We start from the raw sequence: 60,948 nt of genomic DNA, 5'->3' as shown, positions 1-60,948 counted from the left end.
GGTTGCTTTTATGTCTTGGTTATAATAATGCTGCAGTAACGTAGGGGTGCATCTGTCTTTTCAAGTTTGTGTTTTTATTTTCATTAATGCCTAATAGTGGAATCATTGGATCATATAATATTGCTATTTTTAATTTTTTGAGGAACCTCCATACTGTTTTCCACAGTGGCTGCACCAGTTTACATTCTTACCAACAGTGCATGAGGGTTCCTTTTTCTCCACGTCCTCATCAACACTTGTTGTTTCTTGTTTTTTTTTTTTCCTTGTCTTTTATTTTATCCATTCTAAAAGGTGTCAATAAGTATTTTTTAATGGCTTAAAAAAAAACAAGATAGAGAAGAGGGGAGGGAAATGAAGATGTTTTGGAGGTTTGCCACTTGCCGGTACTTTATATCCCATGTCACAATCTTTTCAACAATCTTGTTTAATAATGTAGTGAGCACTGCAGATATTTCCCCCAAATCTAGTCCGTGCATGCTGGGTAAGCTTTGTAAATTCTCACCCCACAGGCAGAAAGGGCTTCTTGACCAATAGTCATGATTGTCCTCTCTTTATCTAGAAGAAAGATAGCCTTGATAAATTCTCACGACAGGAGCATGGTGGTACAGGCTTATCTTGTTCCATTCCCCAGATGTAGGGCTGCATTCAGTGGTTCCAGAAACCAAAATCACAATGGCTTGAAAACCTTTTTATTTATTTATTTTTTTCATATAACAAGGAGTCCAAAGTAGAAAGTCCAGAGCTTCTGCAACTGCTCAGGAAACCAGACACCTTTTCTCTTCTTCTACTGCTGTCTGTAGTGAAAGGCTTTCTTCCATAGTCACAAAATGTTTGTTGTACCACTGGGCAGTATCTCCACATCCCAAGCAGGAAGAAAGACCAAGGACAAAAGATGCCAATCTGGGGGCACCTGGCTGGCTCAGCTGGTAGAGCATGTGACTCGTGATCTCAGGGTTGTGAGTTCAAGCCCCACATTGGGCTTAGAGCTTACTTAAAAAAAAATCATGTCTATTAAGTTTGTCCCTTTTCATCTTAATCAGGAAAACAATAACTTTCCTAAAATCCCTACCCATTAGGTATTAGAGTTCTGTTTCTATCTTACTGACTAGAACTGTGTCAAAACCCCAGCTGCAGGGGAATCTGGAAAGCAGAGTTCTTTAACTGGGCACACTGCTACCCTGAACAAAATTAGGATATGTTTGCAGGAAAAATGAGGGGTAAGTGGATATTGGACAGGCAATACCAAGCATGAAATATTTTTCTAAGTGTTTATATCTGGCTCTTTGCCATTAATTGTACATGCTTGCCACTTTGGTTACTTTGCAATGTTTCTGTTGGATAATAGAGAAAACCATAAACTCTCTGCATCCCAAATCGGAAAGGATATGTTGCAATTGGATGTCACCATATGGGCCAAATATTTTAGAGGAAAAAGAGGGACATAGGTTGTCTTGTGTCTGTGGAGCTGGACTGTGGCAAAAGCTTTCTGTCACCCTGCTAAGAAGAGAGGTATCCTAATTTCTTCACTGTTCATATTTGATTTTGGACCTCAGGACCAGAGGGTTGAGTTCTTCATACTCATCATAATTTACGGTGTATCATCACCACTGGTCTGTCCAAAATTCTCTCTCTCTCATTAATTTATGTACTTAAGAAAAGACCCATCCTCTACTCTTCTCCTCCTTCTACTATAGACAATTAGAGTGGTGTGTTTAATGTATAGTTTGTCTTTTTTTGTAAATGTTCTTGCATAATGCATATTGGAGGTTATGCTTGTATTTATTTTTTATTTTTTTAAGATTTTGTTTTTAAGTAATCTCCACACTCAATGTGGGACTCAAATTCATAACCCCAAGATCAAGAGTTGCATGTTCCATAGACTGAGCCAACCAGGCACCCCTCTGGGCATATACTTTTAATTTGTAGAAATGATATTGAGTTATATGCCCCACTGTGTCGGGGCATATGATGTTCTTTTCTTAGGCAGCATTGGGTTTTTAGGATCCATCCAAGTTGCTTTATGTACATCTAACCCAGTGCTTCTGATTGCTGCATTATACCTCACAGTGTGCATCCATCTACTTTTCATACATACATTTTGTTATGAGCTGAACTGTGTTCCCCCCAAATTCATATACTGAAGCCCAACCCCAGTACCTGAGAATAAATCGTATTTCAGATAGAACCTTTAAAGAGGTAATTAAAGTTCAATGAAGTCATAAATGAGTGAGCTCTAATCTACATGATTGTATTTGGAGACAGGACCTTCAAAGAGATGAGTAAATTCAACTGAGCCTCTTAGGTGGGGCTCTACTTCAATATGACCTGTGTTCTTAAAGAAGAGAGACACAGCAGGGATGTGTGTACACAGAGAAAAACTATGTGAGGACACAGAAAGAAGGTGGCCATCAGCAAGCCACAAAGCATGGGCTCAGGAGAAACCAAACTTGCCAACACTTTGATCTTGGACTTTCAGCCTCCATAACCATGAAAAACTAAATTTCTGTTGTTTGAGCCACCCAACCTATGGTATTTTGTTATGGCAGTTCTAGAAATCCAACACACTTTCTCAGAGACACCCAGATTTCTTTCAGTTCTTCTGTTGAAAGCCTTCGAAGCCAACAAACAAGGTTTCCTACAAAACTGACAATACTGTACCGCTAACGTCTGATTATTACTTAATGCCATTTTATGTTGAAAACTGAGAAGTCTTTCTCTTGGAGTTCTGAATCTTTCAGTGCCTTGTTCATTGAAAGCCTGGCAAAAGGAAAAGAGGAATCCTATCCCTGATGACATATGATAGGTTTAGGTAACCCAGGTCCAAGCTTTTCAGTCTTTAATTGGCCAGAGATTGGTTTAGAGGCATTTCAGTCAATGAGAGGTAGAGGACTCTGGCTAGGAATTTTGTGACATGGGTATTTGTCTTTCCTTTAGGTTAGTGGAGCTGCTGCAGCCATTCTGTTACCATAAGGGAAGCAAGCTTTAGGATTATGCTGATGCCACATAAAGCTGTAGGTAAGGATGAAATATGCCAGGTCTTGATTCAGACCAACCCTGAAGCCCATTCTACTTCTGCACTTTTCAGTCGCATGAGCCATATTTTTTAAGCCAATGTGAGTCCTCCGTAACTTGGAAGAAAAATATTCTAAATGATACTACAGGTAGGTACAAGGGTACAAATGTGAATAAAATCAGATCTCAGCCGTTTGTGGGCATAAGTTCATTTGCACTGATCAGTTTGGCAAAAAGTGAATACAACAATAACACCAGTCCTGATTATTGGCTTTAGGTAACAGAAGCTCACATACATTGATGGTAGGAATGTAAATTGCTGGGGCATCTGGGTGGCGACTCTTGATTTTGGCTGAGGTCATGATCTCACAGTCATGAGATCAAACCCCGAGTTGGGCTCTGCACTGAGGGCATGGGGCCTGCTTGGGATTTTCTCTCTCCTCGCTCTCTGCCCCTCCCCCAAGCTCCTGCGCACATGCTCTCTCAAAAATAAATAAATAAACATTTTTTTTTTAAAAGAGAGGAATGTAAATTGCTATTTATTTTTGGAAAACAAGGTTATTAGGCTTAACCTTTTGAAATTGTGATTTCTTTAGGTCACAGTGGTTGAGTATCAATAGTTTCATGTGATTCAACTCAATATATTAAAAACACATATTCTTTGGAGTGCCTGGGTGGCTCAGTTGGTTGAGCTTCTGACTTCACCTCAGGTCATGATCTCATGGTTCATGAGTTTGAGCCCCGCGTCTGGCTGTGTGCTGACAGCTCAGAGCCTGGAGCCTGCTTGAGATTATGTCTCCCTCTCTCTCTGTCCCTCCTCTGCTTGTGCTCTGTCTCTCCCTCAAAAATAAATAAAAACATTTTTAAAAAATTTAAAAACACATATTCTTTGACCTAACAATCTCAGTTTTGGGAAACTAGCCTATAAGAATAAAATCATTATAATATAAAGCTCTTCCTAGATAGGCATTTATTGCAACACTGTTGATAGTGACAAAGCAAAGCAAGATTAGAAACCATCTCAAAAAAAAAAAATCTCAACATTGAGGAATAAAGTATCATACACCCAAAGTATGAAATATGATCTAAGAACTATTTCAGTAATGAGTTATATCTGTATCTCTTTACTTGGAGACAGGTCCCTGATGTTAAATCAGAAAAAAAAGAAAAAAAGATGCAGAAGGAAAAAAAAGAAAAAGGAAAAAAGATACAGAGTACCATGTTGACAATGATCCCAGTGATGTCAAAACAGGGGAAAAAGTCTTCTCTATGTATATGTCTGCCTGGCTACAGAGAAGGGAGTGAAAGGTAAATACTGCACTGGTAACATGAGTTAGCTTAGTGAGAGGGTAATGGAGGAAATTAAGGGGTAGTTTTAAAATTCCTTAAACATCTTTGCATTGTTTCACTATTTACATGACATGGCTGGCAAGAATTGGGCTAGAAGATGGGGATACATGATTGAATCAGACACAATGTGGGGCTCCTGGGACTGACTTAGGGTCAACCGGGAAGTCCAAAGATTTTGTTACTGGGAGCTAGGTTTATTGAGTTTACCACACACCTGTGTGGTAATCTCTAAGCACTTGAGCTTTATGAACTCATTTTGTTCTTTAAAAAGACACGTAAGGGGTGCGTCGGTGGCTCCATCTGTTGAGCTCTGGACCCTTGATTTCCCCTTAGGTAAGATCCCAGGATCACATGATCCAGCCCCTGCTCAGCACCGAGCCTGCTTGGGATCCTTTCCCCCACTGGTGAGCTCTCTCTCTAGAAGAAAAAAGAAACGGGGGAAAGAAGATATTTAATGTTCATAAAGCACTATTTTTCTTTTAATGTCTTACTTATTTTTTTAAACACCCAACATGGGGCTGGAACTCAGACCCAAGATCAAGAGTCGCAGGCTTTGCGGGGTGGGCAGCTAGGGGGAGCCCCCATAAAGCACTATCTTATCCCCATTTTGCAGAGGAGTGAATTTAGGCAGGAAGAGGCTGAGGAACTCCCTCAAAGCTGCACCACTAGGAAAAGGGAGACACACCAGCTTCGAATCAGGGTAGCCCAAACCAGCACTTTGGCTTTGTGTACATTCCCTCCCTTAGACCACCTCTCCTCTCCTCCCCGAGTCCCAGAAAGGCCCTGTGAAGGGCTAGCTGTTCTGACTCGGAGGTCGCCTCAGTGAAGAGCACTCACTCCTGCCTGGGGGAATCTGACCACAGCTCACAGACGTTGGGACCTTTGTATCGACTTGTGAAAGGTAAACAGGTGTTCATTAGGGAGACTTGGGGACTGGGCATGGGGTGGAGGTGTGGACACCAGGCAAGCTGTGATCTGAGGAGGATCCTGCGGATGGAAAGCAGCACTGGGCCAGACCTGGGCTGCGGCCGCCGGGGGACCCTGCGTTTGGCTCTTTCCTTCCTGAACGGTGGACGCCAAGGCTCGTTCTTCTACGCGGCGTCTTTCCACCGGATTGCCACTTAGGACGCTAGTGGAAGTACAGTTCCACCTGGTCAGGGCTCCAATAGAGGTCATTATCATTGGAATCACGCCCTACACACACACTTGTGGGTAATCCTGGCTTTCCCTTCCGGAGCCCTCTGCGGGCCCGGGCTCCACCACTCTCGCAGGAGCAGCTCCGCCCCTGCGGGAAACCCCACCCTCCCCCGGGACCCGCCTGGATTTAAGGTGGAAGGTCCGCTGCACAACCTCAAACACGTTCTGTGTCTAGGTAGTGGAGCCCGCGTATTCTCGTAAGTAAACATCCTCACCGTTTTCTCCTGCTGATTTTCTAGAATTCCCTATTGTGGAGCGTTTGCCCGTTGCTCTCCCTCACCTCTTGCTGCATAACCTCTGAGTCTTGGGCTAGGAGGAAACTAGAAAGCCAGATGTCCGGATCGGTTCCTCCCAGTCCCAGCACGTTCTTGGAGAAATCAGAGACCTACTGGAGGGAAGGGCACGGCCTGTCTGCATTCCGGGCTCTCAGCATAGCTGCCCAACCCCGGCGGCGGCTGGCCAAGTAACTTGCGGAACCGCGGAACTGGGACAAGTGTGGAAGGACAATTAAGATAGGGGTCGGAATTCGGTTAGTGGACACGGGTGTGTGCAGGCCGACGAGGTGGGAAGCTAGGAGCGAGCGCGCCTGCGGACTCTGCACCTGGACATCTCCCTCTGGTGGGTGGGACTCCGTGAACTCTGCGGCCTCTTCGGCCACGCTCTTTCCGGGGTGGGGGGCTTCTGGACTGGCAGCGAGTTCAGAATTCGCTCTCAGCTGCCTTTTTGGGAAAAGAAGTAGAAGAGCAGGACTACGGATCCGCCCGCCGGGATCGCTCCCCTGGCAATGCAGAGATGTCCAGGGCCCTGCTGTTACCCTAAACTGGGGTCGCCTCTTGGTGGGTGTTCAGTGAAAAGACACAACCGAGCCAAAGAATAGGAAAAGTAGGGGGTATAGCTCAGGGGTAGAGCATTTGACTGCAAAGAATAGGAAAAGGAAGGATTTTATTTGCGAGTAAAGGAGAACACCAGGGATGTTTCCCAAAGTAGTGTCTCCCCGAACAAGAAAAGTGAGGAGGTTTTAAGCTAATGATACATGCATATTCATGAAGGGGCTCTGCAAAGGCAAATTCATTATGAATTGGGGCAAAGGTCATCCTGAGTCGACGGAGTCCAGGTCCTAGTTGATTGAAGTCTTGAGGGTCAGCAAGGGTGGGCATCGTCAGTTCTCTGGCTCCAATTAGCCCGGAATTTGAGTGCTCAAAGGGTTTCAATCTAGCAAAGAACAGCCCAACCAAGTGCATGAGGTCAATATTTGCTTTTGAAACAGCGCTGGGAGCTTTGGCATTGATTTATCGTCTCCGATAAGGTTAGGCTATTCTCTGGCTCGGCAAAGACGATTTGTTTCCATAAAATCCTTAACTTCCGAGGTTTTTGCATTCCTTTGTAATTCTAACACCTCCTAGGAAATTCTGAAGGCGGTGCACTTGGGTAAGTAGTGTCAGGAGGGCCTAAAATGACTTCTGTGTCGGCAAAGCTCTATTTCAGCTTTTTATATCCGTCAACCCCTTTTTCTGCTTACATTGCTGGGGGACAGGCCTGTCAGCTGGCAGTACACACGTGAGGAAGGAGAGGCTCCCACATGATGCGGGGTAGATCGGTCCAAGCAAAATGTCCTGATCCCAAAGCTCAGGGCAGCCTGGATCATCTCTCTTGGTTCCCTGTGAAGGCAAGTTTAAACCCTGGATTTCCCTTTTGGTGCCAGAGTAAATTCACCACTGAGCAGAGCAGCAGCGCCACGCCGTGGCGTTCAGCAGAATGAGACTGTTTGCCTTAGAACGTTGCTTTATCAGACTGAAAGATGTGAGTGTTCCTCCCTTCGGTTCTTTGTGTCTGACCCTCTTTCTCAGGATTCGCTCTATGTGAGGTGAGAAACAGAATATTTGCACATGAGGTGGCTGTCGAGTGTCCTGGTGAAACCCTAGCGGTAGCTGAGAAGAATTTCTGTGTTGGTTTACATTTTCCCTTGCCTTGGAGAGTTCTGAGGAAGCCTCAGTTTCCTCATTGGTACTGGCAGTGATAATGCCTATCTAATAGGGAACTTAGGAGGATAAAATGAGATAATGCATTTGAAGTGTTTTGCACAGCAATAGAAATATAATAAATAATAAATGTGGTTGGTATTAAATGATAATGAAGAGAAGTAGATGATGAGTAGACCCTCCTGTCTGTCTTCATTGCAATGGCTAGGAAGTCTTAATAATCCAGTCACTTCGTGGTAGCTGACTACATCTTTACTGTGTTCCAGGAACTTCAGGATGGTTTATGCTAAGAGCTGGACCCTGAAGAAGCACTTTGAAGGCAGCCCCACTCATGGTAACTTTGAGTTGAAAACAGTTGAACTCCCACCCTTAAACAATGGAGGTAAGTCCTAAGATTTGAGTTGGAAAAGACTGTATCAGTTAGCCTTTGCTTCATAACAAAAGTACCTCAAAGTTTAGTGATGTCAAACAACAATCATTATTTGCTCACAATTCTGTGGGTTGGCAATTTGGGCTGGGTTAAGTTGGTGGTAACTCTTCACGTCTCATCTGGGCTGTTTAATGTAGGATGGGCCCCCCTCACATGTCTGGTGGTTAGCAAGCTTTCTGCTGAGGTGTGTGTCTCAGTTCTTCTAGTAGGCTGGTTTGAGCTCTTTGTTTTCACAGTGGCCTCATTGATCTAGAACAGTAGGAGTTGGCAGGCTCCAATGTGCAAGTACTTTCATGCCTCTAGTTATATCATGTTTGCTAATATGCAAAGCAAGTCACATTAGCCAAGTCCAGATTCAAGGATTGAGAAATAGACTTCTTGATGGGAGGAATGGCAAAGAGACCCCACACAAAGAGATGGAAGGCATTTGTGACAATTTTGCAATCTGCCACAGAGACTTTTTCAAGGTGTTCTTGTGTGAAGCCTTCATGTCATGTGGGATCCCTCTGATTTCCTGCATAATTGAAACTCATGGTTGGGTACATTGTTCATGACTTTGACCAGACTCTGGGGAGGATTTCCTCTCTGTCCTGGCAAGCCTGATGATGGGGTAAGCAAGTGGGGAAAGCAATACCTAGCAGCTGTGTGCAAAGCTCAGATTATCCTGTACACAGACAGGAGGGATAAACCCTCTTCCTTCATTGAAGAGTCTCCCATCCCCTTAGGGAAAGTGAAAGGAAAAGGTAAACCTAAAGAAATCTAGGGGAGAGAAATGGCAGCACATGCCGTAACATGTTTGGAGATTAGCTTTGTAGAACAGACAATAAAAGGTGTTTACAGGTAAGTAGGCAGGCTTTGAGAAAAGGACATGCAATCAAATAGCATGGCAAAGTTCAGTCCCATCTAAATTGGGGTAGCCAGGACTCAGATTCAAAATTCCAGAGAATGTGTGCATGAGGTCACTGCAACAAAATATAGATTCTTTAATACCTATGGGGGCTGTTAGTGAAACCTTATATGATCATTGTAACATAGTGATTACAAATGTGGCCCTGATCAAGTTCCTTAACCTAGGCCTAAATAAAATGAAAACAGTAATCATTGAGAATATCATCTAGAATAATCCATGTAAAGCATGGAGTGCTGAATAAATAACGTGATGATGATGATGATGATGATGATGATGATGATCTGGGCTGGACCAAATGTGAGAGCCCCTCTTGTCTCTTCCATAGAAAGTACTGATGGAAGGGCAACCTTGAAGCAGAAAGGTTATCTGTGTTTATTTAGAGTGCCAAAGTCAAGGAAGGCATCGAGTGTTGAGTATCTAATTGCCTATGGAATGCTTTATTTTGTAGAGGTCCTGCTGGAAGCTTTGTTCCTCACTGTGGATCCTTACATGAGGTATTATTTTCCTCCTAAAAATTCATGTATTGTGTTTGGGACCTTGTTTTGAAATAGTCCATCTTTTATTTAATTAATTAATTGATTAATTTTTTTAATTTAAAAATTTATAATGTTTTTTTAATGTTTATTTATTTTTGAGAGAGATAGAGTGTGAGCGGGGGAGGGGCAGAGAGAGAGGGAGACACAGAATCTGAAGCAGGCTGCAGGCTCCAAGCTGTCAGCACAGAGCCTGATGCGGGGCTCGAACTCACAAATCATGAGATCATGACTTGAGCTGAAGTCAGATGTTCAACTGACTAAGCTACCCAGGCGCCCCTGAAATAGTCCATCTTTTCAAATATCCAACTGATTGTCATTTCCCCCTGTTGTCCCAGTATAATATCAGCGATAAGATTCATGGATGCTCATTCTGCCAGCAAAGGTGTGAGAAGGTTGACGAGGAATTACTCTGCCCCTGTATTTTACCATCATCTCCTATCTTAATGTACACAATTTGCCTCAAATTGCTCATCAGAATTGCTTCCCAAAAAATTAAGACAAATCCAATTTGTCCATTTTACTACTGGCACTTATTTGTGTAGAGGAAGATGGTAAGACTAAAATAAGGTTTTCTTGACTTCCATTTACCTGTATTCCTGTAATCAAATGTGTGTACTCAGGAAACAATTTGGGGGGGGGGGGGGTGGGGAGGGAATAAAAGGCCTTCATGGGACACTAACTTCTCAGTGGTTTTTGCCTAGGTAAATAATGTAGTCATCATTCTTTAAAATGATTGTTTTCAGAGCTGATCAATAGAGATTCAAATTTAATGTAAAAAATGTTTCAAAATGTTAACTAGCATCCCTTTATGTGTGGCTAGTATGATTCTGCAATAATAATTGTAATTTGTAGGTTTCCCCCCACAATACCAACCAATTCTCTGATAACCCCTGGGTGTCCTACAATTCGACTCAATTCTAACAGTATCTACAGTTAGTGTCAGATCTCACACGTGAAGGAGTCAGTCCTACAAGACTGCCCCCACACACTTCAGATGCCAGACTCAAGTCCACATTGTTACCTGTACTTTGGAGTTTCCAATGACACCTTCCTTGCTAGAGTGGCTCATAGAACTCATGAAGCTAGTTTACTCACTAGATTACTGGTTTATTATAAAAGGATATATAACTCAGGAACAGTCCCATGGAAGAGATGCATAGGGCAAAGTATGTGGGGAGGGGTAAGGAGCATCCATGCCCCCTCCAAGGGCACTACTCTCCCCAGATCTCCTTGTGTTCACCAGCCCAGAAGCTCTCTGAATGTATTTTATGAAGGCTCATTACATAGGCACAGTTGATTAAATCATTAACCATTGGCAACTGATTTGACTTCTAGTCCCTCTCCCCTTCCTGAGATCTGGATAAGGGAAATGAAAGTTACAGCCCTCTAATCACATGGTTGGTTCTGGCAACCAGCTCCCATCCTTAGGTGCTTTCCAAAAGTCACTTCATTAACATAACAAAAGATACCTTTATCAGTCTCATTAATTAGGAAATCCCAGGGGTTTAGGTGCTCTGCCAGAAACAGGATATAGACAGAATATAATAATTTTAATTCTAAATCACAACATCACAGCTTGTGATTTGAGTAACAAGTACCCAGTGGTGTCTTTGTCATCTTTTAAGTCATTGGTAGAAACTCAACCCCAGTGGAATATGATGGTAAGATTCTCATGTTCATTTCCCAGAAAAATATATCAGAATGCTTCTTTGGGGTCACAGAGCAGAACTGCTTACTTCTAGCAGCTCTCCCGCATTTCACCCAGTTATATTACCTTCAAGTATCAGCACACACTTTCCCACTGATTTTCCATTTGGCTTGAAACTCAAGATGGTTTTCCCTTGATGCTCTTATGTATTAAGAATTTTTTTTTTTTTTTCCAGAGTGGCAGCCAAAAGATTGAAGGAGGGTGATATGATGATGGGGCAGCAAGTGGCCAGGTATTTCTATTTGTCCCAGGGCTTGAAAAATACATCTCTCTTTTACCTTCTTTTGGGTCCTGAGTCTGTCCATCGCCCCTACAGTTTCTTCAGCCTGTATGGTTCACTCACTGACCTTGGAAGCAACTTGGGACATCTTGCCCCTTTCCTGTGGGGGAGGGACGACTGTGAGATTGTCATCACTGCAATTTCACTTTGCTAGTCTTGCTTTTAATTAGTTAAAAAATTGCATTTGTCCAGTTTATGACTATAGTAAAAATTCCAATAAACCACCATTTTTTATTTTGGAAACTGAAAGTTCCCCCATCATCTGAGCCTTAGAGATGACTATTGTTAATGTATTCTTATTTCAAAAATTGTTCAGTACACAAACCAATGTCTATAATTTTTCTTAACTAGCAGTATTATATGCCCTTCAGCAAATTTATTTTTCTCACTTAATGTGGATATCTTTTGTTGATAGTATATAAATATACTACCTACCTTTTAATGGCTGCAAATTATTCCACTGTTATCTGTCATTTAAGTAATCTATTCCTGATAGCAAATGTTTCCTGTTTTTTCTATTACAAATAGTTCTGCAGGGAATATACGTACATCTTTATGTGCATGTCTGTGTATTCTTTGCCTACTTGGATAAATATTGCTTCACATTAAATTCCCAGAAGCATAAATCCTAGGTCAAAGGAGATGCACATTTTTAATTTGAGGATTTAATGTCAAATTGCTCTTCAAAAATATTGTATGAATATCCACTCCCACCGATAGTATTAAAGAACCTTTCTCATACCAAATAAATGCCCATTGCTTACCATCAATTTTGGCAATCTGAGGTGAATTCACGTTGATATTTCATGTTTAGTTTAATTTCCATTTCTTTCATATTAGTGATGTTGACATTCTTTTTGTAAATTAATTATCAATTTTTTTCTGTGAATTATGTTTATGTCCTTTCCTTTCCTCCTTTAGGTCTTTTTATCTTTTATTAGTGATTTGTACAAGCCTTTTTATATGTTAGGAATAGGAGTGTTGCCAATATCTGTGTCTTTATCTTTATCTTTCCCCTGTGTCCAGTCATAATTTAAAATTTTTATGTGATACAATTATTAATATTTGTAATTGTGGCTTCTGGGTTTCATTTCATCATTAGAAAGGCATCCTCCCCTCCAAAATAACTAAAATATTTACTCATGTTTTCTTCTGGTATTTTATTTTATTTTATTTTAAGTGGACTGGCACTGACAGGAAAGAGCCCAATTCCAGGCTCAAACTCATGAATCATGAGATCATGACCTGAGCCAAAGTTGGACGCTTAACCAACTGGGCCACCCAGGTGCCTCTCTTCTGGTATTTTATATGCTAATTTTTTATAATTAAATCTTCAGATCCTTTAATTTTTATTTTGGAATATGGGTGAAGTATTTATTTTATGTCCAAGTGACAAGCCAGTTATAACACCATTTATTGAAATTATATTTGGATTTTTGGGATTTCAATGACTTTATAGATTCATTTAGAGGAAATGTGTTATCTTTAGTACATTTTTCTCCAGGCACAAAGTATACCTCTCCATTTATCCATCTTTGTCTTATGGCCCATTAACCATTTTCTTCATATAGGTTGTATACATTTCTTGCTGATGATCAAAGATATGAACAACATATGTCTGTGTTTGCTGAATTGGCAAAGTTGTCTGTTTTGTTTTTTTTTTTTAAGACAGTACTCAGGGATGGAAATGTTGTTATGATACACTTATACCCTGAAGGTGGAAGCAAAAGTTGGCATAACCTTCTGGAAAAGAATTTGGCAATATGCATGCAACAAGAGTTAACAAATGTTTTAATAGTCTCTGACCTAGTAATTCCATTTATAGAAATATTGCCTAGGAAAATTATAAATTCATATTTACGAATATTAATTGAAGTATAATTTAGAAAATACTAGAAATAACCTAAGTGTCTAATACTGGTATAATAAATTCATTTCAGGTTTTTTTTAGATTTTATTATTAAAATTTTTTCTTTTTAATGTTTATTTATTATTGAGAGACAGAGAGACACAGAGCGTGAGCAGGGGAGGGGTAGAGAGAGGGGGAGACACAGAATCCTAAGCAGGCTCCAGGCTCTGAGCTGTCAGCACAAAGCCCGACATGGGGCTGAAACTCACAAACTGTGAGATCATGACCTGAGCCAAGGTTGGTCACCTAAGCAACTGAGCCACCCAGGCGCCCCTAGATTTTATTATTAAGTAATCTCTACACCTAGCGTGGCATTCCAACTCCCACCTCCAAGATCAAGAGTTGCTCACTCTGCTGACTGAGCCAGAAGGGCGCCCTAAAATTCATTTCAGTTTTTAAAGGATTCTTACTAACGTGAGAAAAAGTATAAGTCATATATGCTAGTGTAGAGAGAGAAAAGCTGGCTTGCAAAACATAAGGTGATTTCAATTATGTAAATATATATAATAAACATTTTTAAAATGCACTTATTTTCTTTTCAAGTATAATTAACATACAGTGTTATATTAGTTACAATATAGTGATTCAACAATTTTATACATTACTCATTGCTCATCCCAATAAGTGTACTCCTTTTAAAAAAATTTTTTTTAAATTTTATTTATTTTGGGGGGCCTGGGTGACTCAGTCGGTTGGGGGCACCTGACTTTGGTTCAGGTCATGATCCCACAGTTTGTGGGTTTGAGCCCCGTGTCAGGTTCTGTGCTGACAGCTCGGAGCCTGGAGCCTGCTTCAAATTCTGTCTCCCTCTCTCTCTGTCCCTCCCCTGCTCACGCTCTGTCTCTCTCTCTCTCTCTCTCTGTCTCTCTCTCTCTCTCTCTCTCTCTCAAAAATATTAAAAATTTAAAAAAAAAGGTTTTTTTTCTTTATTTTGAGAAAGAACAAGCAGGGAAGGGCAGAGAGAGGGAGAGAGAGAATCCTAAGCAGGCTCTGCACTGTTAGCATGGAGCCTAATGCGGGGCTCAATCCAATGAACCAGGAGATCATGACCTGAGCCAAAATCAAGTCAGATGCTTAACCGACTGAGCCACCCAGCCACCCCAATAAGTGTACTCTTAACCCCCTTCACCTATTTTAGCCATCTCCTCACCCACCTCCCTTCTGGTACCATCAGTTTGTTCTCTATATTTAAGGATCTATTTTTTTGTTTGTATCTTTTTTTTCTTTGTTCATTTGCTTTGTTTCTTAAATTCCACACATGAGTGAAATCATATGGTATTTGTCTTTCTGACTGACTTATTATTTCACTTAGCATTATACCCTGTAGATCCATCCATGTTGTTGCAATTGTAAGATTTCATTCTTTTTTATGGCTGAGGAATATTCCATTGTGTGTGTGTGTGTGTGTGTGTGTGTGTGTGTGTGTGTGTGTATCTATCTTATTCCATTCATCTATGGAAGGACACTTGGGTTGCTTCCATAGTTTGGCTATTGTAAATAGTACAGCAGTAAACATAGAGGTTCATATATCTTTTTCAATTAGTGTTTTCCCATTCTTTTGGTAAATACCTAGTAGTGGAATTACTGAATCATATGGTAATTATATTTTTAATTTTTTGAAATTTTATACTGCTGTCCACAGTGGCTGTACCAGTTTGCATTCTTATAATACACATTTTTAAATATATCATTAAGATTGCCATAACATATCCCAAAATATTAGCAGTTATCTTTGTATTATGGGATTAGAACTGATTTTTTATTTTATATATTATAACTTTTCTAAAATAAATGTGTTACATAATTTTATGATCAAGGGAAAGACAGTAAAAAAAATGGTAACAGTGGGAGAAGATGAGAGAATAAGAATCAGCAAATGAGACAGGAAAGGAGCAGCTTAGAGGGAGAGGCAAAAAGCCCAGTGAAGGCAGTATTGTGGAAACCAATGAAGAAGAGTTTGGGTAGCCCAGAGTGCTGAATACAGTTGAAAGGTGAAATCAGATGATGAGTGAAGAGTGTCCACTAGATTTTGCAATCAGAAATTGTGGCTTTAGTGGAGTAACAGGGGTGGAGGCCATGTTGCATTGGGTTGTCAAGTGATTGGGCAGTGAAGAAGTTTGAATATAAAAGGGAAAGGGGGCAGTGGAGAGGACAATGTTAAATATTCAGGAGAGAGGAGGGGCTAGGAGATGGAGGGTGGCCCCTGAAGAACAGAACAGAACACCTTGAACCAGAGGATGTACACTTCTTGCTTAAAGAGAAGTGGGTGAGGACAGAGACAGATGTTGAACCAGTTCAGAGAGTTCCTCTCTAATGGCCCATATTTTTTTCTCAAGGAGGAGGAGAAACCAATGGCTAGGAATAAGATGGAGAGATGTGGTGGGGTATTCAATCATGGAATATTAACTTCCATGCCCTTTTAGGAATACTAACCATGCAGCATCCTAACTCCCTTGAAAGAAAAGAGGTTTCCCACATCTTAATGTGCTTTATCTTTCAGAGTTGTGGAAAGTAAAAACTCAGCCTTCCCAACAGGAACTATGGTAGTGGCTTCTTCAGGCTGGACAACTCACTCCATTTCTGATGGGAAAGATCTGGAAAAACTGCCTGCAGAGTGGCCAGACACATTACCAGTGTCTTTGGCTCTGGGAACAGTTGGCATGACAGGGTGAGTTTCATGGGTATGTTTCATTTATTTGAATATCTGACATTCTGGTTTTCCAAAATAGTTTGTCTAGAATGTGGTCAACAAGAAGAGACCCAAGACATTCTAGGCTCAGGGGCTGGTTAGAGTAAATGATGGGACTGAGAAGGGAATAAGATGGGTTAGAGTTGGCCTTGGACTAAAGGAAAGAAAGGGAAAAATCCAGCCAGAGACCCTCAGAACCAGAGAGCGGCAGTGAGAAACAGCATGGGGCATGATCCCTCTTTAGCAGCTGGCAAATGGTAACACAAAGGGACCAGCTCCTTTTGTCCCTGGAAGGGTCTTGGCTTCAGGGTCTCTGTCTCCATTTCAGAGTTTAAAAAGGGGAAGAGAATTCAATATACCTTGGCTTTTCTGTGCTGTCTCTCATTCCTCACCTTTCCCTATGCACATCTGAATCTCCTGAGGTATAAAGAGATCTGAAGTTTAAATGAGATGAATCACAAGTATGGTTGCACAGTCACTCAGCTGACACAGACTTAAACTCCACAAGAGTCCTTTGGCCTTGTCCCTCAGGAAGACTCCTGGTCAGTTCATCCTATCTCAGCTGTACTTTAGGCTCCAAATTTCCCTTTGTGGCCTGGAGAAGCAAGGTCAATTGAATTCCTTTTGGAATCCCCCAAAACTTTTTTAGCCTGAAATTCATGTATTTCCTTTCTTTCTCTAAGTTATTTGATCTCTTCCTCCCTCCCTCCCTCCTTCTTTTTCATAATTTGAAGGACTTCTAAAGAATGAACTGGATATGTATACCTCAAATGATCAGCTTCTAGCAAAAACCAGTCCCATACACCCCAACTTCATATTGCACTCAGATTATGAACTTCTTAGTATTGCCGTGACCAAGAGGCAATGTTGAAATTAATGTGAAATTAGAGGGTGCTTAATACCTTTTTGCTTTTTTTTTTTTAGTCTTCTTTTAAAGTTTATTTATTTTTTTGAGAGAGAGAGAGAGAGCATGAGCAGAGGAGGGGCAGAGAGAGAGAGGGAGAGAGAGAATCCCAACACAGGGCTTGATCTCCCGAACCTTGAGATATGACCTGAGCCAAGATCAAGAGCGGGACACTTAACTAAGCCCCCCCAGGCGCCCCCTTCTTACTTTCAAATAAGCACTAAATAGAATTATAGCACTTCCAGGTCCTGCCTACCTGCCCCATAACCTCTACGAGGGAGAGCTTCTCCTCCCACCTTGTTATCCCACCTGTCGTTCTATGTTGTGAGCCAGGTGTAGGAATGCAGGGGTGAAGGCAGACATGAGGAAACCTTGGAGCAAGTCTCCCATGACTTAGATGGGGAGAAAGTAATCTGTAAAATATTAGGAGATTTGAATCCTAAAACAGAGGATAACTTACTCATTTGTGTGTACTTCTCATTCACCCTGTTCCAAACCCCCAAGGAGTGCATTTTTACTCCATAAACAATCAACTTCATACCATTGGTTCTCACTGATTGAGGGAGAGGCATTATCCCATGCTTCTAACCTTCTCTAGTGACACACTGCCCATTCTTTGAGCAATTCCTGCCTTCTGGACTACTTACCAGTGGGATGGGTCGGCACTTCAAGAGTGCTAGAACTTCTGCTATAGACCATAAAAGAAGTTGAACTTTGGGGTGCCTCGGTGGCTTAATGGGTTGAGCGTCCAACTCTTGATTTTGGCTCAGGTCGTGATCTCATAATTTGTGAGCCTGTGGGGCTCTCTGCTGACAGTGTGGAGCCTGCTTGGGATTCTCTCCCTCTCTCCCTGTCTCTTCCCCACTCCTCCCCCTCTTGCTCGCTCTCTCAAAAAAAAAATAAATAAACATTATAAAAAAAGAAGTTGAACTTTGAAACCTAGGGTACCTTTCAGCTGTCCAGGCTCCAGAGATTTAGCATTCCCTCCAGGTTTGCATTATTTCCTTCAGTGGACCTCTGTTTTCTCAGTTAAGCTGGAGGAGTTCATGTGTTTTGCTCTCCAAACTGTTATATGTTAAGTCCCCCTTAGTCCCAAGGGTACCTTTAATTTTTCCTCTAAGATTGCTTTACTGTTGGCTTCTTCATTTTACTTGTAAACGGATATGATGTTTGGGAGAGGCCTTGTGTCTCCTAGGGCAGTATGTCTAATTGAGAGGTGATTTTAGGGTTTCTAGAAGGGAGATCGGGGTTGGGGGGTGGTAACAATTGTCATGAGTGGAATGATATAATCAGAAAATGCACCTTCTTCTTCTCTTTTGAGGTTATGCTAGCTCACCCAGTGTGCTTCGGTTTTGGCATTCATTAAGGTGGTGGTTCTCAGTTGCTTAAATTCCTAAGAATCACCTACTCTTATGAAATTCAGATGTTCATGTCCCAGTATTTCTGGACCAGTGGGTCTGAGGTGTGGGGCCTGGGAATCTAAATTTTTAATAAAACTCCAGGTGATTCTGAGGCAGATGGTGCTCCATTCATCTTTTGAAAATTACTGGGAATATTAGCTTTTGGGTCCTCAGAAAATGTGTAGATTTCTATGCCTTTCACTGCCTTGCCTTTAATGTCCAACTCTAATGGGTCCCTGGATATAGGCAAAGGCTAATGTATAGTTTGTTTCTTATAGAAACAACTTTACATGAATTTGTCTGAAATTTTGCAAGTGGTTTAGCAATTGCCACAGTGGATATAGATTTCTTTGACTCAGACTCAGGGGCGTGATTATAAAACTTAAAATTTTTCTATTGCTGTACTTCATCTCTATCCCAAGCCTGCATCTTGGCTTGTGTAGTAAAGCAGAGCCTCAGTTTAATTTAGTGGTTTTTCACATTGTTCAGGTTCAACTCAGAATTTTCTTTTTCTTCTCCCCAAGATTGATGCAGAGCTTCCAGGGCTAACAGATTCCATGTCAGCAGGGGGGTGACAGCAACTTCTTGATCTTTTTTTTTTTTTTTTAACTTATAAAAAAATGTTTATTTTTGAGAGAGAGCAAGTGCAAGCGAGGGGCAGAGAGAGAGGGAGACAGAAGATTTGAAGTGGGCTCTGTGCTGACAGCAAAGAGCCCAACGTGGGGCTCGAACTCATGAGCTGTGAGATCATGACCTGAGCCGAAGTTGGACGCTTAACCAACTGAGCCACCCAGGTGCCCCAATAACTTCTTGGTCTTGATCTATCTTAGTCTTTGGCTGTTCTCCTGCTTCAAAGTGTAACTTTTCCCACTGAGTCCTCAGTGACATCCCCTTCCAAGCTGGCCATCCAAGCTGGTGGTTTCTTCACTCAGTTCTTGTCAGTACTATCTGAGCTGTATCTTTGCAGACCCCATAGTTTTTTCCCTGCAAGCTAACTTCAACATCTCACTTAGGATGAGATGGGGAAATTTCAGAAGCTCTTCCATACCACTTAGGAGCCATGGAAAACTCAAGGTGTTTCTCTTGGATCCTCTCATCTGCTCTATGGTTATGGCACCATGATGACATGGAGGCTTTCCCCATGAAGTTCACCATCTCCCCAGGGCGTACATAGGAATGAGGCACAAGCTCTCTATTCTAGGACCCCCAGAGTCCTAGAATCTTCTTTAGCTCTTGAGACTTGGTCTAGGGATAGACAGGGTGCAGCGCCTTTCCAACCAACTCTCCATTTCTTCTCTGGTTCCCATCATATTTATTCCTATCTAGGAGCAAGGAAGGAGGAGGTGGACCATTAGTGGCTGGTAATATTCAATTCCTATATTTTCTGTCTTTTATTGGACCCATGGCACTGGGCTGTTGAGAAGGTCTTCAGGATATATCTGAACAACTTATAAGAGAAAGCCACAAATCAACCCACATATCTTTAATTTTCTTCCCTCAGGCTAACAGCCTACTTTGGCCTACTTGACATCTGTGGTGTGAAGGGTGGAGAAACAGTGATGGTTAATGCAGCAGCAGGAGCAGTGGGCTCTGCTGTGGGCCAGATAGCTAAGCTCAAGGTAAGTGTCTTCTTCCATTACCCAACATTTACTCAATACCCACAGTGTACACTGAGAATACAACAGTGAATAGAGCAGACCTTCTCTGATCTCAGGGAGTTTTGCTTAGTGGGTCTTGCTTGGAAGTTGAAGATACATTGAGAATGCAAGAGAGATTTCTGAAGTGCTACTCTCTGTGTACCAATACAATCTCTAGCTCATCCTGAAAGTGCTTTTCATAATGCTCTCCAGTTCCTCTATGATTCTATGATTAGACAGGTTCTATCTAGTCCAATGCTTGAGCCCAAATCAAAGAATAAAGGGGAAGTCACCAGGAGAAGTGACAAGATGGCTGAGAGTTCCAGAGCTGAGCCCAAATTATCGTCTAAAGCACTACTGTTCCAAAAGATAGCATGCAAGTCACTGCAAGAGAAGACCCAAAATAAAGAAATGAGAGTCAGATGAATAGGTTGTCAAGTCAGTAAGTTGAAATGAGCTGTAAACCATATAAACATAGACCAGAATCTGTTGGTTGGTCAGAGACAAGCTAAAGTTAACGTTGGGTTGTAGGCTGATTCAGGGACCAGTTTCACCTGTGGGTCTGTTGGCCCATTATGGTATCTTCATGTATGTGGTTCAGTACCTAAGAGGGTATTCTTGGGGAACCTGACCATACTAGGCTAGGAAGGTGAGTTAGTCCATGCTTTTGGCTTGTAAATGGTCTCCATTTTTTCTCCCCATTTAGGGATGCAAAGTTGTTGGAGCAGCAGGGTCTGATGAAAAAGTTGCCTACCTTAAAAAGCTTGGATATGATGTTGCCTTTAACTACAAAACAGTAGAGTCTTTGGAAGAAACTTTGAAAAAAGCCTCTCCTGATGGTTACGATTGTTATTTTGATAACGTAAGCACGAAATGGACTTAATATCTTACTTACTAACAAAGTACTATACAAGGGAATAGCCTTCTAGAGTTCCATCTAAAATATATAAAATACATATGCCTTTAAAAAACAGCTTTATTGAGATATAATTCACCCATTTTGAAGTGTTGAATTCAGTGGTTTTTAGCATATTCACAGAATTGTATAACCATCACCACAATGAATGTTAGGGCATTTTCATTATCCCAAAAAGAAATGCTGTACTCAGTAATTACTCCCCATTTCCTCCCCAAAGTGCCTTTTGTGACTGGCTTCTTACACTGTACATTAGCATGTTTTCAAGGTTCATCCATGTTGTAGTATGTATCAGTACTTCATTCCTTTTTTATGGCTGAAAAATAATATTCCATTGTATGGATATACCACATTTTATTTATCCATCAATCGATTGATGAGCATCTGAGTAATTTTCACCTTTTGGCTATTACGTATAATGCTGTGAACATTCATGATCTTGGGTATATGCCTATAAGTAGAATTGTTGTGTCATGTGATGACTCCATATTTAACATTTTGAGGAACTGACAAACTATTTTGCAAAATGGCTGCACTATTTTACATTCTCACCAGGAGCGTATGAGGGTTCCAATTTCCCTACATCCTCGCCAGCACTTACTAACTATCATTTTGATTATGGCTATACTAGTTGGTTTGAAGTCGTATTTCACTGTGGTTTTGATTTGCATTTCCCTAATTGCTAATGGTATTGGGCATCTTTTCATGTGCTTATGAGCCATTTATATATCTTCTTTAGAGAAATGTCTACTCAGATATTTTGCCCATTTTTCAATTTGTTGAGTTTTAAGAGTTTTTCAAATTTGTTTTAATGTTTATTTATTCTTAGAGACAGAGCATGAGTGGGAGAGGGGCAGAGAGCAAGGGAGACCTAGAATCTGAAGCAGGCTCCAGATTCTGAGCTGTCAGCACAGAGCCCGATGTGGGGCTTGAACTCACGGACCATGAGATCATGACCTGAGCCGAAGTCGGTCACTCAACCAACTGAGCCACCCAGGCACCCCAAGAGTTCTTTTTTTTTTTTTTTTTTTTAATATATGAAATTTATTGTCAAATTGGTTTCCATACAACACCCAGTGCTCATCCCAAAAGATGCCCTCTTCAATACCCATTACCCACTCTCCCCTCCCTCCCACCCCCCATCAACCCTCAGTTTGTTCTCAGTTTTTAAGTGTCTCTTATGCTTTGGCTCTCTCCCACCCAAGAGTTCTTTATAAGAGTTATGATAGGTCCCTCATCAGATACAGTCAATTCTCAGTATTCCTGGTAGTTATGTTCTATCAAGTCACCACGAACAACGAGCATTGCTTCTAGGGCAAGTATGTACATACATGTATATATTTTACCTCCATTGCAATCTTAAATCCTAGAAACAACTCTTCCTACAGCTTTTCTTTTCTTCATTTTTTAAAAGAGAAAAGGAGGTTCAGAAGTGTTAAGAAGTTTGCCTACGGCTGCCCCACAAACTGATCCTCCCAGAGTTGGGATTCAGACCCCATCCAACCAACCCCAGAGCTGGAGCTTTTTGAACTACTCTGTACTGTGCCCTTCTGCCTTCCCCTCTTGGTAATCTCTGGGAGAGGTGAAAAAAGGAGAGAGAACCTCGACTTTTTTTTTTTTTTTTTACTTTAGCTGGGAACTTTGTGCATCTTTCACTGCTTTAGGCACGTCTGCAAATGAGCAGGAAAGCCCTGTGAGTGTTGATTTGAGGGATATAAATAAATGTTAGCAAGTAGTCTCTTTCTCAACTACGGAATATACCAGTAATGAGGATTGACTGAATATGGTTTGCAATAATTTTCTCCTATTCTGTGAGTTGTCTTTCACCTTCTCTTTTCTTTTCTTTCACTTTCTTGATGGTGTCCTTTGAAGCACAAAAGTTTAAATTTTTCAAAAATGTTTATTTATTTTTGAGAGAGAGAGAGAGAGAGAGAGAGAGACAGAGACAGAGAGAGACAGAGCGCGAGGAGGGGAGGGGCAGAGAGAGAGGGAGACACAGAGTCCAAAGCAGACTCCAGACGCGGAGCTGTCAGCACAGAGCCTGATGCAGGACTCGAACTCACAGACCACTAGATCATGATCTGAGCCAAAGTCGGGCACTTAACCAACTGAGCCACCCAGGAGCCCTGTAGAAGTTTTAAATTTTGATGAAGGCTGATTTATGTCTCCTTTTGTTGTTTGGGCTTTTGATGTCATGTCTAAGAAGGCTTTACCTTATCCAAGGTCACAAAGATTTACTCCTATGTTTTCTTGTAAGACTTTTATGACTTTAGCTTATACATTTAGGCCCATGATACATTTTAAGTTAATTTTTATGTATTGTGTAAGGAGGGGTCCAATTTCATTCTTTACCATAGCCAGTAATTGTGCACCAGTTGTTGAAAAGACTGTTTTTTTCCCCTATTTCATTGTGTTGGGACTTTGTCAAAAATCAATTGACCATAAAGTAAGAGTTTATCTCTGGACTTACAACTTAGCTCTGTTGATCTATATTTCTGCTCCCATGCTGTCTTGATTGATACAGTTTTGTAGTAAGTTTTGAAATTGTCAAATATGAGTCTTCCAACTTTGTTCTTGATGTGTCTTCTGACTATTTTTTTCCATGGTTTTAGATAGGGGCAAAGAGATTATTGAACTGGTCAGAAAACCCCAAAATATAATAAAGTAAAATGTATAAGTTATATATGGTATGTTCCTACAGTAAAACAGAAATGTCCAACCTCACATGTCCCTTTCAAGTGCAATTTTCTGCACTGTTGTGCTAATTCAGTCTGATTTTTTTCCTTCTAAAATAAATGTTATGAAATGGGAATTGTGACTTAATGATTCTCCTGAATCTTCTAGTGTTTAGATTAAAGTGGATTGTTTTTTTGTTTTTGTTTTTTTTTTTTTTCATCCTGTTTAGGTAGGTGGAGAGTTTTCCAACATTGTTATCCCCCAGATGAAGAAGTTTGGAAGGATTGCTATTTGTGGGGCCATCTCTGTGTATAATACTACTCGCCCACTTCCCCCAGGTAATGAGCTCATGCACACGATCACAGATGTAGAAAGACTGGGCAAGGAGAAAATTCATGGATATGGTATATAGGCCAGTGACTATCAAAATATTAAAAAGACTTCCTGATAATAATTTTCTTTTTAAAAAATAATTAAAAAATACTTTTCTCCTTTTTCCTCTTTTTAAAAAATTTGTTTAATGTTTATTTGTTTTTGAGAGAGAAAGAGAGAGAGAGAGAGAGAGAGAGAGAGAGAGAGAGAGAGAGTGTGAGCAGGGGAGGGGCAGAGAGAAAGGGAAACACAAAATCCAGAGCAGGCTCCAGGTTCTGAGCTGTCAGCATAGAGCCCAACCTGGGGCTTGACCTCACGAACTGCGAGATCATAACCTGAGCCAAAGTTGGACACTTAACTGGCTGAGCCACACAGGCTCCCCAGACTTCCTGATATTCTTGATGAAGTAGTGTTTATTAAACTAAAACCATGTATTTTTATATGTTTGTGCTAAATAACTTATGTTAGATTTTGATATAGAGAAATAACAGAATCTGAAAATAGGGAAGAAATGTTGATAATTGTTAAAAGTTTTAATTGTTTACCTATTGTTTTGGGCAAAGTTGTGAAAAGACAGCCATGCTTTGATTTAGAGACAGAACACCTTGGTCTGGCTGGTACAATATCAGGGTTCTTTATATTCAGAACGTTGCCGGAGGAATGGGGATCGGAGAGGATGACTCAATGTGGGTGAAGCAAACAACAGGCCGCCATTTCCTTCCGACAGTGGAGGGCAGTGCCTCCTAGAGCTTCAGGACACACTGGCTCCCCCAGACTGACAATTTCCATGGAAAGGGAGAGGAGCATGCATTGCCCCTCTGTTCCTGGACTGTCCTTATTTTGTTTCTTTTGTGCATCCATCTCCACTTCTCCACTCTCCTATGCTGAGACTGCCCTCTGCCCTCCTCATACCCACAAAGGTCCAAAAGCAGTATCAACTAGAGAACTTTATTTGTGAAATCCTAACTCTCTGAGAGATGTTGTGCAGGCCTCTTGTTTTATGAATGGGCAGATGAATGGGCAAGAAGGCCAGAGGCTCTTTAAATCCTATTAGCAAGAGACTCAAAGACAGACCTTCTGCACTCCTCGTACAGAGTCCTTTCCTACTACAACGATTTTGTGCTGTTGGTGAGATTATAGATTGACCTGTGGTCCAAAAAAAGAAAAAAAAAAAGAGCAAAGGAATCTTAGAGATTATTATCAAGAACTGGGATGATAACCATAAATAAATTGGGCTTCTGTGATGGGCTTCACTCATGGGAATGAAACCCTACAGCCCTGCTAGTTAACAATCCCACAACTGCACTGAGACAGGTGAGCGAGAGTGGAAGGGACTGAGAAAGGACAGCTTGCAGACTCCCTCTTGGGCTGGGAAAAATCAAAGATACTACCATCTCCAAAAAGACTCCAGGTGCACTTGGCAGTCTTATTGCTATGGACTTTTCCCCCCTCTATTTTTCTAATTGAAGCTAAGCTAGAATCCTGGGAAATCTTCTGCCTGTCCATTGAGCAAAGCACCAGGATGCATTTTCTTGACCATAGTCCAATAAGGTACAGCCAAATATTTGGGCCCAGTAACTTGATCTCGTCTTGTTAGCAATTAGAGTTTGGAAGTTGAAGGTCTTTGAGACATCAGCTGGCCTTGTCCATTCATTTTAGGTGAGATCCTGCCCTGCCTCTGAGCTCCAGAAATTCTAACATATATCACTGTTAGGATCGCTCAGAGGTAATTATTTGCCCCAGCATTAATGCCACATTCAAATGCCACATTCTTCTTGCTCCCAATAAAGAAACTATATTCCCATCAGGGTGGATAAGCCCAAAAATGGTATTTCATCCTCTTCCAAGATGAGGAAATGAGGATTCCAGTTCTTAACTTAAAGAGAAATATGGTTGGTGTGCATCTCCTAAAGAAGCACCCTCTCTGCAAGAGCAACCTGGCATTTGGACGTGCTGCTGTCTTGTGTCACCCTCATATCTCACTCCTCTTGCACCAGTTTCTTTTGGTTCAGGACAAGGCCTTATTTTTCTGACTGCTAATGTGACTTTCTCCAAAGAAGGGAGTAGGAACTTTCAGCTTGAGCGATGCCAGTTATCAAGGATGCCGCAAATAAATTCTGCCAGTCACCTCAGCTCATCTGGTGCTGAGGTTTCAGGGGCATGTTCACCTGACTTCCTGAAACTTTTAAGACTATGTTCAGGTGTCATTCCCTCAGTTTGTGGTCACTCAGGATCCTTGGGAAAATAAGCCAGGCAACCAACACAACCTTTTCTCTCTCACACAGAAAAGTACTACCTTTTTTTTTTAATGTTTATTTACTTTTGAGAGAGAGAGAGAGAGAGAGAGAGAGAGAGAGAGAGAGAGAGATAGCGTGTGAGTGGAGGAGGGGCAGAGAGAGAGGGAGACAGAATCCAAAGCAGGCTCCAGGCTCTGAGCTGTCAGCACAGAGCCCGACATGAGGCTCGAACCCATGAACCATGAGATCACGACCGGAGCCAAAGTTGGATGCCCAACTGACTGAGCAACCCAGGGGCCCTGAGTACTACCTTTTTGATAGGCTGCAGAGTAGGCTGGTACTTTTTCTAGGCTGGTGGTTCTCAAAGTGTGGGCCCAGGACTAACAGCATCACCATCTCCTGAGAATTTGTTAGAAATATAGATTCTTGGGACCCATTCCATATCCACAATCAGAAACTGGGGGAGGGGCCAGCAATCTCTTTTCATAAGCCTTCCATGTGATTCTGAAAAAGAACATTCTACATGTCGGGAATATCAGGGTATTTATGGTTGATTAGCACGGGAACATTTTCACGTTATCTTCAGGACCCACTTCTGTTCCATAGAACAGTGTTCTATGGACTGCCATTGGGCAGTGTTTGGTGGGCCTTGCTTCTGGCATGTGCAGGCTGAACATTCCCTGGCTTCCTGGCCTGTGCAAGGACTGAGTGTGTATTAGTTTCCTATTGCTGCTGTAACAAATTACCACAAATTTAGTGGCTTAAAACAACACAGATTTATTGCCTTATAGTTTTGGAGGTCAAAAGTCTAACATGGATCAGCAGGGCTGAATTCTTTCTGAAGGCTCAAGAGGAGAGTCTGTTTCCTTGCCTCTTCCAGCTTCTAGAGGCTGTCTGCATTCTGTGGCTCATGGTCCCTACCTCCATCTTCAAAGCCAGCAGCACAGAATCTTCCAAAGTCTCTCTTTCTCTCTCTTTCACACTAATCTATACTTCCATCATCACATATTTTTTCCTGACTCTGACTTTTCTGCATCCCTTCCAAGGACCCTTGTGATTATATTGGGCCCACCTGTATAATACAGAATAATCTCTTCATCTAAAGGCCCTTAACAGGGGTGCCTGGGTGGCTCAGTCGGTTGAGCGTCCGACTTCAGCTCAGGTCACGATCTCACGGTTCGTGGGTTCGAGCCCCGCGTCAGGCTCTGGGCTGATGGCTCAGAGCCTGGAGCCTGCTTCTGATTCTGTGTCTCCCTCTCTCTCTGCCCCTCCCCCATTCATGCTCTGTCTCTCTCTGTCTCAAAAATAAATAAACATTAAAAAAAATTAAAAAAGTAAATAAAGGCCCTTAACTTAATCATGTCTGCCAAGTCCTTTTTGCCATGTAAGGAAGCACATTCATAGGTTCTGGGAGTTAAGATATGGCCACCTGTGGAGACCATTATTCTGTCTACCACAGAGGGCATGTTGATTTTTGGACAACCTCGTGGATCAGAAAAGAGTGGAGAAATCTAGAACAGTGATGTGACTTATACTGCTTGTGTTTTCACCACGGCCACCTCCCTGGACCCTGTCACCTAAATGTGTCCTCCTCTTTCACAGGCCCACCCCCAGAGAATATGATCTATCAGCAACTCCGCATGGAAGGGTTCATTGTCACCCGCTGGCAAGGAGATGTCCGTCAGAAGGCTCTGAAAGACTTGCTGACATGGGTCTTAGAGGTGAGGAGCTCCAGAGCCACTCCCCCAGTTGTACACTGGATCCCATTCTCTTCTGACACGATAGGCTTCATTTCCACTGCAAATACAGGTCCATCTCACTGCTCCCCCTTTTAGAACAAAATACCACATTTTTTTAATGTGGTTTTTTTTTTGAGAGAGAGAGATAGACAGACAGACAGAGTGTGAACAGGGGAGGGGCAGAGAGAAAGGGAGACACAGAATCTGAAGCAGGCTCCAGGCTCTGAGCTGTCAGCACAGAGCCCCATGCAGGTCTTGAACTCAGGAACCATGAGATCATGACCTGAGCCCAAGTGGGACACTTAACCAGCTGAGCCCCCCAGATGCCCCAGGAAGTGTTGACACTCAATGTCTGCAGTTCCTCTCTTTCCATTCTCCTGTGAACCCACATATCAGGCTTTTGTACTCTTGCCGCTCCACCATAATTGCTTTGGTCAAGGTTGATGATGTCCTGATTGTGAACTGCAGTGGTCAGTTCTTAGTATCACTTGACTCTGGGGGGTGTTTGACAGAGGTGATCACACTGTCCTTGGTACACTTTCTTCCCTTGCCTTCCCTTGGCTCTTGGTTTTCCTCACAGATTTGTCCTTCTCAGAGGACCTCCTCCTCTGCTAACTTCTTTTTTCCCTCTGCAGATCAATAATAGAGTGTCCCAAGGTATGGTAACTGGACTTCTTTTCTTCTCTGCCCACAGTCTGTCTATCCCTTACTTAGCTCATCCAGGCTCTTTGCTTTAAATATCATTGGTATGCTGACAGCTCCTGAATGTCTGTCTCCAGCCTGGATCTCTCCCCAGGGCTCTGGGCTGCTCAACAGCTGCACTTAGATGTGTAATACACATCTTCGACTCAACACGTCAAAAACTAAATATGTCTTGATCTTTCCTGCCAAATCCATTCCATATACAGACCTCACCATTTCCCCACCCCTCCCCCTCCCCCAGTTGCTCAATCCAAAAACCTTGAAATCATCTTTGATTCCTTTCTTTCTCTCAGACCCACATTTAATCTGTTGGGAAATTCTGGTGGCTCAGCCTTCAAAATATACACAGAATCTGTCCAGCTCTCCCACCTCTACTGCTACCACCCTGGTCCAGGCCACCTTCTTATTTAGCCTAGTAGCCTCTGTCTGGCCTCCCAACTTTGTGCCCCAACAGACAATTCCCAACACAGCTGCCAGTGTGATCTTTTAAGGCATAAATCAAACCATGTCATTCTTATGCTCAAAACTCTGCAAAGCTCCCCATTTCACTTACAATAAAACCTACGAGGGGCGCCTGGGTGGCTCAGTTGGTTGAGCGACCGACTTTGGCTCAGGTCTTGATCTCACGGTTTGTGAGTTCAGGCCTGCATTGGGCTCTATGCTGACAGCTCAGAGCCGGAGGCTGCTTCTGATTCTGTGTCTCCCTGTCTCTCTGCCCCTCCCCCACAGGCACTCTGATTCTCTCTGCCTCTCAAAAATAAACTAATAAAAAAAAAAAAAAACCTACAAGATTGTACATGATCTGGCCTCCATTACCTAATTTCATTTCTTAGTGTTCACCCCTTGCTTTCTTTGCCCAATCCCTCCCCACTTCCCTCTGCCCTCTGTAACTGCTTCCTTAATTCACTCATCTCCTTCAAGTCATAACTACATTCTGAATGAGGCAACTTTTAAAATGACCCTATTTTATTTTATTTTTTATTATTTTTTAAATATTTGTTTATTAAATATTAATAAGAGAAAGGGACAGAGTGTGAGCAGGTAAGAGGTTAGAGTGAGAGGGAGACACAGAATCCGAAGCTGGCCCCAGGCTCTGAGCTGTCAGCACAAAGCTGGATGCAGGGCTCAAACTCATGAACCACGAGATCATGACCTGAGCCAAAGTTGGACACTTAACTTGACTAAGCCACCCAGGTGCCCCATAATGCCCCTATTTTATTTTATTTTATTTTATTTTATTTATTTTTTAACATTTATTTATTTTTGAGACAGAGAGAGACAGAGCATGAATGGGGGAGGGGCAGAGAGAGAGGGAGACACAGAATCCGAAGCAGGCTCCAGGCTCTGAGCCATCAGCCCAGAGCCCGACGCGGGGCTCGAACTCACGGACCGTGAGATCGTGACCTGAGCTGAAGTCGGACGCTTAACCGACTGAGCCACCCAGGCGCCCCTTAATGCCCCTATTTTAAATTGCAGTCCCCCTCCATTCTTGATCCTCCTTATCTTTTACCCATAGCAATTATTATCTTTTAACATGATGTATACTATAATTCATGTATATTTATTGCCCATAGCCCTCCTGTGAGAATGTAACCTCCATGAAGGCAGCAACATTCATGCGTTTTTTTCTGATGTATCCCCACCACCTAGAATAGTGTCTGAATCAATGTAAACTCTAGATGAGTATTGTTGGATAAATGTTGGAGAGGTATATATTTGGGGCTGTGGCTCTTCCAGGTCCCAAATTGGCATCTTCCTATAGCCATGGCTTTCAATCCACAGGAAGAAGCCAATCCTGTCCTATGTTGTGATACTTTTCCCATCTTTCACAGTTTGCAGTTTTAGTCAACAGAATTCTGAATAACCAAGGGGCATTATTTTAGTTTTGGAGGGGAAAAGTGATATCACACTTCTAAACTCTTGGCTTTATCATCCTTTCCCAATTCAAATAGATTGCTCCTCTGGCAGCCACTGGAGCTTGGTGTTTTTCCCAGTCCAACGCTTGGAGTGCTGAGCTGGGCTCTTTCCAGGAAGCTGGGAAGAGCTGAATGATTTTCAAGTTCCCAATGTGGAGCCTCTTTGTCCCTGTTGGTGAAATCTGATCTAGCCCTCTCATGATGGCAACTGACAACAAGAAACCACTGTGCTGGTCTTCCTAATGCCTCCTTCTAACAGAGTGGACCTAATTACAGTTTTGTTTTCAGTAACTAGTGAATTGGCCTAATTTCTCTCTCAACTACTTATTTTTTTTTCTCATCTCTTTTTCTTCTTGAAAATATACTTTTCTTTTAGAATAGTTTTAGATTTATAGAAAAATCACAAAGATGGTACAAAGGGTTTCAATATGCCCTGTATTCTGCACCTTAATTTACCATATTATTATCACCTATATATTAGTATTCATCCTCTACTTTTAACTTATAAACTTTTGATTACAGCGTTTGCCCCTTTACAGGTTCTTTGCCTCCTTTAAGAACAGAAGAGCTGGGGCTTCCTAGTCAAGGCCTCCTCAAATCCCAGCCTCCGTACTTATCAATTAGCTGAGTGACCCCAAGCAAATTGTCCCTCCATAAATTCATAAAAGGTACTAAGCCATCACCGGAATATGTTAAGAAAATAAGAGGTATCCGGTAACTCCAGTCTCCACAGAAGACCCTTTATAAAAACCTTGAAAATGTAAATTAGTTCCACTTAGTAGACTGCCTTGTAGCAGAGAAATGAAAAACCCTCACTAAATAAACCCTTCCCTCCCACATTCCTAAGTGAATGTTCAACACATATTGAAAGAATCTGGGCTTGAAGGGAGGGCGAACTATTAGATTGCCATGGTATTTACAATTCCTGAATAGGCTCTGCCGCTTCAGGGGTCAAAGAGAGGTAATGATGCTACATCATGAAGCTACTGGAAGGATTAAAGTAGATAATACTCTGGAAGGGGGCCCCTTTTTCCATCTTCTTCCACCTCTTCTGAGATCATTACATTATTAAACTTTTCCATGTGATTTACTTATAAATTGCTTAATCACTTCCTGTAACATTTTTTCTATTGTTATACTGTGACCTAATACCTGTTACCAAACTTTTATGTGTACTTTGTGGCTCATGCCACTAGATTGACTATACGCTCATGGTGGATTGGGCCTCCCTCTTAGATGTCCAAGATAATGATGTTCCTGATAAATTTGTTGCTATGATGAGAAAAGTATATCATTCAGAATATGAAATTAATCTGTTATATTTGTTGTCATTTTGATACAGGGTAAAATCCAGTATCGTGAATACATCACTGAAGGGTTTGAAAACATGCCAGCTGCGTTTATGGGAATGCTGAAAGGTGAAAATTTGGGGAAAACAATAGTGAAAGCATGAAAAAAAAAAGACACATGGAATCTAGAATTCATTTGGATGATTACCACATCTTTTTAACCATTTAGTAAAAATATATACTGCCTTCATTATCTAAAAATTGTAATGAGTTTGATCTACCTAATAAAACACATTTAAGTGGTATGTAATTAGCAACAGAGAGTGAAAATTTCATAGTGAACAATGGCTGGTCATGTCACTGCCTACTACAGCTCCTTCTAGGTTAAGGGAGAAAACAATGCTTAGAGGCCAAAAGTTTACTGCCTCTGTGACTTTGGAGTTCTTTTTTTTTTTTTTTTTCCCCGATCTGTAAAGTGAGGATAGTAACATCTGCGTTATGTACATATTATAAATTTATTTAAAATACCAGCATAATGCCTGGCCTATATTAGGTACCCAGTAAGTGTTAGTTATCTCCCTGCAGAAATCAGTGAATTTGAAGTCATAAAATTATCACTCTTATTGCTTATGATTACATGAGCAGAAATAATCATTGCTCATGGGGGTCTCAGGGCAGCCCAAACTGGTTCTCTGCAGCTGAGTCTAATAATATGACAGACCAAGGAAGGAATTTATCATTCCCAACAGCTACAAAAAGATAGCACATGGGGATATAAGCCTCCAAAGTGTTTGAGAGTTAAATGAAGACCACTTTCAAGCTCTTTTTTTTTTTTTTTTTTAAATACACTCTCTACACCCATCGTGGGGCTTGAACTCATGACCCTGAGGTCAGGAGTCAGAAGCTCTATTGACTGAACCAGCCAGGTGCCCACCCACGAACACTTTAGAGCTTTAAAGCATTACTGAGGAACACAAAAGACTTAAAATTTGGAAAGGTACCATGCTTTTGGATAGGAAGATTCAGAATTATGAAGATGTCAATTCTGCCTCCAAATAGGGTAAGGGGTAAATTAGACCACAGTGAAAAATGGAAGGGAAAAAATGGAAGAAGAAAATTGTGTGTGTGTGTGTGTGTGTGTGTGTGTGTGTGTGTGTGTGTGTATGAGAGAGAGACAGAGAGAGAGAGAGAGAGAGAGAGAGAGAGAGAGAGAGAGAGAACCTCAAGAAGGATGTAATAAACAATTGATAATATGATTTGTCTCCAGGGAAGAGAACTGGGGAGTGCCTGAAGGCAAGGGATAAGAAACTTTACACTGTATAACCTTTTATACTTTTTGAATTCTAGGTCTTACAAATTATCCACTATTTAAAATACAATTAAAAAATAAAAATCTTCACCCTTCTGGGTCCCCCATACAGGGATGAGATAAAACTCAGGCAAGTGTGGGGGTATCCCCAAGATGGGCACCCCTGCTTTTTTTGTTTGTTTGTTTTTTTAACTCTCAAAGATATCCAGACTGAGCCTCCCCAATAATTCCTCAATTATAGTTTAAGTTTTCCTGCCATGGGACTGCTGGTTCCCATGGAGATTTCTGCTCTTGGGCTTTGACTCCAATCACATGATTCTCTGTGTCTGTCTGACTTTCTAAATTTGGGGGCAGCAGTTTGTGACCTCAGTTCTCTGCTGTATCTAAAGAGAGTTGATTTTTCAGTTTCCTCAACTTATTTCTTGTTAGGACAGAGTGATGACTTCCAAACCCAACACGGGCTGGCCCAGAAATTGGAAGCCAAGAGCATTTGTTTTTAATTTTGATAATACTTATCTTTTTTTTTCCTTTATGGTTACTGATTTTATTTTTTTTATTTTATTTTAAAGATTATTTATTTTGAGAGAGACAGAGACAGGGTGAGTAGGGGAGGGGCGGAGAGAGAGAGGACCCCAACCAGCTCCACACTGCCAGCAGAGCAATGCAGGGCTCGAACCCATGAACCATGAGATCATGACCTGACCTGAAACCAAGAGTTGGACGCTTAACAGACTGAGCCACCCAGGTGCCCTGATGGTTACTGATTTTAGTTTCTCACCTAAGAAATCTTTGCCTAGCTCAAGGTCATGAAATTTTTCTCCCATGTTTTATTCTGTAAGTTTTACAGTTTTAGCTGTTATGTTAGATCTGTGACAGCAGAGAATAGGGGATTGAGACTGCAAAGAAGCAAGAGAGAATTATCTGGGGGTGATTTCAGTGTCCTGTTGGGGGTGGGTATTACATAAGGGGAGACATTTGTCAAAACTCATGAAGTGGTACATTTAAATATGCATCTTATTGTATGTAAATTATACCTTACTACAGTTAATTTTTAAAAAGAAGAAAATATGTCCAGTACGAAAGGTAGGCTGCAAGACAGGAGCTTGCTTGCTACCAAACCGCTGCAGACTCCTGACTTACGTGCAGAGAGAAATATGATAAACAGCCAGCGTAAGGCCAAAGTCTGTAAGATCTACAACCACAAGGTATGTACTTTGTGGGAAAGCTTCCTAAATGGGAATATTTTCAACTTGAGACAGGATGAACACAGGTCTTCATGTTCCCCCCACTCCCATCTACTTCTCTGTCTGGAATTTATCTTGGTCCCTACTGTAAGATACATATCCCTCTTTATTTTTTCCGAGTTAGGAGCCAGTTTTTCCTACATCATTTATGGAATACTCCCATCTACCCTTCACTGATTTCAAATACATCTTTTACTGTGTTTTCTATTCATAGGTACTTGGTTCATAGCTAGACTAACCTGCTCAACTGATCTTTGTGTTTCATTATTTTGTCACTACTGGGAATAGGATTTTTTCCTATTACACTTTTTATTAGTTATTCCTATAGCTTGGGAAAGTTTTTCTTTTTTTAATGTTTATTAATTTTGAGAGAGAGTGTGTGCACGTGCACAAGCAGTGGAGGGAGAGAGAGAGGGGGAGACAGAATCCCCAATAATGTGGGGCTCAGTCTCACCGTGAGATCATGACCTGAGCCAAAATCAAGAATCGGACGTTTAATCGACTGAGCCATTCAGATGCCCCAGGGCTTGGGAAAGTTTTTAAATAATCTGTCAATCTATGCACAATTATGCATTTTTGTAATAGGGTATTACAAGAGTGCTCCTTTTTAAAATATTTTATAAAGTTTATTCATTTATTTGAGAGAGACAGAGACATGGTGAGCAGGGAAGGGGCAGAGAGAGAGGGTGAAAGAATCCCAAGCAGACTCCACGCTGCCAGTGCAGAGCCCGATGCAGGGCTCGAACCCACAAAACCATGAGATCATGACCTGAGCTGAAACCAAGAGTCAGATGCTTAACCAACTGAGCCACCAGGTGTCCCGAAAAGAGTGCTCTTTTAAATACAGTATTTCGGATTAACTCATTTAAAATCATCACTGCAGTGTTTTAGCCTGATGCTAACAGCATAATCCAGAACTGCTTCCAGGTAGCTAATTGGACTTGATATGATACAACTGATTGCACCAAAAATGTGCTTTTTTCCAGCATGTAATATGTTCTGTGAACTTGTGCATATCCCAGGAATATAATTTTTTTCAGTGAAATTTCAATAGTAAAGTGACAGACATTTCCAGATGAAGAACCAGGCAGGACATTACCACTGACAGCATATTATTAGCCCAACTGAAAAATTTTAAGATCTATAGAGCTTCTGGTTTTAAGGGAGTAAAGAATTCTGCTTTGTCCTCTGGAAAATCATCCAAAATAACATAAGGCATAACAAAAATACAAACTCCAGTGGCACCCGGATGGCTCATTTGGTTAAGCATTCAATTCTTGATCTCAGCACAGGCCTTGATCTCTGAGTTTTGAGTTCAGGCCCCACATTGGGCACTGCACTGGGCATGAAGCCTACTTAAAAAAAAAAAAAAATGCAAACTCCATTTAAGAAAAATAAAGAGGAACCAGTAGGATTTTTGTAACCAATTGTTACAAAAAGGTTAATAACAAGTGATGGCAAAGAGGTAAAAAATTGATTCTAGCAGTACTCATACATTGCTGGTAGGGATGTAAAATGGGGTGGCTGCTTTGGGAAATAGTTGAGCAGTTCTTCAAAATGCTAAACAGAATTGCCCCATGAACCATCAATGTCACTCCCAGGTATGCACCAAAGAGAACTGAAAACATATGTCAACACAAAAACTTGTACACAAATGTTCATAGCAGCATTATTCATAACAGCCCGAAGAAGAAACAAGCCAATGTCCAATATGCTATAATGTGGCATTTTTATAATGGAATATTATTCAGCCATAAAAAGGAATGAAGTACTGATACATGTTACAACATAAGATCTTGAAAACCTTAGGCTAAAGTGAAAGAAGACAGAAACAAAAGGCCATTCATTGTAGGATTCTGTTTATATGAAATGTCCAGAACAAACGGGCACATTTAGAGACAGAAAGTAGATTTAGTAGTTGTACAGATGGGACCGGGAGGAGTAGAAAGTGATGACTAATAGGTATGGAGTTTATTTGGGGGGAAATAAAAATATTCTTGAATTATATAGTGGTGATAGTTGCACATCTTTGTGACTATACTAAAAACCCCTAAATTGTACACTTCAAAGAAATGAATTTTTGCAGCATTATTCACAATAGCCAAGGTATGCAAACAATCTAAGTGTTTGTATCCATATGAATGGATAAACACACACACACACACACACACACACACACGCACACTAATATCCGTCAGCCATAGAAAAGGAAATTCTGTCATTTGCAACAGTATGCATGAACTGGAGGGCATTATACTAAGTGAAATAAGCCAGTCAGAACAAGACAAAATACTGTGTGGCATTACTTATATGTGAGGTCTAAAAAAAAAGAAAGAAAAAAGTCAAACAATTTTAAGTTTATTTATTTACTTTGATAGAGAAAGCACAAGTCAGGGAGGGGCAAAGAGAGAGGGAGAGAGAATCCCAAGCAGCTTCCACACTGTCAGCACAGAGCCTGATGCGGGGCTTCAACTCACGAACAATGAGATCATGACCCGAGCCAAAGTTGGACGTTTAACTGACTCAGCCCCCCAGGCGCCCCGTTAAGTTCTGAGAACCCAGTGTATAACGTGATGAGTATGGTTAATAACACTGTTATTATATAATTGAAATTTGCTAGGAGAGTACAACCTAAATGTTCCCATCAAAAACTGGTAAATATGTAAAGTGATGGATGTGCTAATTAACTCGGTGGTGGTGGGAGGAATAACTTCACAATGTATATGTACACCAAATCATCACTTTGTATGCTTTCAATAGCTTACAGTTTTGCTGATTTTTACTTCTATAAAGCTGAAAAGGTGAAATTTTGATGTGAATTATATCACATTAGAGCTGTTGTAAAAAATTACACACATGTAACTGCAAACAATATTACATAAAGACACATATTGTTTAGAGGAACTTTTGTTGTCAGCACAGAAAATAAGGCACACCTGCCTTTTTTTAAAAAATGTTTTTATTAAAATTTTTTTAATGTTTATTTTTGAGAGGTAGTGTGAATGGGTAAGGGGCAGAGAGAGAGGGAGACACAGAATCTGAAGAAGGCTCCAGGCTCTGAGCTGTCAGCACAGAGCCTGACGCAGGGCCCGAACTGATGAACTGTGAGATCATGCTGGGGAGGGGCAGAGAGAGGAAGAGAATCCCAAGCAGGCTCCATGCTGTCAGCACAGAGCCCAATGTGGGGTGGATCTCACCAGCTGTGAATGACCTGAGCTGAAATCAAGTCTGATGCTTAATGGACTGAGCCACCCAGGCGCCCCAATGCCTGCATTCTTTCAAAGGGTACTGATGAAACCTATAAAGATTTGGGAGGCGAAGGCGTCAGGGTCTCTGGAAGTGGGGAGGCAATTGGGGGCTAAAATGAAAGCTAGTGCTTAAAAATATGTGTAAGGAGCAGTTCAAGCTCACAATGCCACTCCTACCTTACATGGTAAATGATTATCCATCCCTCCATAAACCCCCCAGAAAACCAGTATGATCTCTCACCAAGTGGAACTTGAGAGGCTCTTAAGTTGGATCCCCTGGCCCTGGAGGAAGGTGGAAATGAAATGTCAGGCTGCAAACAGATTAAGTGGAAGTCTATATAAGGGAGGGGGGTGAACTCTCAACTCCCATCCCACAATGCAGCATTTCTTCTGCCTATTCCACAATAGCCAGGTGTGTAGCCCCCGGCAGAATAGCTCCTTCTCTGGAAAAACTGTCCTTCTGGAGAAATTACACTGCTCCAAGGATGACTAACAGACACTGACATTTGGGCAATTTCCCCGAGGCGAAACCTAAGTGAACACCCAATCATCTTTCTGTGAAGCCCACAAATTGACCTGCTGCTCCCAGGTACTCAGTTTGTAACCCAGAGACCCTGGACTTCAAGGTGTAAACACTCATCAACAGACTTTGGATTATCTCCCTGGGGGAAAGAAGGTATGTACTGGGGTGGGGGGGGGGGGGAGCAGGAGGGTGGGCGGGGAGAATGAAAGGGTATAGTGATCAGGACAAATAGTGGCAGAAGCAATCTATGTGCTCACAATGAGGGCAAGACAATTTCCCAGCCTCCTTTGCAGTTAGTGTCATGTGACTGATTTCTGGCCAATGGGAGAGCAAGGAAGTGATTTCTAAGCTACATGTTCCCAAAGTTTCTTGGTTAGAGCATTCTTAGCACCACAATCGTCTTTTCACAAGAAAAGAAATACCAAACTGTCCCATGTGCTAAATAAGATCCAAATAATAAGACAGTAGTATCTGGTACTATGCGCAATAGTTGTATCTGTGTTTCCCTAAAATTTAAAATATCCTGGAATCCCCTAAGAATTCTCTATAGTGACCTGGGACACCGTGGCACCCATTTGGGACCCATGTATATAATGCTCCACATTCTGGCTTTCTCTGCTTCTGGGACCTCCAGATGGTACAGCTACAAAACACTGGAATGCAACACAATGTAGGATACCTGCCTGGGAAATGAACGGTTATCAGTTAAGCACTTTGATCTGCTGGGCTCTCTGTGGCTAGTGCTGCTTACTCTGACTCTGTACTGTCCAATATGGTAGCTGCTGAAGGCTTCTTAGGACTGCAGGTACAGACAGTGCCACATTCTGAGGCTTAAAAAACTGAAGCAGAGTCAATGTTTTTCCATTAAACACAACTTTATTGTTTTTGTAGAACTACAATTCACTTTAACTGTTGCATCGCATAGGATGTTGTACTGTAATGCTTGTAGAGGGACGTGCATTATTTCTAGTATTACAGATAAACACTTCAATCTACACAGTTATCAACGGATTGTTTCAGTTCAGATGATTTTCTTCTATGCACTGAAAGAACATCACAATGTGTTTACTTGGGCATGTTATGTAGCTAGCACAAGTTAAAGCATACCTATGCAGACAGCACAGTTACAGTGACATCTATGCAACTCCTAACCACCAACTGAGATACTATTTTAATTGTAACTTTTTTCTAAATAAAAAAATAAGGGAAAATATTTAAATTTCAAAATGAAGGCATGTTACTGAGGCAGAATTCAGTGCAATACAGAAGCTAGTACTACAACTAGTACAGGAAAGACAAAAGGGGAGAGGGTATAGTGCACAGTCGATGAATGGCCATTGCAACTTACTGCAGGCACAGCAAAATGAAGAAGCTGTTTGTTGTATACAAATGTGTTAGATACAGGAGACAGTATTTAAGACAATAGCTAATATTTGTCATTTTCAGCAACAATCTAGTGAGTTTAAGTATTCTAACAGCAAAAAAAAAAAAAAAAAAAATTCCACAAAATTAGTTATATGAAATGAGCAATTTCCATCAAAAAAATTTAAACAGTTTTTAACAGGATTTTGAACTTGCCAACTTGGCCAGCTATACAATAGTTGAATTCTTTAACACACACACAAGAAATCTTAGATGGAGAGACGATAAAAAGAAATTATGGTAGTTATGGTAATTTAGTTAGAAATTATGAAAGACTTAAAAAGACATTTACAAAAATTGAAATTTTCAATTAACTCTCTAAACAAAGTTGTTCATAGAATACAAGAAGTTTCTAATACTATCAAAGATCAATTGATTTAAAATTCAGAAAGTTCCAAGTATTTACTTTTAGCTTTGGATGAGTCATGTACTAAGACAGTGCCCATTGAAAATCTGGTACATTCTGTCTCAAAGAACATCCAAATTTACAAAGAAATGTCAATTCATTGCCTAAAAACTCAAACTCATGACAGGTATTTTTGACATTTTTCCATCTGTCAAAGAAGAATTTCAGCTAGAGACAGAAAAACGAGTTTCTATCATAAGAATGAGACTCCAGCTATGTTAAGTCAAAAGACCAGCTGTATTAGAATTTTAAAGCAAGAGAATGATGTTTCCCTCATTGCTTTGTTCCAGTGTCTGATAACTCTTGAAAATATTTGTGTTCAGTTTTCTCAAGGAGACTCTTAAAGAGAGTCAAGAATACAGATGTTAAAATTCTTCAGTATATAATGCGCAAATGCTATAAAATTATCATTGCCAGGTTATGGAACTGGTGAGGATAATGTTTTTAATGATCTTGTGTTCTCTACCAATGTTCCTTGGTTGAGTTAGAAAAGAATTTTTACAAAGATTTCCTGTACTAGGAATTTCAATTTAAGGTTTTCTTAAAATGAAAGGAATGCTTGCCATATATTCAAAAATCATGGACAAAAAGTGGCAGTGTGATTCATATTTCTCCTTAACTGAACGCTGCATGCGAATGAGCTAAATATGAAACTCCTTAGAACAAGAAAAACTTGTACCTACTTAGGTAAAATAATTTAGTTAAAATTGAAACACTTCATAATACAAATTAAAAAATGACAATTTTACACATTTTTCTAACATTGGTCAATATGTAAATTTTAAATGTAATCAATAGTATTCTGTGGAAGTTGGCTGCCAAAAAAGAAAAAGGCAAATGTGAAGAATGGTTTGTTGATTGGATAAACTTAGTTTTATTTCCATTTCATGCAATATTTTGCCAAATTTGATGTTCACGATACTGAGTGGACACAAGAGTTAGTGAGTTTACTTAAATAATTTTCAAAATGATTGCTTTTGCTTCAAAATCAAATCAATTCTTTCAATAAAACAACGAGCAGTTTTGTCAATGTGGATGCAAGTATCAAAGTAATGTTTTTGATATTTGATCCAGTTATTGGAAAACTTTAAGTACATTAACATCAAGATATGTTTGGAAGAACTAGGTGAATCTACTTTTCAATGCTAAGTTTTATAAATCTAAATATAGATCAAGTACTTCAAAGGAAAAATTTAGTGTATGAATTAAGATGTGCTGCAACTTTTATACAATTATACACTGGGTTTTGGAGACAATGCAAAAAATATGTCTCGTCAATTTTTACACTGGTTGTATGTTGAAATAATATGTCTCTAAAATATATTGTTCACCTCATCTGCTTTGCTTTTTAAAAGCAGCTACTAGAAAATTTGAAATTACATGTGTGGCTCACATTATGCTATCGGACAGTGCTGCATGCACTAAATGAAATACCTTCCAGTCAGCTCTTTAGAGCCCTCTTTTTTTTTTTTTAATTTTTTTTTTAATGTTTATTTATTTTTGAGACAGAGAGAGACAGAGCATGAATGGGGGAGGGTCAGAGAGAGAGGGAGACACAGAATCTGAACCAGGTAGAGCCCTCTTCTTAAATGTGAATAGTCAAAGCTCTCCAGACATTTGAGGAAAGCCTCCAATGTGAAAGAGAGAAAACAGGTTAAAAGCAACTCGGAGCAAAGACAGATAATGCAGGGAGCAGAAGAACATGGAATAAAGACACTATATTAGCATCCTCAGAGAAAAGAAATTCACCCATGAAACAAAAAAGGAAAAGAGAATCAGAAAATGCACTTAGAATTATAAATGCGACAACACAAATAAAACATTCAAAACACTTAGTAGTAGAGTTGCAAGATAAAGCTAACGAAAATTTCCAGAAAGCAAGATAAAGATCAAAGACATGAAGGAAGTGATGACAGGGAAGATGGCGGAGAAGGAAGAGCCAGGAACCCATCTGTCCACGTAGACAACAACTGTACTGGAAAAAGGTAGCTAGTGATAATTCTGGAATAGAGGAAGTCTATTTTAAAACTTACAGCTCCCAGGGGAACTCTTGACTGGTAAACTGCAATGATTAGTGGTGGATTCTAGCCTTCAGGACAGTAGGAGCCACTCATTCTCTATTGGCCAGCCCAGGGGGAGGCAGCTGTGGAGACGAAACCCACATCTGTAGTTGGGCTTGCTGGTGCCAGAGGAAGTAATAAAAACCTCTGTCTCTAAATGTCGGAGTGCTGGGTTCGGACTGTGGGTGGCCGCTTCTGATCATGAAGGAAGAGCACAGAAGCCAACTACCATTCTTCCAACCCCCACTGGCTCAAGTAGCTTCCAGAGGATTAAGGGACAGGACCTGGGTTTTTTTTAGACATTGAGAAAAAATTTGATATATGGGAGAATTTAGAATACCATGGACTCCTCCCAGGGAAATACAGAGTCAGAAGAGAGCTGAGAAAAGCTTAAGCATTCACAGACTGATCCCCAGCACAGAGACATGCTAAGACAATAAAAAAGACAACTCTGAAAAGAGGGAAAGCCTGATTTCCAGAGCTACCGTACTGTAAGATTCAAATGTTGCGTTTTCAACAACAACCAAAAAAATCACAAGGCATACAAAGAGACAAAAAAGTATGACCCATTCAAAGGAATAAAATAAATCAACAGAAAATGTACCTTGGAAAGCCCAGAGGTCACACTTGCCAGACAAGACCTTTAAAACAATGGTCTTAAAGATGCTTTGAGAGCTAAAGGAAGGTTCTGATGAGTTTGGCAAATCCAGTGAGAAAAATGAAGATTCTTCAAAGAGAAAAAACTAGGGATTATGCATCCATTAATTACTACTTTAGAGGAATGCTCTCCTTGGTCTCATTTTATACGGGACATCTTGACAAACATCTTGAATACCAATGGCAAAAAAACCCAGAAGAGCTGCAGATATTTAGCAAAGCTTGTAGATTATCAGAACCACTCTGTAGGGGTAGAGACCTGAAGACTCTAACCTGGAAGGACCTCTCAACCTTAGAACCTATGAGAGAGAGAGCCCAGCAGAGAGATCTCACCAATGTTCTCAGGGTAGGAAATATTTTGCTAGTAATTTGCAACTTACTAAGCATCAGATTAACTCAAGAGAGACATTTCACAAGTGCCCTGGTTTGGGGAAAAGATCCCTTACATCAGATCATAGAGACATCCATATTTCCACAGAAAGGAGAGACCCTATGAACGTGCTATCCTGTATAGACAACAATTTGACAGTGTATTTCCAGAATCTTAAAATTTTTGTTTCTCTCTTTGCATCAAGCTGTTCCACAATGGAGAAACAATTCTGAGGAAAGCACAAAACAAAAAAAGCAGCAAAAACAGAAGTTCTCTATCAGCAAACACATGCACACATGAAGAACCTCTACTGGTTCCCCACTGCCCTGGTAACAAAACACAAACTCCTCACCAGGGCTGGAAAGAAAGGTCTTTACAATGCAGGGCCTGCACCGTGGCAGCAAGGAACACAACGGACTCCTATCCCCAAGCACCAGAGCCACCTTTCCTGGGTGTTCCCACGTGCTATGTTTACATTTCATTTTTAGCAATGAACACAGTTCATTTTCGCTGTTAAATGCAACCATATTGTGACCTGCATCCTACCTGCCCTCCAACACACATCAGTCTTACACAGAAGACTGGATTTCTGCAGGAATATTCTGGGGAATATTCATTCATCTCTTAAAGTGCACTGTATATATGAAGCATTAATAAACGTAGCATTTGTGAAAATGAACCTAGGCATATCTCATTTAATTGTGCTTCACAGATAGTGTGTGGTGTTTTTTGTTTTCACAGACTGAAGATCTGTGGCAACCTGTGTTGAGCACGTCTACCAGCACCATTTTTCAAACAGCATTTGCTCGTTTTATGTGTCTCATTTTGGGAATTCTCAGAAAATTTTAAACCTTCCCATTATTATTATAGCTGTTATGGTAAACTATGATCAGTGATCTTCAATGTTACTCATGTAATTGTCTTGGGGTGCCAAGAACCACACCCACGTAAGACAACGAACACCAACGATAAACGCTGTGCAGGTTTCTGACTGCTCCATCGACCCTCTGTCCCCATCTCCCTGTCTTCTGGCCTCATTATTCCCTGAGACATGATACTCAAATTAGGCCAATTAATAACCCTCCAGTGGCCTCGAAGTGCTCAAGTGAAAGAGTCACACATTTCTCACTTTCCATCAAAAGCTAGAAATGATTAAGCTTAATAAGGCAGGCATGTTGAAAGCTGATAGGCCAAAAGCTAGGCCTCTTGCCCCAGTTAGCCAAGTTATGAACACAAAGGAAACGTTTTTTGAAGGAAATTAAAAGCAGCGCTCCCGTAAGTACATGAATAAGAAAGCAAGGCAGCCTTACTGCTGATATGAAGATCAAACCAATAACATTCCTTTAAGCCAAAGCCTAATCCAGAGCAAGACTCTAACTCCCCTCAATTCTCTGAAAGCTGAGAGAGGCGAGGAAGCTGCAGAAAGAAAAGTTTGAAGCTAGGAGGGACTGGTTCATGAGGTTTAAGGAAAGAAGCTGTCTCCTTAACAGCAAGCGAAGCAGCACATGCTGATGTGGAAGCTGCAGGAAGTTATCCAGGAGATCTAGCAAGACAATTAACGAAGGTGGCTACATTAAACAAACGATTTTCAATACAGACCAAACGGTCTTATAAGAAAACGCCACCTAGGATTTTCATAACTAGAGAGAAGTCAGTGCCTGGCTCAAGGGAAAGGCTAACTCTCATTTGGTGACTAATGCAGCTGGTGACTGCAAGTTGAAACCAATGCTCATTTACCATTCCGAAAATCCTAGGGCCCTTAAGAATCACACTAAATCTTCTCTGCCTGTGCTCTATACATGAAACAACAAAACCTGGATGACAACACAACTGTTTACAAGATGGTTTTGTTTTGTTTTTTGAGAGCGAGACAGCATGCGCGTGCGAGCGGGGGCAGGGCCATGGGAGAGGGAGAGAGAATTCCAAACAGGCTCCCTACTGTCTGCACAGAGCCCCACGTGAGGCTCAATCCCATAACCTTGAGATCATGACCTGAGCTGAAATCAAGAGTCGGATCCTTAACTGACTGAGCCACCCAGGCAACCCTACCACATGGTTTTTACTCAATTTTCTAAGTCCATTATTGAGATCTGCTCAGAAAAAAAAAATTCCTTCAAAGTATTACTGCTCAAAGACAATTTACCTGGTCACCCAAGAGCTCTCACGAAGATGTATAAGACTTGTTTTTATCACTGCTAACAGTATCTACTCTGCAGCCCCTGGATCAAGGACTAATTTCAACTTCCAGGTCTTATTATTTATTTAACACACACGTTTTGTAAGGCTATAGCTGCCACATATAGTGATTCCTCTGATGGACCTCGGCAGAGTAAATGGAAAACTTTCTGGAATGGATCACCATTCTAGATGCCATTAAGAACATCTGCTTAGAACTAGAGACTCTATTTTATACCACTAACGATAGCCAAAATGGTGGAAACAACCCAAATGTCCGTGGATGGATGAATGAACAAAATATGGTACATCCATACAATGGAACATCATTCAGCCTTGAGAAGTAATGAAATTTTGACACATGCCGTATCATGAACCTTAAAAACATTATACTAAGTGTAAGAAATCAGACACAAAAAGACAAATATTCAAATTCAGAGAGACAGCAAGTAAAATAGTGGTCACCAGGGGCTGTGGGCAGGACAGAATGAGGAGTAACTGTTTAATAAGTGTCCATTTAGGATGACAGAAAAGTTCTGGAGATAGACAGTCATGAAGATTACACAACAATGTGAATGCACTTCATGCCACCGAATTGTACTCCCAAGAAGGGCTAAAAGGCTCAACTTTATGTTCTGTGTATTTTACCACACTAAAAACTAACTCAAAAATAAGTAAATAAAAGTAGACTCACTGACAGGAGAAGCTTTTATCTTGTCCTGTGAGCTGAAAGAAGTTTCTTCAACAGAAACTCCGGAAGAAGAAACATTTTTAAAAGCAAGATCTGCATTTTAAATTAGAATGTCTTAAAGGGCTGATTTTAATACCCATCAATGTATATAAAAAGCATAAAGTCAAATACTGGTTAATAAAAACAAATCTATAAGGAATCAAAAAAAGTTTAAAATCTCTTGATGAGCTGATAGGGCATAAAAATGAATTTAAGTACTTGGAGGATGGCCCGGATCAAATATCCTTTAGGCAATTACACAGAAGTAGTTACTGAAAGCAAGCTTTTGATAAATACCATGCAGCAGGGTTTGAGGTCTCTCTCTGTGGCTAGTACATGGTATTTAGAGAGTTCATACTGGAGAGAAGACTTTTACATAGACTAAAAACCATGACAACTCAATAAGGCAATTTTTTAAATGGAAAAAAAAAACACTTGAATAAATATTTTCCCAAAGATTTATAAATAGTTAAAGAGCGCATGACAAGACTCTCACCATCATTAGCCACCAGGGAAATGCAAATTAAAACCACAAAGAGATACCATTTCAAATACCTAGGAGGGCTCTCATAAAAACAGATAATATAACCAGGGTCAGTGAGGATGTAGAGACACCTGACAGACTCAAGGCTTCAGCTGCCTCATCAGTTAGAAATTATTATTCAGACTCTGTCAATGAAATTCTTAAGAAATAATCCACTAATATCTACACACTCTATTCCTTTGAGGTGTAATTTTACAATGAAAACTTAACTGAAGAGTCACTCTGTATGATTTTTACATTCTTTTCCGGAATTTTTCTGTCAATGGAATCTCTTTAGATTTTAGGATCTGTATTTCCCAGATTGTATGGGACCATACAGTGCTGCTCAGAATGCAACATGATGTACTCGCTTGAGAAGACAATTTGGCAATTTCTTAAAAAGTTAAACAAAAATTTACCAGATGAGTCAGCCACTCAGGCATCTACCTAAGAAAAATGAAGACATGTCTACACAAAGACTTACACATCAATGTTCAAAGCAGCATTCTTTTTAACAGCCAAAAATTGTAAACAACCCAAATGTCCTTCAACTGGTGAATGGACAAAATAGGGTATACCCATAAAATAGGGTATTATTTAACAATAAAAATAACGGACTGATACGCTATAATATGAAATTAGAAACATGTTAATGAAAAACAAAAGACCACATATGACCCCATTTGTATAAAATGTCCAGAAAAGGCAACTCTATGGACAGCGTAAACTGATTAGTGGTTGCCTGGGACTAAGAGTAGGCATAGGGATTAACTGTAAACAGGCACGAGGGATCTGAGGTTATAAAATGTTCTAAAAATGGATTACGGTGATGATTGCACAACTCAGTGAATCTGCCAAAACTCAATTATACCCTTGAAATGACTTTTATATGAAACTTACACCCCAAAAAACTTGTTAAAAAAAACTACGTTCCAGATTCCCAACAATGGTATAAAACATCCTCTTATGAATGTTGGAGAATGTTGGTAAACATCCTGGAACAAGCCTCTTCTCAAGAATTTTAAATACTTCCCTTCACATACTCTATCTTTTCGGAAAAAAAAAACCAAACCAGGGTTTATGTATGTTCACAAAAAACACTGAGACCAGATTGAATGATTCTCATAAACCATATTCCTTTCATGGCTAGAATGTCTCTGGTTGGTCCACTGAGCAATTAACTATGCAGATCAATTTACCACTCAGCAGTATCTGAACTACAAGCTTTGGGGTGGGGAGAGTTGGGGTACAAGGAAGAAACCAACAGTATAATCCAGAGGTAGCATTGCAAACCCACACCTATTAAATCACAGCAAATATTGCTGAGTCTCCAGTAAGCATGAAAGATCTTCTTCCATAAGCCAAAAGTTTTCTGGTTTCATTCTCTTTCATATAACAGCTGCCTCAAACTTCAACTTGAGGAACTTTTTAGTACCACTGTTGAATCAATAGGGCACCTCCAGAACCCTATCACCTGAGACGTAACCCAAATGGACTCAGGGTTCTAGTTCCTTTTCCAGTTAGAAATTGTTATTCACACTCCACCAATGAGATTTCTAAGGAACAATCCACTAGTATCTGCACACTCTATTCCTTTCAGGTCCAGTTTCAACAAGAAAATGTAACTGAAAAGTTATTTTTTTGATTTCTACATTCTTTTCCTGAATATCAGTATCAATAGAGTCTCTTTAGATTTTAGAATCTGCATTCTCCAGATGGTAGAGGATCACAGTATCAAGTTCCTATAGTGGGCAAGTCAGGTCCTATAAACGAGAGAACTTGGCAAGTAGAAGAGTGGATTCCCCATGTAAAGGCAGCAGGCACCACCCCAAACCAGCTGACTACTCCACTGAAATATGGGCCAGTGTGGTCACCCCTTGCAATTTTTCAAGGCAAGCCTTTATTTTTTTAAATATGAAATCTAATTTTTAAATGGTGACAACTCCACCAACACACATACACACACCCCTTATCGTGCAGACCAACGAAACCATATCAAATGGCCCATTCTTAGCTCGTGACCTTTGCCATACACAATGTTTGCACTCCAATTACAAGGAGCTATACTTACTATAAGCAAACTTTTAAAAAAATATAATTCTGTTTTGCAAAAGACAATCCATCCAGAATAGCTCTGCTTTCAGCACCCATTTCTTCCCCTACCACCCCCCTCCCCAGCCCCCAACCTATTTTCCGAGGACTGGTACTCTCATGGCTGAGATGGCTCCCACGCATGCCCTCTAGATTCCTAAGCCCCTTACTCAAAGTCCAGAGGAAAAAACAGGTTGGGAGACTTTGTCCAATTAAAACGCTCCCTGAAAACACACCTGCGTGAGCTTCACTGACTTGTTCCTGCTGACAGTCTAGGGATTTGGCATCAAGTATTCCAAGAGTATACTTCGTTCTCACTATGCTAGAAGCTCAGGCTCTTGAGTAATTTCCTACCACAGAAACTTGAAAATTCCAACGAGCCAAGTGTTTAGCTTATTCCCACAGCTTCAGAGAGGATCAGAGGTAAACTCAGAAATCATGAGCCTCAGCCACTTCATTGTACCAGTAAAGAAACTCAAATTTAGAAAGGGCAAATGACATGCCCCAAGGCGATATAGCGAGGTGGTTGGCAAACTGGAACAGAATTCGACCAGTTCTTGCTAGAAGCTAAGAGAAACCTCTTGAAGAGAAATGGTTAAGTGGGTCTTGTGCACTGCTTCTTGCTTTTTAAATCTGCATTTGGCCTTTTAGAATCATTGCCCATCTCGCCTGCGTTCTTCACTTTCAATGTGACTTGACCAACCCAAATTAGGATTTGCCAAAGAAGTGTGCATGGGAAAAAGTGTTTTTCCTAGCTGCCAACCCATCAAAGTTGTGGCTGCAGATCAAGGCTGTGGTAGTTTACACCCCAGGTTTTTAACAAGGGACAATTTGGTGAGATTCCACCACCCCCACCCCCCACCCGCACCCCCTTACAGTATTTCAAGAACTACTCTCCAGAGTGAAATCCCCGATGTCTGATGAGGCCTGAGTTACTCTTAAATGTCTTTTCACATTCGTTACATTCATATTCTCTCCTTCCAGTATGAATTTTTAGGTGTTCTACCAGGATTGAGCTGCGGCTGAAGGTTGCTCCACAGTAGTTACATTCATAGGGCTTCTCTCCAGTATGAATTCGATGATGTTCATTGAGAGATGAACTCTGACTGAACGATTTTCCACACTCTTTACATTTATAAGGTTTTACACCAGTATGAATTCTCTGATGACGACTGAGGAGCGAATGGGTAGGGAAGGCTTTCTCACACTGGGTACACTTGTAGGGTTTTTCTCCCGAATGAAGCCTCTGGTGATAAATGACAGATGTAAAATGGCTGAAAGTCATCCCACAGTCATTACACAAATAGGGTTTTTCTCCAGTGTGGATTCTCTGATGTCGAGTAAGGCAAGAATTCTGTCTAAAGGCTTTTCCACATTCACCACATTTATAGGGTTTCTCTCCAGTATGAATCCTCTGATGTTTGGAAAGGGATGAGCTGTGACTGAAGGACTTTCCACAATTGTTACACGTGTAGGGTTTTTCTCCAGTATGAATTCGCTGATGTTGAATAAGAGATGAACTGTCACTGAAGGGTCTCCCACATTCTTTACATTTGTAGGGTTTTTCTCCAGTATGAACTCTCTGATGTTTAATGAGGTGGGCACTCAGGGTGAAAGCTTTTCCACAATCATCACATTTGTAGGGTTTCTCTCCACTATGAGTTCTGTGATGTGGCGTGAGGGATGAACTGTCACTGAAAGCTTTTCCACATTCATTGCACATATAGGGTTTTTCCCCCGTGTGAATTCTCCTATGTTTGGTCAGGGAGGCACTATAGCCGAAGGCTTTTCCACATTTGCTACATTTGTGGGTCTTCTCTCCCATCTCAGCTCCCTCATCTTTATCTGAGGATGCATCTTGATGTAGATTTTTCCAACATTTTTCACATATAGTGCAGTTTCTTCTCTTAGTAAGGGACAAGCTTCGTGTAAAGGCTATCCCACAGTTACTGCATTTCTGGGCCTTCCTCCCCAAATTCCTCCCCATTTTCTGATGTTTCTGATGTTCAGTAAGAGATGAAGAGTGACCTAGGGCTTTCCTGCCTTCGTTACATTTCCGTGGCTTTTCTCCAGTGTGTTCTTTGCGGTTCATAAGGTCTGAATGAAAACTGAAGGGTTTCTTGCATTCATTATACTTCCGAGATTTCTTCCTTAAGTAGACTCTCAGATGTTTAATTATGTCCGAGGTTTGTTTGAAATTACTTCCAAAGGGGCTCTTATCTGGATCAAATTCCTCACCCTTACTGCCTCTCCCATGAGTTTTCTTTTGTGTGACTGCGCCTTGTGAATATTCCTTACTGCTACGCTTCCGGGATTCTCCCATTAAGCCATGATCCCCACCCATTAGGCATCTTTCTATTATTTTATTTAAAGTTGATTCATCCAGGAGAGCATCTTGATTTCGAAAGGATTCCTTCAATTCACCTCTAGGTTCACACTCTAAAAGAAATAATAAATAGGGTATGTCCTGTTGCAGTAAAGGGAGCTATCATATTTGGGACTGAAACAGGAATACAGATAAATAGTAAGGACTATGAACAGTAGGTGTGTGGCTTGCACAGTTCTCAGAATCTTACAAAACAGAGAAGAAAAAAGTAATATAGGAAAACTAGGTAAATATAGGGATTAGGAAAAATATTGAGGAAAATGAAGAATTTATGCTTTATAGTTAAAATAAAGATGCATGTTATCACCCTCATTTCAAATTTCTGTAATATGTTCAAACTCACTCTCTCTACAATCTACCCTTTTTCCAAATAATGACGACAGTGCAAACATTTATTGAATACTTAGTAAATACCAGGTCCCACATCCGGCACTTGTATTTCACTTAATCTACACACCAAGCCTATAAAGTAGGTCCTGTCATTATCCCCATTTTGTGGATGTGACAACCTAGGCACATGGACTGTAAGGAGCTTACCCAAAGTCACATGTTAAGTGGCAGATTTTAATCTAGTCTGGCACCAAAGCCCATAATTTATTTTTAATCATTTTATTTATTTTTTAGTGTTTATCAAAGCCCATACTTTTGATCCCTATACTACACTGCTTCTCAAAGCAGCCAAATAGCACTAAGTTTATAGAAAATGTTAATCACATCACAGACATGTAACATCAACTATGCTAGACTTTCACACGTTACCCCAGTCTGGCCCTATCAATCTTATGGATACACTCTACTCAGGCATCCATTCGCTGTCCCTACACACTATGGTAGTGTTCTCAATCCTATCCTCTCAGTCTTTGTGCTACCTGAAATGCAATCCCAAGCATTCACTATTCACTATTCAACTATTCACTATTACAAACACATAAATTTGACAGGGCCTAGGGTTCAAGTCCCACAATCTCCACAGCCTTCTCTAATACCATTTTCTATTTACACCCTTCTCAGAACTTTGAATTCATTTACTAGCCATCATCATTCAACTTGGCTCTTAATCATGAGATCACACTGTCACTTTCGTAAAACTATTATTATTTTAATGTTTATTTATTTTGAGAGAGAGGGTGAGCACGAGTGGGGGAGGGGCAGAGAGAGAGAGAAAGAGAGAGAGAGAGAGAGAGAGAGAGAGAGAGAGAGAGAGAGGATTCCCAAGCCGGAAACAGGGCTCAAATTCAAAAACCATGAGATCACAACCTAAGCCAAAACCAAATCAGACACTTAACCAATGGAGCCACCCACATACCCCTCATGAAACTATTTTTCAAAGCACTAACTATAAAATACAAAAATTCTATTACCCAGAAGCTAACCATTGTTAAAAATTCTGTGTATTTTTTAAAGACACTTTTCTCTATATTTTAGAATAAATTTTTTGTATACATTTAAAAATAAAACCATGTATAACGTGGTGTTACTTTTTTTCATTCATAATTCCTTCCCATCTCATGGATAATGCTTCGTAAGAATAATTTGAATCAGTAGTAATTCATCATTTAGATGCATTACAGTTGAGACATTCCCATACTGAATGTATATCAAATGATTAATATATATTCAGAAAACAGTCATAAAAGTGGAGTTATGGAACCAAGGGTAGAAAAGTTTTACCACCATATGAGAGATGATGAACACAAGTATTTGAGTCCTCCTCTCTGGTGAAATGATCTTTCTTTAGATCTTTACAAATTTGATGGATAATAAGTAGATCTGCTGCTTTAAATGTATATTTCATTGTTGACCAGTGACTGGGAAAATTTTTTCAAATTTACAGGTATTTAAATTTTAGTTTTGTCAGTTATTTTTAATTTTGTCAGCTATCTGCTCAAGTTCTTCACCCATTTTTCGAACAGACTCAGCATCAGAAAAATCAGTTCCTTGCTGATTTACTTAAGTATTTTATAAATTATAACTACTGACTCTGCTTTGTCCGTCATCTCCAGTCTGTTGTAAATAACTTTTTAAACAAGGTGTACATCTACATGATGATTCTGGGGTGGAGGGGTACATGTTTATATCATTTATATTAAACATAATATTCTTTATTTGTGTATCTATACTGAAAAGAGCCAACAGGTTGACTTTGGTTAAAATGGAATAGAGATGGGGCGCCTGGGTGATTTAGTTGGTTAAGCGTAGGACTTCGGCTCAGGTCATGATCTCATAGTTCGTGGGTTCGAGCCCTGTGTCAGGCTCTGTGCTAACAACTTGGAGCCTGGAGCCTCCTTTGGATTCTGTGTCTCCCTCTCTCTCTGTCCCTCCCATGCTCACGCTCTGTCTCTCTCAAAATTAAATAAAAATATTAAAAATAAAATAAAATTTAAAAAGATGGAATAGAGCTAAGGGGCACCTGGGTAGCTCAGTCAGTTAAGCATCCGATTCTTGATTTTGGCTCAGGTCACTATCTCATGGTTTTGTGAGTTCAAGCCTGTCAGGCTCTGTGCTGACCCTGCAGAGCCTCCTTGGGATTCTCTCTCTCGCCCCTCCCCACCTTTCTCTGTCTCTCTCAAAATAAATAAACTTAAATTATATAAAATAAAAGGTGGAACAGAGCTAAGTGAAATTATTTAATATAAAAAAGTATTGTAATAAATTATTTTTAAATGTAAATTTCATACATTTATTGTTAAATATAAAGGAAGGATAAAGAAAAAAAATGTAATCCCTCAAAGATAACCAGGGTGAACATGAAAGCTCTCCAGACATTAAAAAAAAAATCTATCTATAGCTATATATTTAATACCTGTACATGTAACATTTTTTTGCTTTTAACAAAGATGAGATTATACTCTACACGTTGTCCACTGGATGAATTCCTACTTTTCCTTCAAGATTCAACTTAAACGTGAAAAAAGCTGTCGCTCCTGTATTTCCCACTGTTTCTTACACATGCATTATTATAGTACACATCCCGTTACTAACACCTTTTGTTCTGATACCCATATTATAGCATCCACACAGATGCACTTCACAGATCTCCAACTCTGGGACACTTACTTACCAGTCCCTGCAGCTGCCCTGAATATCCACCACCACATTCATGCCAAGGCCACTTTCCCATAAGCTGCTCCCAGTCCATGGCAAGTACAGCAGGGACACTTGGGCAAGCCCATTTCTTGGGAGACTCAGGAATCTGACCGGCAGGTGATTCCAGTTTTTGGCCTTGCCAGAGCTTTTTTAAGTTTATTTGTTTGTTTATTAATTTATTTATTTTGAGGGAGAGCACAAGTGGGGCAAGAGCAGAGAGAGAGAGGGAGAGAGAGAGTCCCAAGCAGGCTCCGTGCTGTCAGCACAGAGTCCAATGCGGGACTCGAAATCACAAACAGTGAAATCACGACCTGCGCCAAAATCAAGAGGTGGACGCTCAACCAAGTGAGCCACCCAGGCGCCCCCTTGCCAAAACTTTCTTAAGCAGCACTGCAGTCTAAGATACTTCCTACCCAACCTTTCTCCCTTCCCTCTCTCATTCACAGATGTTACAGTCACACTATGCTCTTGACAGCTCCTCTAGCCTCTTCCAGTAATCCCCATTTTCCTTCACTGAAATTCTCCCCAGTAAGTCTCTGGCATAGCTAATCACGTCTTGGCATCTACTTCTCAGAGGACCTACACCAACAGTCTCCTCACTAAAATGAATATTCCAGGAAGGCAAGGGGTATATTCTAATCACCTTTCCATTTTAGCATCTAGCCCACCCAACATTTCAAAAGCTCTTCACAAATGACTTGGCTAAACAACCGTTTTAATTTCCTTATCTGCTTTTCACCAACTCACCTGGTCTGGAGCCTTTTGAGACTTCTTTTTCCAGCAGCCATGGCAGTTCAACCCACTTAAGCTGGGAAATCAAATCTAATTTGGAAACTGCAAAGCCTGCTCATAGAGAAAAGAATACCAAATGACTGTTTTCTGCATAGAACAAAAATGTTCCAACATTCACACACAGCCTCTGGTTCTCTAGGGAAGAGAAGCTTTCACATACAGACATCAACACTGGAATATGAGGAGGAAACCAAGGAAGGTATGCCCTTGATGACAACACAGTGATACTCAACATTTCCAGTTCAATAAAGCAGAACTCTTTTTTTTTTTTGGAGAAAACATTGCAGAAAAGTACATTTTCAGAACACACTTTTAGGATCAGTCATGGTCAACCCTGCATGCCCAGCCAAAACAGTTAATAGCATTTACCTTTCAATAATAGTGAACAAAAAGATACACAGCTTGTATGTTAGATCAAGAAGAGGTATCTTTACCCAAAAATTCTAGGTTCCTAAAGTTCTCCAATAGCACTTCCTTAAAGAGCTCCTTTTGAAAAGGCTCCAGTTTTCTCCACTCTCCTCTGGAAAAGTTCACAGCCACATCCTTGAATGTTATGGACTCCTAATGAACACACAAAACACAGTCTTTTTGCATCGGCTTAACATTCACAGGTTCTGGGGATTAAGAACTGGGTGTACTTTTGGGAGCCATTATCAGTCTGTTTTAGCTGTATTATTTACTATTGTGAATAAGAATTTTTTTCTAACCGATAATTATTGGTCTATAGAAAGCTTATCGACTTGTAACCAGCCACTTTTCTCAACTATTACAAGTTTTAGTACTTATTCAGTTGATACCCAGAGGTTTACAAATAGACCATGTCATCTGCAAATAACACACGTCTGTCTCTTTCACACCAATACTTACCTCATTTCCTTTTTACCTTACTGCATTGGCTAGAATATTCAAGAAATGCTCATTAACAGCAGCATGATTAGACAGCCATATCTTTTTACAGGAGAGTTGCTTTTTGTTTTCCAACACTGTTCAGCTAGAGTTTTACTGTGTTAAGAAAATATAACCCTATTTCCACTTGACTAATTTTACCCAGAATAATTTAAGAATTTTAGTAAAAATATTTTGTTGGTTTTTATAATTTTTTTAAATGTTTATTTATTTTTGAGAGAGACAGAGTGCGAGCAGGGATGGGCAGAGAGAGAGACACACACAGAATCTGAAGCAGGCTCTAGGCTCTGAGCTGTCAGCACAGAGCCCAAGGCGGGGCTCAGACTCATGAACCATGAGATCATGACCTGAGCTGAGGTCCGATGCTTAACCGAATGAGCCACCCAGGAGCCCCACAGAGCTGTTATTTTCATTAGAGTCAGACTTGTGACAAATTCTGGTAACTGAAATAAAATAGCATCTGAAGAATGAGCTCGAAGAATGTGAAGAAAAGGGAGACTGTCTTCTTTACTCTAATATTTTTATACCACTCTGTAGGAGCTCAGTAAGTATTCACTAAAGAATGAAAACCAGTGAAGGGAAGCTTACCCGGGACTCAGCACTTGGAAGGACAGAAACCATTTTATTTTCTTCAGGGTTCTCCTCTTCAGAAATAACAGACTCTTGAGAGGCTGGATCTAAGAAGGGGAGAGAAGAACACTCTGGTCTTTCAAATGTGTTCCTCACACTAGAATTTCTTACAGGTCTCTCTGGATAAAAACGTCAGAAGAAACAGTTTTTCCCTACTCTTTAAAACAGAGATAAAAGCCACAGATACACTCTTTTAAAATCCAAGCTCTTTCCCCTACCCCATAAAAAAGCCTTTCGATTCCTAAGCTCACAATAACTGATTTCATTCAATCCATACATCTACAGTTTTATGAATTTAAATGGCATACTAATTATTCTTTTAAAATATTCATAGGATGTTTTAAGGTAAAAAAGCATTTTGTTTTATGTGTTAATTTGTTTTCTTCACAGTCCTAGCACAATGCCTTGTAGAGTCATTTATTGAATGACAGAACCAAGATGGTCTCAGGAACAGACCCTTCTTCTGGGGTCACCAGCAGATTCCTAAAGACTGAAATCAGGAAGCCAAACTATCAACTAAATATATTACATACCTGGCAATGTCAACAGCTCTTCTAATAAGAGAAAAGTATTTTTAAAAAAAATTTTTTTTTAACGTTTATTTATTTTTGAGACAGAGAGAGACAGAGCATGAACAGGGGAGGAGCAGAGAGAGAGGGAGACACAGAATCTGAAACAGGCTCCAGGCTCTGAGCTGTCAGCACAGAGCCCGACGCGGGGCTCGAACTCACGGACCGTGAGATCATGACCTGAGCCGAAGTCGGACGCTTAACCGACCAAGCCACCCAGGCGCCCCGAGAAAAGTATTTTTTAAATCATGCTTCACTTTCTTATGAAAAGAATTTTAGGCAGCTTATTGATTAGACAATCAACAGAAATTAAGAATCAGAATTATATAATCAAAGAGAAAGAAGGGACGATTTTAAGGACACTGTTCTTACAGAAGGCTAAAGCAATCAATTCATGAACTTCTTTACTGCAGGGGCTTCCATATAGAGGCCCTAATTTTGGAGAAGCACCACACTGCAATGACAGACAAGTGAGAGGAAAGTCAGGAAACCCAAATGTTGAATATACCTTTAGCTGTGCAAGCACAATTCAAGTCTGTGGTGGTAAATGCCACTTCTGTGGAACTCTGGGTAGAATACAAACTTGTACATATGTATTGAGTCTTACAGTAACTCATATGTTACACATATTTGGAACATTGTAGGATATTAGAGGGATTTTATAAAAGCTGAACCACATGCCCTCAAAGGGCTATCCACCCTAGAAGTCTTTTTATCCATATCTTACAATGATAAGTTATAATTCATAGTTTATACATTTATAATAATGTAGGCATAAAAGTATAAGTCAGCTGTTCCTCCCTTAAGGCTGTGAACTGCATTATCTAATAGGGTAGCTGCTCACCACGTAAGGCTATTTAAATTTAAGATTCAATTCCTTATTTGCCTTCGCCACATTTCATATGTTCAATTTGAAGAGCAAAACCATGCAGAACACATTTCCATCATTGCAGCTATTGGGCAGCCCCGTTCTGGAAACGTGCTCCTGCACCCGCTGGAGGCAGAAGTTGAGGCCTGGGCAGGATGATATGCTTGTGACTCCAAACACATTCAGATAATTTCCTTCTCTCCCATGTTCTAAGAGTCCCTCTTACTCAAGGGGAAGAGGAAAGAAATTAGTATTATGCCTTGACCTGTTTAACCCTCACAAAAGACTTAGAACAGACAGGAACCCTTTTTTTACAGATTAAAAAAAAAATGAAAGTTCAGAGAGGTTACATAGCTTGCCCAAGATTCTACAGTAAAAGGTGAGGCTGATCCAAACCTGCTCACCACGTGAGGCTGATCCAAACCCAGTCCCAACCCCAAACCTGGACTCCTATTTTAGCAATCAACTGCTTTCTTTGGAGGAGTTTACTTTCACACCTTGAGGAAATTACTCCCTCTTCCTCCCACCATCTATGATTCTCACCTTCCTTTTCTTCAAGTGTTTGGGTCAAATCCTCTATGAGGGTCACTACTTCCTCACTACTCTCAGGACGTTGTGACTTTACCCATATCCTGATCTCCCCAGGCAAAATGGTCAGGAATTGCTCAAACACCAAAAGCTCTAAAATCTGTTCTTTCGTATGGATGTCTGGTCTCAGCCACTGAATGCAGAGCTCCCAGAGCTGATTCAGGGCTTTTCTGGGTCCAGCCACTTCTGAGTAACAAAACCACCTGAACCTCTGTCTAAAAGTCTCTGGGTCAGTCGCGTCTCCTCTCCGGATAGCTTCTTGATCCCCAGGAGTATCCATTCTTAGGACCTTGTTTGGTTCACTTGAGGCCAGAGTTTGAGGGTCCGGGGAGATGGCTGTCATCTCGTCCAAGGTACTACAGCTTGCAAATGTATCACCAGCAGGAATACAGTCCCCTTCAGACTCTAGGTGAATTAACAGTACAGTCCACCGACAGGCACTAGGGACAGCAAAATATCAAGGGTTCCAGGCATTCAGCTTATGGTCTTGCAGAAACTGTCAAGAAATAAAAGATATTAAATAGGTAAAACAATTACTTCTAAAAACATTGTTCTTGGTATGGTTCACAGACATAAACATACGGAGAGGCCAGCAACAGCCCTGCCCAACTGCTACATTAAAGAGCAATTTTCTTTGTGGGGGAAAGGCTGGGGAGTTAATTTAAGGGTAATTAAAGATACCCACCAAGAAAACGGTTTCTTCAGACTAAAGACTCTTCATAAGCAAAACACATCAGAAAAGGCACACTGCTAGAAGAGAATCCAGTCACAAATTTATTCTATTCCTCCTGTCCTGTTGCAGTGAATGGCCACATATTCCCAACAGGTGTTCAACTCAGAAGCCCGATTTCGTATTTGCCTCTCAAACTTCTCACGTAATCAACAACCAAGTTCTGGCAGTTTTATTTCTTAAAAACCTCCCCATTCTACCTTTTTTTTTTAAATGTTTATTTATTGTTGAGACAGAACATGAATGCGGGAAGAGCAGAGAGAGAGAGGGAGACACAGAATCTGAAGCAGGCTCCAGGCTTCAGCTGTCAGCACAGAGCCTGATGTGGGGCTGGAACTCACCGACAGCAAGATCATGACTGGAGCAGAAGTCGGACCCTTAACCAACTGAGCCACCCAGGTGCCCCGATCCTACTTAAACTACAAATGTACAGGTACCTTCAATCCAGTCTCATGCTGCAGCCTAAGGATCCCTTCTAATTTGCAAAATAGGGACCTATCACTCCCCAGCTGTCTCAGGGTGAAGTTCAAATGCAGAGGCCATGTATTGATGATCTAGAGACCCTGCTCTGAGAACCTCACCTCTTGAGCTCTAGCTGCCCCTGATGGATGCTGCAGCCATAAAAAAAAACAAAAAACAAAACAAAACAAAAACTATATCCCCTTTCATCCTTCGCACTAGTGCCGTTCCCTCTCCTAGAAATGCTGTCTTCTTTCTCTCCTACCAAACCTTTACTCATCCTTCAAAACGACTCCTTTCAACTGTCAGCTCTTGCACAAAGGTTTCTCTGATGCCCAAGTGCTCTTTTGCACGGAGCCCATCGTGTGTTACACGCATGCTTTCATTCTGCAAATAACTGAAGATCAGGAAACTATGACAAGCGTGGAGAGATCTGGTGGGGTCCTCACACTCAGAGAGCACCCAGGAGATGAAAATACAGTCTGAGATGTACTACATTGCGGCAAGTGAAAGCCCTCTCCTCCTATTGCAAGTATACCAATAATTCCCCCACCTCTGAGCACAGAGCCCGGCACACACGAATGCATGACGTCATTTATTCCTTCGCCAAATATTAGGCACCTACCACGTACCTGACGCCGCTCTGAGCACCTGGGGCTCTGTGTTGACTAAGACACTCGTCTAGGTCTCCAGGGAGCCTACAATAGAGGCTCCGCGAAAATGTGACGCAGGCAGGCAGAAGTTCTCAAAGGGGGTGGGGGGCGGCTGAAGACGTGGTTATCACGACTGGAGGAGGAGTGCTAGTGGTACCTACCTAGCGAGTAGACCTAGGGATGCTGCTAAACATCCTGCAGTCACCGCAATGCTCCCTTCCCCCACGCACACACATAAAGGAATTTTCCCGCCGAAAAAGTCCGCGTACCCAAGTTAAGGGAGTATGGAAGCAGGGAGGGGATGGAGGAAAGCTCCGTCATTCAGGACAGTGCCCACCCCCCCCCCAGAAGCTGCAGCATCGGAGTGCACTGTGAGATCGCTCGGCTCCCCACCCACCCACCCACCCCACCAAAGATGCACCCAGCCCGGGTGCATCCTTGCAGCCGGCGACCTGGCCGCGGCCGCCAAATCAGGGGCCCGGGACAACCACTACCTGCATCAGCACCCGCAGTCAGGACCAACGCCACCGCAATGAGCTTCTAGAAGCTGGTCCTGCAGGAGCTGCGCGCGCAAGCCCGCGAAGAGCCACTGCGCCTGCGCAAGGGCGCAGAACTACGATTCCCGGAATGCGTTTGTCCTGCTTTGCGAAAGTCCTGTGTTTTCCATAGGCTCCCACCTGGCCTGTTGCGCATGGTCATTGGGAAACGGCTGGTGGGCTCGGCCACAGAATTAT

The 60,948-nt window shown here is 40.9% G+C and overlaps 2 protein-coding genes and 1 non-coding gene across 7 annotated transcripts; 2 read left to right on the top strand and 1 right to left on the bottom strand.

Moving 5' to 3' along the window:
• The first annotated feature begins 908 nt into the window (after window positions 1-908).
• TRNAT-CGU lies at window positions 909-981 on the top strand. Its single transcript has one exon. It is a non-coding gene; the product is annotated as a tRNA-Thr (tRNA).
• Window positions 982-4,060: 3,079 nt separating this feature from the next.
• PTGR1 (prostaglandin reductase 1) lies at window positions 4,061-32,093 on the top strand. Of its 4 annotated transcripts, XM_042912293.1 has the most exons (12): window positions 4,061-4,320; window positions 5,109-5,263; window positions 5,799-6,022; window positions 7,805-7,920; window positions 9,327-9,372; window positions 11,298-11,354; window positions 15,812-15,979; window positions 19,806-19,923; window positions 20,648-20,803; window positions 23,763-23,871; window positions 27,745-27,863; window positions 31,842-32,093. In XM_042912293.1, exons 3-12 carry the CDS (start codon window positions 5,892-5,894, stop codon window positions 31,950-31,952), a joined length of 1,131 nt encoding a protein of 376 aa, XP_042768227.1. In that variant the 5' UTR covers window positions 4,061-4,320; window positions 5,109-5,263; window positions 5,799-5,891; the 3' UTR covers window positions 31,953-32,093. The 4 variants fall into 4 exon arrangements, with proteins under 4 accessions (XP_042768227.1, XP_042768229.1, XP_042768228.1 ...); XM_042912295.1 differs by lacking the exon at window positions 5,799-6,022; XM_042912294.1 differs by lacking the exons at window positions 4,061-4,320; window positions 5,109-5,263; window positions 5,799-6,022 and adding an exon at window positions 5,687-5,756.
• A 6,890-nt stretch (window positions 32,094-38,983) lies between these two features.
• Window positions 38,984-60,929, bottom strand: ZNF483 (zinc finger protein 483). 2 transcript variants are annotated; one of them, XM_042913206.1, is made up of 7 exons: window positions 60,709-60,929; window positions 58,328-58,868; window positions 56,306-56,394; window positions 55,246-55,372; window positions 54,767-54,862; window positions 49,423-50,985; window positions 38,984-42,083 (listed from the first exon to the last, which is right to left on the bottom strand). In XM_042913206.1, exons 2-6 carry the CDS (start codon window positions 58,713-58,715, stop codon window positions 49,436-49,438), a joined length of 2,250 nt encoding a protein of 749 aa, XP_042769140.1. In that variant the 5' UTR covers window positions 58,716-58,868; window positions 60,709-60,929; the 3' UTR covers window positions 38,984-42,083; window positions 49,423-49,435. The 2 variants fall into 2 exon arrangements, with proteins under 2 accessions (XP_042769140.1, XP_042769141.1); XM_042913207.1 differs by lacking the exon at window positions 60,709-60,929 and adding an exon at window positions 60,194-60,263.
• Between the last annotated feature and the right edge of the window lie 19 nt (window positions 60,930-60,948).

Source organism: Panthera leo, chromosome D4 (assembly GCF_018350215.1).
Source record: "Panthera leo isolate Ple1 chromosome D4, P.leo_Ple1_pat1.1, whole genome shotgun sequence".
NCBI lineage: Eukaryota > Metazoa > Chordata > Mammalia > Carnivora > Felidae > Panthera > Panthera leo.
The sequence above is the reverse complement of the archived record's forward strand: the minus strand, read 5'-3'. Positions and strand labels throughout refer to the sequence as shown.

Coding starts and splice junctions, on each gene's coding strand:
- ZNF483 (XM_042913206.1), bottom strand. CDS start 58,715: ATGACAGCCATCTCCCCGGACCCTCAAACTCTGGCCTCAAGTGAACCA. Junction 56,395..58,327: donor AACACTTGAAGAAAAGGAAG/GTGAGAATCATA, acceptor TCCCCTTCTTAG/ATCCAGCCTCTCAAGAGTCT. Junction 50,986..54,766: donor CTCAAAAGGCTCCAGACCAG/GTGAGTTGGTGA, acceptor TATTTCTTTTAG/AGTGTGAACCTAGAGGTGAA.
- PTGR1 (XM_042912293.1), top strand. CDS start 5,892: ATGTCCGGATCGGTTCCTCCCAGTCCCAGCACGTTCTTGGAGAAATCA. Junction 19,924..20,647: donor GCCAGATAGCTAAGCTCAAG/GTAAGTGTCTTC, acceptor CTCCCCATTTAG/GGATGCAAAGTTGTTGGAGC. Junction 27,864..31,841: donor TGCTGACATGGGTCTTAGAG/GTGAGGAGCTCC, acceptor ATTTTGATACAG/GGTAAAATCCAGTATCGTGA.